The following is a 72,089-nucleotide window of genomic DNA, read 5'->3' as shown; positions in this document are numbered from 1 at the left end:
GCAGATGTAAAGATGGTGGCAGCTCCATATGCCTGGATCTCTGAGTGACCACATGGAGCATGTCAACTCATGGGGGAGATGTAATGTGAACAAAAAATAAATGTCTGTGGTGTTAAGCTACTGAGATTTTAGAGTTGGTTTTAACCCTTGAGCACATGCCCAGAATAATGCCAGCTCTCTCTCTGCAAGGTTGTGCTGCTCTCTTACACCATGCTTAATGAATACACTATCAGATTCTGCTTCAGATTATTTGTCTTTGGAACTTTTGTTAGGGTGTAGATCATCCACAAATATCTGTATTAAGTATTGTTTTTAATCCTTCTCATATTTTCCTCAATTTACAGGGATTAACTATAAAAATGTCAAGAAATGGCATTTTAGCATAAGCTTTATAGACAGAAGTGGTTGGAATCCCAGCAGTATAATTTTGTAATCTGTATTTCATAACCTTCATCAGCATCAGTTGCCTCATCTCTAAAATGGGAGTAGAAATAGCACTTATTGGACAAGTTTGATGTGATGATTGATTAAATCAGATAAATATATTTTGAGCAATATTCTGAAAATTAATAACATAATTTTCTTTTTTTGCCTTTGTGAGCTCATGACTTTTACATGAGTCTTAAGGAGGCTTCTTTCTGTGTAAGACGAATTTAAAATTTGTTATATGAGGAATGCAAGTATAATAAATTAAAATTCTGCTTCTGACATTTAAATTTGGATTGTCCAGCAAGGTGATAGCCTCTGTGCATTTTTCCCTCTCTGTGTTATAGCTCTGGTCTAGAGCTGGGCATTCTTTAATTAGGTGAGAGTACACCAAGAGCAGAGAGGGACTCTTTCCTCCTCCTACTCAAGATTTGAGTTCTGTAAGGAAACAAACATGCTGGCTGCCATATTCCAATTTGGAGCACAGTCACATTAAAATAAACTGTGGTCAGGTGGAGGAAAGCCTGGGGGTCTAGCTTTCCTGGGCTGCCTTTGATCCTATGTGGTATAGAATGACATGACCCCCAAGTAACTGAACATCAAGCTGGAGAGCTTGTCACGGGGAGTCACCATAGCAGAACAAGAGGCCTAGTGAATGGTATCGCGTTCAGAAGAGACTTGGACCAAAGAGGAGGCATAGCCAGACCTGTAGCAGTTAGCTGGACCAGTGGGAGTTTATACGGAGCTTAGACAGCCAGAGATCATTATCAGACCATGACTGAGGCTAGAAAAACTGAATCACAGTTATGGTAGCCTTCAACTTCACCCTTAAATACAATTAGGGTAAGTAGCATCCAGGCAGATGAAGAATAATGCACTAGAAACCTGAAGAGGCAGAAGACATTACACTCAGGACCTCTGACTCTTTCCTATTGGTCCTATTGCCATGTGGCTGAATAAGCTCCCCTCGGTCACCACCCCCTCCTTAGGACAGCATCCTTAGGAAGAGAGGTAGAAGAATGGAGGAGACATGAGAGACATTTTTATTCTAGAGAAAGGAACATTATAATTTTTTAAATGTTGGACTGGATTACATGTAAACAGAATTAGACATTTAATTTTTTCTCTTACTCAAATCTAGGGAGTTCAAGCTGAAGACCAGAGTAGTTGTAAACAAAATAATAAAATTATATTTTATGCATATATATGAATCTTAGTATGACTTACATTTTCAACCCTGCTACACATATAAAATAACGAGCGCAGTGCCTTATCAAATCAAGTGCTTAATAAATGTTAAGCTAATGTTAACTTAAAATTTCCAGAATTCATGGCATCTCTTAATGATATTTAAGAAGCATATCAAATGTAATATGTTAAATAATGAACTCTTGGTTATCCACAATCCCAATTTATTTCTATCCTGTCTTTTCCATTTCAATAAGTGGCCTCACTGTTCAGCCAATTTCCTCCGTCTTGGGGTCTTTTTTCTTTTATCTCTATGCATAATCCAGCAAGAACTCTGGTTGACTCTCTTATATATGTTGAATCTCATATATATGTTGAAAAGATTCTCTTCATCTCCATTATCTAAACTTAGTCAAAACCAACTGGATTTCTGTTTCAACATCTTGCCCTTCTTCCATTCTATTTTTCAACCAGAGGCCAGTGTGGTCCTTTAAAAACATGCAATAAATCTTGTTGATCCCCTGCTTTAAACTATTGATGACTTTCTATTGCTCCTAGAATAAAAGTCTAAATCCACTGCCTTCATCAACAAAGCCCCGTGTGGTCTGGTCTCTGATTGCTTCTCTAACTTCAGCTTTTACCACTATCTTCCTTCCTCCTACAGCTGAAGCCAGGCAGGTCTCCTTGATGTTTCCCAATCATGCCAGGACTTTTGCACATGTTCTGTGTGTCTAGAATTCTCTTTCTCTGGATTTTTGCAAGACTGGCTCCTTCACAGTCTACAGGTCTCGAGTCAAATATCACCGTAGAAAGCTTTTTATGTTATCCCAGTTATTCTTTATCTACTGATTATCTCCTTTACAACATTTATTACAATCTATAATTAGTTTGATTTTTAAAAATTCTGCTTACCTGTTTATTGTCAGGGTTCCCCAGTAGACTATAAGCTTTGTGGGGGTAAGAATATTGTCTATTTACTGTTGCATCCTCAACACCTTATATCCTTAGGGGTACATAGAAGGGGTAAATAAATATTTGCCAAAAAAAGGAACAGGGAAGAAAGTAAGGAAGGAAAGTAAGGAAGGAAAGAAGGAAAGATGCGGGGAATGAATTAAGGCTACCAAGTCAAAACCATTAATAAAGTGCATTATGATGAATGTAACATATCTTAACCAATTTTCTGCTATATGTCAAGAATAAAATTATTTATAATGAGATTAGTGCTAACTTTTTACAATCAAGTACATATTCTGAACCAATTTCACAAGGACTTTTATAAAACTTGGTTAATAAGTTGTTCTACCAGATTTGAACACAACTGCATCAGGTGGTAGTGTTAGTCATCAAATATTTCCAGCTTTACACCTTCAGGTAAATGCTAGGATTGTACTTTCTGGTCCCTTTTTTGGTTGAGTGGGGCCATGTGGCCAGACGTAGCTAATGAGTTGTGATCGAAGTGGTGTTTGTCCCTTCCACGATGCAGCATATAATTACTGGTACAAAACCTTTCTCCCATGGGGTCACCAGATAAAGTTGTAGTTGCATTACTTTTTACTATTATTTGTTATTAAGATGTTTATAGACACTTAAGCATTTTTTCCCAAGTGTTTGTTAAATATTGATGAATGTATGTATTACTTGCTTCATTTTGTAAAGCTATTACTTCAACATGCCTTGGAAATCTATTTTTATCAACTCGTCATCATTCATTTATTCGTTTATTTCACAAACATCTGCTACGTATCATACAATCTTCTATGTGCTTGGAATATATCAGTGAGCAAAACAGACAATATTCCACCCTTTTGAAGCTTGCACTCTAGAGTTGTAGAGATAGACAATCAATATAATATTTAAGTCAATTATATAGTACGTTGGGAGGTAATAAGTGTCATGAAAAAGAAAAAAATATAGAGCGGGATGAGGGAGAGTCAGAAGTCTGGGCTTTGGAGGAGGTAGTCAGGGTAGGTCTCACTGGGAGGGTGAAGTATAAGCAAAGTCTTCAAGGAGGTGGAACGAGCCGAGCAGATATCTGAGGGCAAAGCACTCCAAGCTGGTGTGAATCAGCTAGAGCAGTGATTCTCAATGTTTTGGTCTCAGGACCCTTTTACACTCTTAAAATTTGTTGAGGACCCCCAAAAGGTATTTTTGTTTGGTTTTTTACTTTATAGATCCCCTGAGAGGGTCCTGGGCCACCCTTGAGAACCACTGAGCTGGAAGAAATTCTCTGAGGGAGGCACATTCCTGGTCTGTTGTGGGAACTTCCAGGGCAGTAGTATGACTCAAGGGTGATCTGGGGAGAGAGAGAGGAAAGAAAGTCAGAGAGGTAATCGTTAAGAAATCATTTAGAACCTTGAAGAAAATAGGAGCCATTTAAGAACATAGAGCAGAGGAGTGCATGATCTGACTTTAGTTTTTAAGAGGACATGGTAGTTGCAACTAGACCAGAGGCAGGTAGGAAGTCTTGTAAGAATCTATTGCAGTGATTCAGCTGAGGGCATCCGCATTTATCAGAAGAACTCTAAATGTAATGGCTAGATTCCTTGTCCTTCCCTTTCTTTAAATCCTTGTTTTTACCTTTGATTTAATTGTGTTAGTTAATATTTGCCTGCATGTAAGTTTTATCTGGAGTGTGTTAAGGGTTAAACAGCTAAATGCATTTCTGCACTCTGTAGCTCTGTGGTCATAAGCTTGTTCTTGTGTTAGCAAAAACCCACAGACTGCTAGCTCTTTCCTGAGTAACTAAGAGACAGAGTTGCTCTCTAAAGCAGACCCCTCCTCGAGTAACCACACTTCCTGCCCTTGCACCCAGGTGTGATAAAGACCCTTACTCAAAACCATATACCCACTGTTTGGAAACATTCTTGCTCCTTGACCACACTTCCTGTTGTGCCCAGCTGTAAAATTGTTGGGCCAGCTGCGATCAGCCCTTTACCCAAAATAACCACTTGCTTAAGACCCCTGACATGGGGGACGCTGCCTAAAAACAGGCAGAAGAGCCAATAGAAATGCTTCCTGTTTACCTACCCAAGAAGAGTATTTAAGGCTAGTTCTCCTTACATTTTATGCTCAAGATTTGGAACACAAGTTCCCCTGAAGCCTGCGGCAATAAATTATCTGACTTCCTTCTCTCTGAGTGACTGCTTCTCATTAGTGACTCCTTTCTGTAACATAAATACATCAATAGACTCACTACAAACTCTTTTACTACTGTTAGAGTTGTACCATTTCTCTCTGATTGGTTCCCATTCAATGTATTTTCCTCTCTTTCTTCCCCTCCTATCTTACAAAAAGACATTATTATTTGATAATTACACATTTCCCTTTAATTTTCTTGTTAAAAAGCAATACAAAAAATTTTTTTCATAGCTCTTTTTTTAGCCAGTATTTTTCCTTCCCAACTTTTTAATCAGTAGGCTCATTTTTCTAGATCTTTTAAAAAATGTAATACTGTGAAAAGCAAGTATGTATTCTTTTGCTAACATTTTTGTTAATTTTTCATTTACCCATTTTGCTTACATTTGTTTTTTCATTTTGTTCTTTTTACCAGACATTTTTCTACAAAGGTATCTCCTATATTTTAAACTAGGTCTCTCTTTGACTTCAGTTCCAATAAAAATATTTTTCTGGATAGATTTTTTGGATCATGAATTCACTACAAAGCATAAATAGAAGTATAGGGCATATAGTGTGGACAGTGTGCAGATGCTGGACAAAGGGATGATTCACTTCCCACACTAGACTGAGCAGGATGGTGTGAGATTTCACCATGCTACTCAGAACTGTGTGTGATTTAAAACATATGTTTTTTTTTATTTCTGAAATTTTCCCTTTAATATTTTCAGGCTGTGATGGGTGAAAATAAAGACACATCACATCAAAATCTGTGGGATATTGGACGCACTGGGGCCTGAGGTGCGCAGATCCAGGAGGGATCTTTCCCAGAGTTTCATCCTGAGAATCTGGTGGGATTCCAGGCAGAAAATCCCATGAAAGTGTGAAGTCCCCTTAAGTCTGTAGCTCCCAAGACTTTCTCACACTCATGCTAGTTCACACCCAGCCTCCAGCAATTCATCAAAATTAATTTGTGTTCCTACAAGTTTATTGCTCAAGTGCTTTTGCTCCAGCATCCAGCATAATGCTTTGAACTGATAACAGCTGTTCAAAAAGTTCGGGGGCTATTAGAAAGAGTGCTGCTATAGACATTCAAACACACAGCTTTTGTTGTCCCAGCACCATTTCCTGAAAAAAACTATCTATGCTCTATTGCATTGCCTTTGTTCATGTCAAAGGAGGCCCAAAATGAAAACTTTCTCTGAGAAATTTTACTGTCTAACTACAGAAGAGAGTTGAGGAAAGCAGAAACGGAAGAACAAAAAAGACTCCCCACCAAGAAGAAGCACCCTTACCGGATGTATCCATCCCCTGGACCTTGGACTTCCCAGCCTCCAAAACTGCTGGCATAAAAGAAGATTCCTGGGAGCACCCGAGCCATGCCGCGGGACTGAGCGAGCAGCCCAAGGCGGTGGGAACTGAGAACGGGGAAGGCGACAAACCAGAGGCAGAGAGTGAGCGCCTGACCTGGCACAGCCCTGTGAGTGACCCCTGGCCTGGCCCTCCTTGGGGGGCTGACACCCACCCGGCTTCCGCCTGCATCACCGGGCCACTCACCGCCCCGGGGCTGCCTCAATTTTCTCAGGTGGTGGCAGCTCCAGCCCGGCTCGGCTCCTCACTGAGCCTTCCCATTTGTTTGCCCTGGCGTCGGGCTTCCTGGGGCCTGCGGGCTGGTCTCCCCTCCCACTCCCTCCACAGTTCTCTGGCGGGGCTGGTGGCGTGGGGCATCCCTGGCCAGTGTCGGGATGGTAAGGAAGTATGGGCGGGGCCGACTGTCATTCCACCACACCCTGGACTCCGGCCCCGGTAAACTTCCTGTTACTGGGAGGCAGATACCATCTCTGCGGCCACCAGTTCGGAAAAACGCCTAACCAATTTCTGGTTGGGAATAGTGTGGTAGGAGAGTTCCCAGGCCCGCTTGAACCTGCCGGAGAGCTGACTGCAGGCGGGCACTGGACTCGGTTCGTGCTGGAGGGATACAAAGGTGAACCATGTGCTGCGGGTTCCTCCCCTGAAGAGCTCACGCTCTGGTGTGGGAGATAAGACAAGTACACAAATAACTGCGATACCAGGAGGAAGGTGATAAGTCCTGAGAAAGATCTACACAGTGCTACAAAGGCACCCAGAGCGACCGGTCGTCTGTGCCTAGCGGAAACCTGGTAGACTTCCTGGGCAAGGCGGTGCCGAGCAGGGTCTTGAAGGCCCAGCTGATAGACGAGGGGTGCAGAAGACATGCCTCAGCCCAGCCCAGTGCACACAGAGCAGGGAGACATGCGGCCAGGGAGGCGGAGACTCGACAGAAACCACACACCCTGTGGGGTTACCACTGCACGATCCAACAGCCCCGGCCAAAGCACATGGAACAGGGAGAAGTCCTGCATGGGAAATGAAAGCTCAACAGAGATCACACACCCTGTGGTACGTGATCCAGCAGCCCAGCAGAGTCCAAGCTGACCAGAGAGGTGGCTCCCCGGAGAGGCACAAGGCCTGAGGCAACCACACACGCAAGGCACTAGAGGCCAACTGAGCAGTCACGGAGGTAGCCATACCAAACTGGCAACCACCACAACATCTTAGTCAGTCAATAGTGTCAAACTGGTGGACTGTGAAACCCCCCGCCACAATGAAAAACACCAAAAAAAAGATACCAGAAATACAAAAAATCAAGAAAGTACACCACCAAAAGTTAATAAATCTCAAACTTTAGATCCTATAGAACAAGAAGCCCTTGAAATGACTGACAAGGAATTTCGAGTGATAATTCTAAGGAAACTGAATGAGATACAAGAAAAGTCAGCTAGACATCATGATGAAATGAGGAAAAGTATACAGGATCTGAAAGAGGAAATGTACAAGGAAATCAATGTCCTGAAAAAAAATGTAGCAGAACTTGCTGAACTGAAGAAGTTATTCAGCGAAATAAAATACACAATGGAGAGTTTAACCAGCAGGCTTGTCAAAGTTGAAGAGAGAACCTCTGAACTTGAAGATGGGCTGTTTGAAATAACACAAGCAGACAAAAAGAAAGAAAAAAGAATCAAAGACATTGAAGAAAATCTGAGAGAGATATCAGACAACCTCAAGCGATCAAATATCCGAGTCATGGGTATTCCAGAAGGGGAGGAAAATGGAGATTCCACTGAAAACATATTCAACAAAATAGTGGCAGAAAACTTCCCAGGTATAGGAAAAATCACAGATCTTCAGATCCAGGAAGCTCAACGATCTCCAAACGTATTCAACCCAAAAAGGCCTTCTCCAAGACATGTTATAGTCAAATTGGCAAAACTCAGAGACAAAGAGAGAATCTTAAAAGCTGCAAGAGAGAAGCGTCAAATCACCTATAAGGGAGCCCCAATCAGGCTAACATCAGACTTCTCATCACTAACCCTAAAAGCCAGAAAGGAATGGGATGATATATTCAAAATACTAAAAGACAAAGATTGTCAGCCAAGAATAATCTACCCTGCAAGGCTATCCTTCCGAAATGAAGGGCAAATAGTATATTTCTCAGACAAACAAAAACTGCGGGAGTTCACCACCACACAACCAACCTTACAAGAAATTCTCAAGGGAGTACTGGGTTTGGTTCCTGAAAAATAACTACTACTGCCATAAAAACCCAAGAAAAATCTAATCCCACTAGTACAATAAAAATGGCATTCATGAAGAGAAAACAAACAAACAAAAACGCTATCTACAACCTAAGGAACCAACAAACACAGAAAACAAACAGTAAATCAGAAAGCAAGGAACAAAAGACACCTCAGACAACCAAACAGCCAATAAAATGCTAGGAATAAATCAACACCTTTCAATAACAGCTCTTAATGTAAAAGGCTTAAATTCCCCAATTAAAAGACACAGACTGGCTGACTGGATCAAAAAGGAGGACCCAACTATATGCTGCCTACAAGAGACCTACCTCACCCATAAAGATTCACATAGACTAAGAGTGAAAGGATGGAAAAAGATTTACCATGCAAACAGAAAAGAAAAACGAGCTGGAGTAGCTATTCTTATATCTGTCAAAATAGACTTTAAACTAAAAACCATAAAAAGAGACAATGAGGGACACTACTTAATGATAAAAGGACTGATCCATCAAGAAGACATAACAATCATAAATATGTATGCACCCAATGTTGGAGCATCCAGATTTGTAAAACAAACTCTATTAGACCTAAAGAAGGAAATAGACACTAATACCATAATAGCAGGGGACCTGAACACCCCACTGTCAATATTAGACAGATCATCTAGGCAAAGAATCAGTAGAGAAACCCAAGATCTAAACAATACTCTAGACCAATTGGACTTGGCAGATATCTACAGAACATTCCACCCAACAACCTCAGAATATTCATTCTTCTCATCAGCACATGGATCATTCTCCAGGATAGATCACATATTAGGTCACAAATCAAGTCTCAATAAATTCAAAAAAATTGGAATTATCCCATGTATTTCTCAGACCACAATGGATTAAAACTAGAAATTAATAACAAACGAAACTATGGAAACTATACAAATACATGGAAATTAAACAGCATTCTACTAAATGACATATGGGTCCAAGAAGAAATCAAGCAGGAAATCAAAAAATTTATTGAAACTAATGAAAACAATGATACATCATACCAAAACCTGTGGGATACTGCAAAAGCAGTATTGAGGGGGAAATTTATTGCATTAAACGCTCACTTCAGAAGAATGGAAAGATGGCAAGTGAACAACCTAACACTTCACCTTAAAGAACTAGAAAAACAAGAACAATCCAAACCTAAAGTTAGCAGACGGAAAGAAATCATTAAGATCAGAGCAGAACTGAATGAAATTGAAAACGAAAAAACAATTCAAAAGGTCCATGAATCATAAAGTTGGTTATTTTGAAAAGATAAATAAAATTGACAAACCATTAGCATGGCTAACAAAAAAAAGGAGAGAGAAGACTCAAATGACAAAAATTAGAAATGAAAAAGGCGATATTACAACTGATTCATCTGAAATACAAGGAATCATTTGAGACTACTATAAACAACTATATGCCAACAAATTTGAAAATCTGGAGGAAATGGATAAATTTCTGGACACACACAAGCTCCCAAAACTGAACCATGAAGATGTAGAAAATTTGAACAGACCAATAACAATAAAGGAGATTGAAGCTGTTATCAGAAGGATCCGAACAAAGAAAAGCCCAGGACCAGATGGATTCACAGCAGAATTTTACCAAACATTCAAAGAGGAATTGACACCGATTCTTTACAAACTATTCCAAAAGATTGAAACAGATGCAAATCTCCCAAACTCATTCTATGAAGCAAATATCATCCTGATACCAAAACCAGTTAAAGATATAACCAAAAAGAAAGCTACAGGCCAATATCCTTGATGAATATAGATGCAAAAATCCTCACTAAAATACTAGCAAACAGAATACAGCAACACATACGTAAAATTATTCACCACGATCAAGTGGGATTCATCCCAGAGATGCAAGGTTGGTTCGCATACTCAAATCAATAAATGTGATACACCATATTAATAAAGTCAAACAGAAGGACCACATGATCATCTCTATAGATGCTGAAAAAGCATTTGATAAAGTTCAGCACTCATTCATGACAAAGACCCTCTATAAGTTAGGTATAGAGGGAAAGTATCTCAACATAATTAAAGCCATATATGCCAAACCCACTGCCAATATCATCCTGAATGGGCAAAAGCTGAAAGCTTTTCCTTTAAGAACAGGAACTAGACAAGGATGCCCACTCTCACCACTCCTATTCAACATAGTGTTACAAGTACTAGCCAGAGCAATCAGAGAAGAGAAGGAAATAAAGGGCATCCAGGTTAGAAAAGATGAAGCCAAACTGTCCCTGTTTGCAGATGACATGATCCTAAATCGAACAGCCTAAAACCTCTACAAAAAAACTCTTGGAGTTGATAAATGATTTCAGTACAGTAGCAGGTTACAAAATCAACACACAAAAATCAGTAGCATTTCTTTTCTCCAATAGTGAACATGCAGAAAGAGAAATCAAGAAAGCCTGCCCATTTACAATAGCCACCAAAAAAATAAAATACTTAGGAATTGAGTTAACCAAGGAGGTGAAAAATCTCTATAATGAGAACTACAAACCACTGCTGAGAGAAATTAGAGAGGATACAAGAAGATGGAAAGATATCCCATGCTCTTGGATTGGAAGAATCAACATAGTGAAAATGTCCATACTACCCAAAGTGATATACAAATTCAATGCAATCCCCATCAAAATTCCAAAGACATTTTTCTCAGAAATGGAAAGAACTATCCAGACATTTATATGGAACAATAAAAGACCACGCATAGCCAAAGCAATGCTGAGCAAAAAAAATAAAGCTGGAGGCATAACACTACCTGACTTTAAACTATACTACAAAGCTATAATAACCAAAACAGTATGGTACTGGCATAAAAACAGACACACTGACCAATGGAATAGAATAGAGAATCCAGAAATCAACCCACACACTTACTGCCATCTGATCATTGACAAAGGCACCAAGCCTATTCACTGGGGAAGGGACTGCCTCTTCAGCAAATGGTTGTGGGATAACTGGATATCCATATGCAGGAGAATGAAACTAGATCCATACCTCTCACCGTATACTAAAATCAACTCAAAATGGATTAAGGATTTAAATATACACCCTGAAACAATAAAACTTCTTAAAGAAAACATAGGAGAAACACTTCAGGAAATAGAACTGGACACAGACTTCATGAATACGACCCCAAAAGCATGGGCAACCAAAGGAAAAATAAACAAATGGGATTATATCAAACTAAAAAGCTTCTGCACAGCAAAAGAAACAATTAACAGAGTTAAAAGACAACCAACAGAGTGGGAGAAAATATTTGCAAAATATACATCTGACAAAGGATTAATATCCAGAATATATAAGGAACTCAAACAACTTTACAAGAAGAAAACAAACAACCCAATTAAAAAATGGGCAAAAGAGCTAAGTAGGCATTTCTCTAAGGAAGATATACAAATGGCCAACAGACATATGAAAAAATGCTCAACATCACTCAGCATCCGGGAAATGCAAATCAAAACCACACTGAGATACCATCTCACCCCAGTTAGGATGGCTAAAATCCAAAAGACCCTGAACGATAAATGCTGGCAAGGTTGCGGAGAAAAAGGAACTCTCATACATTGTTGGTGGGACTGCAAAATGGTGTTGCCTCTATGGAAAATGGTATGGAGGTTCCTCAAACAATTGCAGATAGATCTACCATATGACCCAGCTATCCCAGTGTTGGGAATATACCCAGAGGAATAGAAATCGTCAAGTCGAAGGTATACCTGTTCCCCAATGTTTATCGCAGCACTCTTTACAATAGCCAAGAGTTCGAACCTGCCCAAATGTCCATCATCAGATGAGTGGATACGGAAAATGTGGTACATCTACACAATGGAATACTACACAGCTATAAAAACGAATGAAATACTGCCATTTGCAACAACATGGATGGACCTTGAGAGAATTATATTAAGTGAAACAAGTCAGGCACAGAAAGAGAAATACCACATTTTCTCACTTATTGGTGGGAGTTAAAAATTAATATATAATTCACACACACACACACACACACACACACACACACACACACACACAAAAAAAAAAAAAAAAAACGGGGGGGGAAGAAGATATAACAACCACAGTTACTCGAAGTTGATACGACAAGCAAACAGAAAGGACATTGTTGGGGGGGAGGGGGGAGGGAGGAGGGAGGGAGGTTTTGGTGATGGGCAACAATAATCAGCCACAATGTATATCGACAAAATAAAATTTAAAAATATAATAATAAATAAATAAATAAACATAAATAAATAAATAAAAACCTGTGGGATATTGCAAAAGCAGTACCAAGAGGGAAATGTATTGTAACAAATTCTTACATCAGAAGAATAGAAAGATTTCAAATAAACAACTTAATGCTACACCTCAAAGAACTAGAAAAACAAGAACAATCCAGTTCCACACAAAGGAGATAATCAATATGAGAGCAGAACTAAATGAAATAGAGACCTCAAAAAAGATACAGGAAAAAAAGAAAAGAAAGAGACAAAGGAAAAATTTGGTTTTTGAGAAGATAAGCCAAACAGATAAACCATTAGCAAGGCTAACCAAAAAAAGAAGAGAGAAAACCCAAATAACAAAAATCAGAAATGAAAAAGGAGTCATTACAAGTGATACTACAGAAATATGAAGAATCATTAGAGACTATTATAAACAACTATATGCCAACATATTAAAAAACTTGGAGGAAATGGATAAATTTCTGAACACATACAAACCACTGAGACTGAACCAGGAAGAAATAGAAAACCTGAATGGACCATAACAAACAACAAGATTGAAGCAGTAATCTGCAGTCTCCCAACAAAGAAAAGCACAGGACTGGATGACTTTACTGCTAAATTCTATCAAACCTTTAAAGAAGAATTAATACCAATTCTCTTTAAACTATTCCCCCAAAATTGAAACAGAGGCTGGTCTCCTAGATTTATTCTATAAGGCCAGCACCATCCTGATACCCAAACCAGACAAAGATACAAGAACAATAACAACAACAACAAAGAAAGAAAGAAAACCACAGGACAATAACTTTGATGAACATAGATGCAAAAGTCCTCAACAAAATATTAGCAAAAGGAATACAGCAACACATAAAAAAAAATTATAGACCATGGTCAAGTGGGATTCATCCCAGGGATGCAAGTATGGTACACAAGTCAATAAATGTGATACACCACATCAACAAAATCAAGGACAGAACCATGTGATTATTTCAATAGATGCAGAAAAAGCATTTGACAAAATTCAACCTCACTTTATGATAAAAACTCTTAGCAAATTAGGTATAGAAGGGAAGTACCTCAACAAAATAAAGGCCATAAATGACAAACTTACTGCCAGTATCATCCTGAACAGGAACAAGCCCAGGATGCCTACTCGTACCCCTCCTATTTAATATAGTATTGGAAGTACTAGCCAGAGCAATCAGGCAAGAGAAGGAAATAAAGGGTATCCAGATTGGAAAAGATGAAGTCAAACTGTCCCTGTTTGCAGATGACATGATCCTATATATAGATCCTAAAGCCTCTACAAAAAATAATTCTTAGAGCTCGTAAATGATTTCAGTAGAGTTTCAGGGTACAAAATAAACATGAAAAAATCAGTAGTATTTTTATACTCCAATAATGAACTAGCAGAAAAAGAAATCAAGATAGCAAGGCCAATTATAATAGTCACCAAATAAATTAAATGCCTAGGAACCAATTTCACCAAGGAGGTGAAAGATTCTTACAATGAGAACTGTAAATCAGTGATGAAACAAATTAAAGAGGACACAAAAAGGTGGAAAGATATTCCATGCTCTTGGAATAGAAAAATTAGCATTGTGAGAATATCCATACTACCCAAAGCCATCTATAGATTCAATACAATCCCTATCAAAATACCAATGACATTCTTCACAGAAATAGAAAAACAATCCTAACATTCATATGTAAAAACAAAAGACCTGAATAGCCAAAGCAATGCTGAACAAAAAAAAAAAAAAAAAGCTGGAGATTCATAGCACTACCTGACTTCAAATTATACTACAAAGCTATCATAACAAAAACAATATGGTACCAGCATAAAAACAGAAACACAGACAAATGGAACAGAATACAGAATACAGAAATCAACCCGTATACTTACAACCAACTGATCTTTGACAAAAGCACCAAGAACATAAATTGGGGAAAAGACTGTCTCTTCAATAAATGATGCTGGGAAACTGGACATCCATATGTAGAAGAATGAAACTAGAACCGTACCTCTCACTATATACCAAAATCAACACAAAATATACTAAAGACTTAAACTATAAAACTCCTAAAAGAAAAAATTGGACTGGGCAAAACACTTTATGAATAAGATCCCAAAAGCACAAAAAAGAAAAAATAAACAAATGGGATTATATCAAACTAAAAAACTTCTGCACAGCAAAAGAAACAATTAATAGAGCAAAAAGACAACCTAATGAATTGGAGAAAATATTTGCAATCTGAAAAGGGATTAATATCCAGAATATATAAGGAACTCAAACAACTTAACAGTAAAAAAACAAATTACCTGATTAAAAAAATGGGCAAAGGAGCTGAATAGGCATTTCTCAAAGGAAAATATAAAAATGGCCAACAGAAACAACAAAAAGTGCTCAACATTACTCAGCATCAGGAAAGTGAAATCAAAACTACACTGAGAAATCATCTCACTCCAGTTAGACTGGCTATTATTTAAACAAAATGAGAATAAGAGATACTGGCAAGGAGGCAGAGAAAGGGGAACCTTCCTACACTGTTGGACGATAAATTAGTGAAGCCATTTTGGAAAACAGTATGGAGGTTCCTCAGACAACTACAGATAGCACTGCTGTATGATCTGGCTGTTCCTCTGCTCAGTATATACCCAAAGGAATGGAAATCATCATATCAAAGGGATATCTATTCTCCCATGTTTACTGCGGCTCTATTTACAACAGGCAAGAGTTGGAACCAACCTAAATGTCCATCAACAGATGGCTGGATAAAGAAAAAGTGGTATACGTACACAGTGGAATACTACCCTGCCATAAAAAAGAATGAAATTCTGCCATTTGCAGCAACATGGATGAACTTAGAAAATTATGTTAAGTGAAACAAGCCAGGCACAGAAAGAGAAATACCACATGTCCTCACACATAAGTGGGAGCTAAAAAAGTAAACCAATAAGAGAGAGAGAGAGAGAGAGAGAGAGAGAGAGAGAGAGAGAGAGAGAGAGAGAGAGAGAGAGAGAGAGAGAGAGAGAGAGAGAGAATGAAAGAAAGAAAGAAAGAAAGAAAGAAAGAAAGAAAGAAAGAAAGAAAGAAAGAAAGAAAGAAAGAAAGAAAGAATGATCACGATAATTTGTTGAACTTTCAAAAGGAGAGAACAGAACTGTGGTTACTAGAGGCAGGAAAGGGGGAAGAGGAGGCTAGCAAGAAACTTGTAAAAGGCCACAAACAATGATTACGTCTTGTAATGGTGAATATACCAATTATCTTGACTTGATCATCACATATTGTACATAGGTATTGATATTCAACCCTGTAACCCACGATTACGTATAATCAATTATGTTTCAATAAAAAAAAATTAAAAACATTTTTTCAGACTTTGGTTCCCCATGAATAACTGAAACTGCAGGAAGTAAAACTGTGGATAAAGGGGACTACTGTATTACTTTATACATTTAAGTGGAATTCAGTGGGGGTGGGGGTGGCATTCAGAGTTATAATCCAGAAAAGAATTTTGCTCTATTTTCTACATATGTACCTTAATGTTATCTCAAAAATACGTAAAATATTTTGATGTACTCAGTAGCTTGAACCGAAGATTATCTGACGTCTTTTCTCTCTTGAAGAGAAAGAGTGAAAAAGTACAAAATGGTTTATTGAAGAGGACTAGCAATTCTACAGTTAAACTTAAACATATAAAAATGTATTCCTATTTCTAAACAGTTTAAACTAACTCTCATATATAAAGAATGAAGTTAATAAATCCATGTATCAAATGTAAGTCACCGATTTTATTTCAAATTTGATAAAAAAGAAATTTTCAATGTCTCATTCCTCTATTTTGTAGGCTAAGTAGAAAGTAGTATGAAATTTCTATTTTCAATATTGTACATCTAGTGAGTCAACACAGGGCAATTGCTACATAGGTAGGATGTCCGTATAATTTATTGTTCAAATTGGGGCAGTTTTGAGAATTAGAATGTGCACTACTAACACTCACACTAGGGCAATGGGTGTAAATTATGACTGTTCTCAGCAAACCAGAATACCTGGTCACCCCATAGACAGATGTAAGAGAAGTACATTTTTCCCCCATGGTTTTTGTGTCCTAGAGGGAAGGGAATTTCCAGAATAGTATGGAAGAACCACTTCCATCTTTCTCTTTCTTTCTTTCTTTCTTTCTTTTTTTTTTTTCTTCTGCATCTTATCTTATTGCTCCCAAGAGAAGGAGGAATGGCTTTGCTGATTGATGAGTTTAGGAGAAGAACCTGGGTTTGCAATCTCCAAGTAAAACTATTGCCAAAGCAATCAATACAGTGCTTGCTATTTCTGAAAAAGAAAGATTTCCCGAAATCTGTTGCAGATGTTTCTGATATTATATAAAAAGATAATTCTTTGCTTCTTAATTCTAATTTTAAATGCCCATATGGATTTCTGGAAAATTAGTTTTAAACATATCCCTCTCCTCAACACAGCTTGTTCTACTGCAAATCTTTTAATAATTTTCAGATAGAATGTTCTTTATAAAGGAGGTTTTTTTCCTCCATTTTACATATCATCAAAGGATGCCTTCTCTGTTCCTGAGAATCCTCTGTTTAATTTTTAATAAATAAAGATAATTAGATCTAAATTGAACTCATGTCTTTCAGTATTCATTAACAGTGCTTTAATTAGGTAATAAATCAAGTTCCATCTACTTTATTTTGTATATTTTGAGCTACATTTCTTATTAATTTATACTTAAAGACACTATAGAGGTCTTGCACAAGTTTTGAACCTTTTCTTTAATTATGTTTTCTCTTTAATTATGCTGGTAACCAGAAATACATCTGACTTTTATATATTAATCTTATATTCAGTTGGCTACCTGTTAAACTCTCCCATTATTTCAAATAGTTTATAGATTCTTTTGCATTTTCTATGTAAACAATAATGTTTGAAGATGACAATTTTACTTTTTCCTTTCCAATTCTTATTTCTTTAAAGGAAAGGGGTATAAATGGATTTATGTTATTGTAAAGTTAGTACATTTGCGAAGTGTGGAGTGTAAAATATGAAGTGGGAAGTGTGAACTGAAAAGTGAAAGCAAAAGTGTCAGTTATGAAATGTAAAGTGTGAATAGAAACAATATTGGCTGTGAAAAGGCATTGATTTAAGTGATTATATTGTTAGTTCCAGAACAATCAATAGCAACATCATAAAAAGAGGTATTACTAAGAAGCCAGTATATAAATTAAAATGGAATGACATTAAAAAAATTCAATTAGCCCAAAAGAAGACAGGAAAGCACAATAAATTAGCAAAAAGAAAAGATCCAAAAAGAAAATAAGTAGCACTATTATAAGTTAAAATCAACTATACTAATAATTATATTATGTGCAAATGGACTAAATACACAAGTTAAATGGCAGAAATTATCAGACTAAATTTAAAAAGCAATGCTCCACTATATGCTGTCTATAAGATCTAGTTGTATGCTTTGAATAATAAAAATGGCTTGAAAAAAGAATAAAATTTTAGCAAACACCGTGTGGAAAGAATTCACTACATTTAAAAATTCATATAACTCATAATGCATAATTTTGTCACGGTAGTAGAAGTTTGTTATAAAATGCATACTGGAACCGACTAGTGACAAAGACAGATGGTGCATCATTTGTAGACACAGAAAATATGATTAAAATCACCTAGAAAAGGAAACTTGTAACTGGATTTTACTGAAGCACAATATTTTGGATTTTTACCCCTCTGTCTCTAAAAAGTTTAATGTGATATGACATTTAACAAAGGTTTTCTCACAAGGATGTACCCAACATGTGCAGTCATGACAAGAGAAAGGCAAAGAATAATATTTGTGGAGAGTGGGCCTCTTACATTCCCGCTGAACAACAGACAAGATGAAGAAAAACGTTTACTCTTCCTTTTTTGGGGAGAAGGGGAAGAGCCATAGTAAGATCCCATGGTTAGGTAAGAGTGAAGGGATTGCAGCTATCTATCATGACTTAGAGATTCCTCTGGTGCCATAATATACATTTTACACAAAGCCAGTGGTCTCAATAATATTGAATTTATTCAAAAGAGTAAATTATCATTCACATTTGTTGATTAAAAAATTCAATGCACAGATAGCCTATGACTTACTCAAGTTTGTTTACAAACCTGCATGTTTCAAGAGTTGACATGATTTTGGTTGGAGTTTTTCCTGCATTTAATACATTAAAGACAGCAAGAACTATATAAGAAATACAGTAATGTATGACTCTTAAAAAGAGACTTAGTTTAATTACATTAGAGGAAAATCTGTGATTCCTTTATTTTAAAACATGTATATGATAAAATAATTTTAATACACAAGTTCATATTGCTTTCAGGGTGAGATCTCATTGGTTGGAATGCATAAACTATTAGACAGTCCTTATATTCAGGGAAGATTTTTTGGCACTTTTTGTCCTAATTAGAAGAGATTAAAGAGCCAAGTTTCATTTGGGATTTAACTGCTGAAAGTACAGTTTAATTTCTTTGTGGGAAACCATGGAGTTAAAGAATTAACTGGTTTTTAGACTTATTTATGTACCAGAGAGAAGATGATAGCACCACAGTTCATAATCAACAACAGGTAATTGGTATCTGTACCTGTTTTCTATTTCCATCTGTGCTAGCTCTCTGTTTTAAAAGCAAGCAAATATGTGAGCAAGCCTTTGAGGCCAGTGCATTTCAAATTGCATAGGTATTACCAACTGTGAATACATTTTTTTTCTTTTTGTTATATTTAAAATTTGTTAAAAATGCCAATATGTGTTCATTTTTAACTGGGCATGTTCTTGGAGTCACTCTTCCTGTAATAAATAAGGAAATATGGCAATCCATTCAGACTTTCTTTCCTACTTTCCCTTACAGCCAAAGGATTTTCAGTACAGGATGGTTTGGGTCAGTGTACTCAGAGTTATACAAACCAGAATGGCAAGCAGGTAGAGTTTGCATAGCTGAAGATTTGTGCAAAAGTTTTTACAGTTTTTACTCACTGGATTTTTCCTTGGCATTTTAAGTAAAAAAAACAAAAACAAAAATAAAAAATTCATCTTTCTTCCCTGGTTTAGAAGAAACTATAAATTAGGCCTAAGTATTAATAAACTTCATAAGTCCTTTTTCAAACTTAGACTTTAAAATGTAATCCCCTCACATCTGTCTATAGGGTGACCAGACTTCTGGTTTCCTGAGGACAGTCACAGTTTACTCCCATTGGCCTAGTGTGAGTGTTGGTGCACATTCCAATTCTCAAAACTGTCCCAATTTAGACAATAAGTTATATTTATTATGTACTGTAAAACTAAAGGGACATTTGACTTCATCATGTACAATTTTGTTCCTTCTCACTTTTAAGGAGACTGCTATAGCGCTGAAAACTACAGGCCATGCGGAACCCGTGGCTGGCCAGCTTAGGAGAGCTGCTGCTCTCTATCGCATGAACTCAGCCAGCCCTCAAACCTGCAATGCCTCCAGTGGTCAAGAACCAGCCTTTCAACATCTTCTGGGCCGCCCCAACAATGAATTGTCAAAATTTCTTCAACGTCAACATGAATCTTCAAGTATTTAACATTCTATCAAATCCTTTAGCGACTCAGAGTGGATCGGCAATTGCCATTTTTTATCCAGATGAATTAGGGTAATACCCTTATTCCTCTCCAGATGGAGCATCCTTTAATGGAGGGATACCCCAGAATATGAGCCTTTCTAAACACCTTAGGAAAACTGCCAATGACATTGCAAAAGCTGTCCCTGGGTGGCGATCAGAAGGACTTGTCATTATTGACTGGGAAAGTTGGAAACCCCAATGGGACAGATATTGGGGCAGCAGAATCATATATAAAAATCACTCCTTAGCCTTTCTTTACTAGAAACCACCATCCTGATTGGTCAGAAAGGAAAGTGAAAACAGTTGCCCAACAGGAATTCGAACATGCTGGCAGGGATTTTATGAACATTACCCTCACACTGGTTTTGGAAATGAGACCGAAATGTTTATGGGGCTTTTATCCCTATCACATTGCTACAATTATGATTATAAAGATAAATCCAGAGAGCTACACAGGTAATTGCCCAAATGATGAAATTTTCTACAATGACCTCTTGTGGCTGTGGGAAAAAAGCAAGGCACTTTATCCTTCAATATATTTGGATAAAATATTGAAGTCAAGTTTAAGTACATTAAAATTTGTTCATTCCTGAGATAGAGAAGCCATTAAAATTGCTGAAATGACTAGACAAGACTATGTTTTACCAGTTTTTATTTTTTCCAGACCATTTTATTTGCATGGTATAATAAAAAAATAAAAAATAATAGCTCTATCACAGGTGAGAAAAACTATAGTTACATAAAAAATAGAAATCTATAAGTAGATTGATAGATATATAAAGCTTTAAAATAAATGTTCTAGGATATTTATTCTCCCTTAATAATAGAATGCTATCCTGTTATTAAAGGCCTATATGTATTTCTTCAAATGTCAACCCATTCTGAAACAGTGTCATTGACAATTTGATGTGTAGATAGAGTTTTTCAGTGATGATTCTTACTAGTTTAGCATTCCCAGGGATTTCCTGCAGAACAGTTGTTAAGCTTGAGTTAAATAATGTAATAGACAGATTAATTTCAACCAGGGATAAATTGCAGAATCAGCTTCTAATATGAAAGTGTAGAAACGATTTTCCAAATTGAAAATATACACAATAGAGCCTGAGGAAACTTATTAACCCACCATATTTTTTGTTATATTGCATTTTTTTTGTTTGTTTTAGTAGATTAGGTTAACTGAAAAAAATAACATATATTCTGTTGACTTTAAGAATTTACAATTATATCTAGTGGTTAGTGTCAAGGCATTAAAAGTAGTTTATATAAACAGAAAATACTGTCTTCGGAATTAACACAAAGCAAGGAGCACAGAGGTGGGATGGGCTTGTATGCAAGATGAGTTTACAGACACTGACAACGTTCAAGCTTTAGCTGAATTGTCACTTAGGACATTGGACATTATTGTAAGGGTGCAATCATTGAATGGGTGGGTTAGATAAGAGAATCTTTACATCTCTATCCATACCTGACAGCCAACAAATCTATTATTCCAGTACCCAACAGACAAGCAGAGCTGTTATATGTACAATACACAGCTCACTTTCTCAGACCACTTATGTTTAAATGAATACATTTAAAAGAAGTAGCAATTCTTTTAAAAAATATTTCAGAATAAAATCTCTTGATCCAAATATTATTAATCAGACTTGACATTCTCATCATTGCAGGATTACTAAGTATTATTGAAAATGGGGTGTTCATTCAATAAGTTTAGGAGGAAAAGAATTATAGCATCATGGCAGAAAGTTGGAGGATTCTCAGAGGTGTCTAATCTACCTCCCACCCAAACATGAATCCTTTCTTACCTTGTCTTTGCTTTCGCACTTTTTGATGGGACATTTCCTGATTCAGAAGGAAAACTGCCATTTGGGGACAATATTAATTCCTAGAAAGTTCTTGAGTATGTCAAATTTAGGCATCTGGATAACTTCATACCATTAGTTCTAATTCTACCTTTTGGTACAATGTAGAATAAATCAAATCTTCTTTCAAAAGCCAGTTGTCTGTGTATTTTAAGTCATCAGCCATTCCTACCAAAGACTTCTTTCTCTCTGATATCCCTCAAGTGACAGATCTCTCAAATCATGTCACTTTCTCAAATCCTTTTGGGAAAAATACTAGGCTATATTTATTCAATCAAAATTATTTATTGAGTGCTTACCATGTGTCAGGAATAATATAATATTAGTAATAACAGTAGAAAATAATAGTAATCCATGCAGTCAGATAGTTTATCTTGGTAGAAGACAGGAGAGTGAGATGAGCCACATCTTCATGAAAGTCTTATTCATTGCGTTCCTATTTTTTGTACTATGAGAGTTTTGAAGTAAATTATGAGCTATGTATCACCTCTGAGCTCTACTTCAGTAATCAACAGAACACATACTCTACTCATCAAAAGGTATAGAATTACCTGATTTGAAGTGTTTTAATGCTTTCCTGTTGCCTTTGATGTTTCACATATGGACAAACAGTATAGGTTTTTCTAACCAATTGTCTAAGTAACTTAACTTTTTAAGGCAATTTTTTTTTCCAACTCTACTTGGTATTTTCTTTAAGAAGTGTTTGAATTTAAATAAGAGACTTGATTTATGTTTAAGGAATTTGATACTAGCTAGTGTAATTAAATTTCTTGCATTAATTAGACAAATTGTAGAGCACATGTACTAGTATTACTGGGACCTTCCTCTAAAGAAGGAAGCTTGCTGTGGCATGGCCATTTACCTACTGTAGTCTTGAGCACTCCACCTTTGCACTGGATCTCTGAGTCTCCACTTCTTGTAGAGCAGGAAGGAATGCAGATTGCTCCATCAGACATCCCCTCTATCTTTCATCTCTCCCTATTTCCGGCTTCTTGGCCCTTGGCCTGCAATCGTAAACATAATAACCTCCTCAGTTTCTTATCTTGGTGAATTATAATCTACTTAGTCACCCAACTTGAAAGTTACTTGAATGCCTCCCTGTTTCTCTTTTTATTATCCAACAGGTAACTAAGATGTATGCATCTTAATTTCCTAATAACTCTTCAATCTCTCCCTTCTTTCAAGGACTGACATTGCCTTTGTTGAGGGCTCATCATTTCTCACTGAATAATTTCCATCATCTTCTAAATAGTGCCCCTGCCTACAGCATCTTGACCTTCCCCTCCAATGCATTCTTTATGTGACAGTCAAAAATATGTTTCAGAGTTGCGTATTTGTGTCTGTCCAGTACTAAACATTTTTTGTAGTTAAGACCGAACACTTTAAAATATAATTTTTCTTTCTATTTGGATTCTGCTTGTATGTAAAAGGAATCATATGTTTTCACTTCTCCCCAAATCCTGCGTACTTTCTGACAAGGAGTTACTGGCAGTTTTCGGAAATGACCATGCTCTTGCCTGCATGTGAGCCTCTGCTCTTATTCTTCCTTCTGGACATAAAACTCTGCTCTTTCTAGTCTGTCTTCAGACAATTCACATTCTCAAAGACCTATTTGAAATTCCACCTATTCAAGGAAGAATAACCAGACTCGTCAATGAAGTACTAAGCACTTTGTCTGATCTATGTATGCCTTGTGGGTGCTACTAATACAGAAATTCATTTATTATATAGTGATTAGTTGTTTATATATGTCTGTCTCAGCCATCACAGTAAAGCGCTCCCTCGAGAAAAGTAATCGGAATCTATTTCATTGCCTGGAACATCAAAATATTTATCAAATAAACGTAAGAATCCAAAACAGAATCACCTTTCCCCATTCTGCTGTAGTCCTTTGTTTTAGAAACAAAAATAAAAATTATTAATGTGTTCTTTACTATAGTTGATAAGTTGAGTCTTATTATTGAATTGTCTAATGTCTAAGTTTGGTTTGGAAGAAACTTTTCTAGGAGGACTTAGTACATACAATGGGTGAAAGTGCTGCATTGGAGGCAGCAGGAATAATATTGTGGGGAGAACATAAATATTCTGCTTCAAAAGTAAGCAACGATTCCTGTGTCAACATCTTGAATATATTCTATATATATATTTTTTGAAATTTTCACATCAGAGCCAAATTGTTGCTGATATCTGCTCACCTGACTTTAATAAAGTTGAAAGAGTAGAGAGACCAACATTGTTTAAGCACCTACTCTATACCAGCCTCTGTGGTTAGTAGAAGAATGGAAAGAGCAGTCTTTCCAAGCAGAAAGCCCTAGTGAGAAACTGATTTTTACATTCTAGGGGTATAATTTTGGTCATGTTAAGGAACCTCTCTGGGTCTCAACTTCTTCATCTAAGTAACTCAAATAAAACCTACTTTGCAGGAATTTAGGTAGATTAAATGGCATAATATCTATGTGACAGAAAAAGAATACTACATTTAAAAAATAAATAATTAGTTCATCCACTCTTAAGAGGGTGAATTCTCCAAAACTGATTCTTTACCTAGCCAATCACCTATGAAAATGTGTGTAGGAAGAAAATATATTTGTACATAAAGGCTCATGAACAATCTACTCTTTTTTTTTTTTTTGTAGTAAGAACCCTTAACATGAGATCTACCCTCTAATAAATTGTGAAGTGCACAATACAGTATTAACTATAGACACTGTGTTGTACAGCAGATCTCTAGAACTTCTTTATATAGCATAACAGGAACTTTATTCCCTTTGAATAACAACTCCCCATTTCGTTGACCCCCAGTTCCCATCAACTACTATTATAGTCTCTGCTTCTGTGAGTTTGACTACTTTAGATACCTCACATAAGTGGAATCATGCAGTATCTGGCCCTCTGAGACTGCCTTATGTCACTTAGCATAATGTTTTCCAGGTTCATCTGTGTTGTCACAAATGGCAGGATTTTTTTCTTTTTTAGGCTGACTGATATTCCACTGTATGTATATATCACATTTGCTTTATGCATTCATCTGTCACTGGACACCTAGATTGTTTCCATATCTTGGCTTTTGTGAGTAGTGCTGCAATAAACATAGGAGTGCAGAGATCTCTTTGAGATTGAGATTTCAATTCTTTTGGATATATACCCAGAAATAGAAATGTATAGATGCTGGATCATATAGTACTTCTATTTTTAACTTGGGGGGAAACTTTTGAACAGTTTTCCATAGATGCTACACCATTTTACAATCCCACCAATAGGATATAAGAGTTCCAACTTCTCTACAACCTCACCAACATGTGTTATCTTTTGTTTTTTCAATAACAGCCATGCTAACAGATGTGAGGTTTTATCTTACTGTAGTATTGATTTACATTTTCCAGATAATTAATGATGTTGAGCATCTTTTAATATATCTGTTGGCTATTTGTATGTTTATTTTGGAGAAATGTTTGTTCAAATCCTTTGCCTATTTTTGATTGGGTTGTGATTTTATTGTTGTTGTTGTCGTTGCTATTGAGTTGTAGGAGTTCCTCATATATTCTGGATACTAACCTCTGATTAGATAGAGGGTTTGCAAATATTCTCTAAGATTTCATAGGTTGCTTTTTAATTTTATTTATTGTCACCTTTACTGTTCAGAAGATTTTTAGTTTTGTATGGTCTCACTTGTCCATTTTTGCTTTCATTGACAGTGCTTTTGGTGTCATATCCAAGAAATAACTGCCAAGACCAAAGTCAAAAAGCTTTCTCCCTTTGGTTTCTTCCAAAAGTTTTACAGTTTAGATCTTGAGTTAAGTCTTTTGTGTCTAGGTAAGAGTCCAATTTATTGTTTTGCATGGGGATATCCAGTTTTTCCAACTCTATTTGTTGAAGGCTATCCTTTCCCTATTATGTGTTCTTGGCACCCTTGTCAAAGATCAGTTGACCACTTATATATGTGGGTTTATTTCTGGACTCTAAATTATGTTCCTTTGGCCTATATATCTTTCTTTGTTCCAGTACCATAGTGTTTTAGTTACTATAGCTTTGTAATATATTTTGAAATCCAGCTTTGTTCTTTTTTCAAGATCACTCTGACTATTCTGGGTCTTCTGTGGTTCCACATGAAGTTTATTATTGGTTTTTCTACTTTCGTAAAAAATGCCATTGGGATTTTGATGATGATAGCATTAAATCTGTAGATCACTTTGGGTAATATGAACATTTTGACAATATTAAGTTATCTGATCCATGAACATGAGATATCTTTTCACCTATTTTTATGGTCTTTAATTTCTTTCATCAGTGTTTTGTAGTTTTCAGTGTATAAGTCTTCTACATTCTTTGTTAAATTTACTCTTCTTTTTATGCTATTATAAATGGTATTGTTTTTTAATTTACTTTTTTGGATGGTTTTTTGTTACAGTATAGAAGTTCAACTGATTTTTGTGTGTTGATTTCATATCTTGCAACTTTACTGAATTCAATTATTATTTCTAACTTTTTTTGTGTGGAGTCTTTAGGATTTTGTACATAAAGGATTATGTCATCTGCAAACAGAAATAATTTTACTTTTTTTTCTTTACAATTTAGATTGATTTTATTTCTTTTTCTTGCCTAATTGCTCTAGCTAGGACTTTCAGTATTATGTTGAACAGAAGTGATCAGAATGGGTATCCTGTATTGTTCCTGTTCTTAGAGAAAAAGCTTTCAACTTTTCATCATTGATTATGATCTTGGCTATGGACTTGTCATAAGTGTTCTTTATTGTGTTGAGGTACATTCTTTCTATATCTTATTTGTTGAGCATTTTTAATCGTAAAAAGGTGATGAATTTTTCAAATGCTCTTTCTGCATTTCTTAAGATAATCATGTGATTTTTATTCTTCCTTCTGTTTATTTGATGTATCATGTTTAGTGACTTGAGTGTGTTGAACCATCCTTGCATCCAAGGGATAAATCCCACTTAATTATGGTGTATGAGCCTTTTAATGTGCTGTTGAATTCAGTTTGCTAGTATTTTGTTGAGAATTTTTGCATCTGGGTTCATCAGGGATATTGGCTTGTAATTTTCTTTCTTGTAGTGTGTCTGTCTTTGGTATCAGGGTAACATTGGCCTCATAAAATAAATTTGAAAGTATTCTCTCATCTTTATTTTCTTTGGAAGAATTTGAGAAAGATTATCATTAATTCTTCAAATGTTTGGTAGAATTCACCCGTGAATCCATCAGGTCCAGGGCCTTTTTTTTTTCAGGGTTTTTTTGACTATTTATTCAATTTCCGTATTTGTTAGTGGTCTATTCAGACTTTGTATTTCTTTATGATTCAGTCTTTGTAGGTTGTATATATCTAGGAATTTATCATTTTTTTCTAAGTTATTCTAATATACTCTTGATAGTAGTGCACACATGAAATAACTCATTACTTTTCCACAACTTCCCCTGAATTTGCTCTGTTGGCCACACATCCCACTGCCAAAGTGAAGATTCTGAGACCACAGCTTTTCTTTACTTCTAGGTATCAACAAATAGTCTTCTAGGTATCATCAAACAGTCTCTTTCAGGAATTAATATGTCCAGTCTCATAAAATATAAAAATAGCAATCTGTTTTCATTTGGTGTGGAACAAATCAGATGACAGATTTGTTAAGAACAGCAGCCCTGGGATTGAACTATCTGGGTTCCAGTGCTCACTTTTTGTCACCTCCTAGCTGTGTGAACTTGAACAAGTCATTGACTCTTTATCTGTAGAGTGGGAAAAATAATAGTATCCATCTCATAGGGTTTTTATGAGAATTACACTATTAGTACATGTAAAGCACTTAAAACAGTACCCAGCAGATGGTAAGTGCTATATAAGTGTTGTTTACTGCTTCTTACCCCTCTTCCCCACACCCCAAGCTTGGGTATGAGGTGTGGGAAAGAGGAGTATGGTCAGTTATTTTGTTCAGCTGTTTCAGAAATGGGTGTAGGAGATGGAGGTGAGGGGGAGGCAGAGTGGAACTTAATTTTTATTGATTTAGTGATATTTATAATGGTCTTTTCTGTTGAAAGCCTTTTGATATTGCTGCCATGTATGGGCTGGTTCTTTCCTACTTGAGGGACTGCTGAGATATGGTTACCTGCAACCACCACCCACCACCTGCAACTCTCCCCCTCCCCCGTTTTCTGCATTGCACCATTCTCTGATTTGAATAATTTAATCTCTAGCTGATAGCTTGCAGCTTCTTTTTTACTCTTTCCCCAAAGGATTAGAAAGCAAAAGTATTTATGATTAGGCCTTCAAAGCTGAGAATTGTTTTGGATGTGTTAATAAATTTTAATATGATGCATTCTAATTGTTATTATTTTCCTAATTCATTTGAAATTGTATTTTTAAAATTTCCTTTTTGACCAAATTATCACTTAAAAGAGAATTTTTAATCTGTAAAAAACCTGAGGTTTGTTTACTTTTTTATTATTAACATGTATTTTATTCCATAATAGAGAGAAATTTCTATATGCTTACTGTATTTTGAATAGATTGTAGGAGACTAGTTGGAAAGTTATTGCGATAATCTAGGTGAAAGCTGACAATGACCTGAACCAGATACCAATTGTTGAATTCTAGATATATTTTAGAAGGTAGACTGAAAAGCACTTACTGATGAATTAAATGTGAGAGGAAAAAGACTTAAGAATGACTCCAGGGTTTTGCTCCTGAGGCACTGGAAAGACAGAAGTGGCATAATGCAGATGAGGAAGGCTGTCAGACTTGCAGGCTGGGACAAGAACCAGTAGATTAGATTGGAGTATAAATTTAAAATTCTTGTGAGACATCCAGGTGGAGATGTCAAGTAGATGGGTGGGAGTACAATCATTTCAGGGATAAGATCTGGGAGATAAACATTTGGGAGTTATATTTAAAGCAATGAGATGGGATGAGTTTATCCAGATAAAGTATATCTATAGGAGAGAAGAGGTCCAAGAATTAAGCCTAGGGCAGTCCAGCATTAAGATGTGGGGAACAGTAGTAGCCAATGACCTATTCATAAAACGAATCTGATCATCAAGCACCATCCCCTTGCCCCACACATGCTGAGCTTATAGTATTTGATGTCATGTCAATGTGACTAGGATGAAGGTCACTATCCTTAAAATTGCCTAAAAGATACTGCATGGTCTAGACTTGCACTGTCTGATACAGTTGCTACTCGCCATATGTGGTTATTGCAATGGGGCTAGTCCAAATTGAGATGTATTATGAGGATAAAATACACACTGAATTTCAGAAACTTTGTATGAGAAAAAAGGCATATAAGAGATATCATTAATATTTCCATATTGATTACATGTTAACATGATAATATTTTTATAAATATTGAATTAAAAAATCTATTATTAAAATTAAACAAAAAATATGTGTGGAATATGTGCAAGAGCCAGTGAAGGAGACTGAGAAGGAGCATCTAGTGAAGTTGGAAAAGAACCAGGAGACTGTGATGTTCTGGAAGCTGAATGAAAAAGGTATTTTTGATGGCTGGGACAGAATAGGGGATGCCCAAGTTGATCTTGACTGTATTTGCCAGTGTTCTATGCTCTGTTAATTACAATCTCCTCTCTCTCTTTCTCTCTCTCTTTCCCTTTCTCTTCCCTTCCTTCTTTCCTTTGGTTCAACTGTTTACTCGTTTTATTTTATTCCACCTTTCCAAGAAACTCCTTCAGAAGCCTCAGACAAGGAATCTTGCCCCAACTAAAAATAGCATTTGTTCCTAAATATAGTAAGAGGCTGGCCCAGATAGAATGTGCCTGGAATGAATAATATTGCTCACAGGATTTTCAGAACTTGCTATTTCCCAAAGTGCTACCTTGTTCAACTACGGGTCATTATGAGCTTTATTCTGCTTTGTGACTTTCCACCTGAACCTCCCAAGTCTTTCCTGGACAGATGCACAGTTCCGGGGCCTCCTCTCATTGAGAAATACACCACTGTTGTAAATTAATTCATTTTTAATTGTGCATCAGTGCTGATATTGATAAAATAATTGAACTGCTAATAGATGTATATTATTAATGACCCTACTAGGATTTTCCCATGGTCCTTCCTATATGGGTCAAGGCAGGCATTTATCAAGATTCCATCCAGACTCTTCCGGCTTAGCCGATATCATTTCACTTAGGCTTGCCTATCCTAGCAGCACAGTGTGATCATTAACAGTTAGGAATGTGTCCTAGTGTTTGTTAAAGCCCAATGTTGTGGACACATCAATGAAACACTAATGGCAGACTTGTGGGAGGACAGACCTGCCTATTATCATTGTATCCTATATCCTTGTACAAGTGACTTGGGCATTTGGTTGTAAATAATGATCTTTTATATTCTAACTTCTGTAAACTGACAGATAAATAAAGGATAGTATATTCATATTATAAAATACTGAATAGCAGCTAAAAGGAAAAGACCAGGTTTACATGTATCAACATGAAAAACAATGTCAAAAATGTGAAGTTCGAAAGCAAGTTGCAGAAAAAATAATACATCCCACATGATATACATTTATATGAGTGCTTAAAAAACACAAAATAATCTACATATTGTGTATAATTAATATACACACATACAGATGCACTTCAAAAATTTATTGGTTTATTAAAGTATACTGTATCTAAGTAATTCATCAGTTCTCAATGCACAGCAACTCATATGGTCACTTGACCCGACCTAGTTGTAATTCAGATCATCTTCTTTCATAAAAACTCAAGAGAAATTATAATACCCCAAATGCTATTTCCCCTCTTAGTTTAGGGAAGAGTTTTTTTGTCTGACCCCTTCCAAATACTGCACTTTCATATGTATTCTGTCTTGACATACACCTAGAAATTTGATAGGCAGATGACACTTAGATTCCTATTTTGATTGATTTGTTTGTACGTTCATTCATTATTCATGCATTCATTTGGGGAGAAGTAAAAGTTAAAAAGGTAATGAAACATGATAAGCTAAATTGCAGGCTATTTGATAAGTTCCCTTATTTTGTTTACATCCTGCTGTACCTAAGCTACAATTATAGTAATTAAGTTCTTGTGTCCAAGCACAAAATGTTTTTACAACTATTAAAGTTGATATTACGACATTATAAATGGAAAGGAATGGCTCCTTCTATCCTTACAGTGATGATGAGTTCTTCAACAATTACATCAGGGTTTTGGTATTCAATGAATTCCAGTAAAGCAGTCAATGTTAATAACATTATTAACATTTTAAGTATGAAGAAAATAAAATGAGAGACATAGGACATTTTGCCCAACAATCATTGAATACATCAAAGATAGGGTTCATGTCAGGCCATTGTTTAAACTTAGCGCCTCCAAAACAATCTGGACATAAGGATTGAGGTAGATGATGGTAAAAGGGAAAACATATAATAAATACGTAGAAGAAAATAGGAAACACTCCAATCCTATTACCCACAGACAGTCATTTAACTTTTATTAAACAAGAAAAGATTATTAAATTTATTTTAACTTAAATTTAAAAGGAGGTAAAAAAAAAGTTAAAGCCAAAGGAACTGCCATATTTCTAATATATTCTTCAAAATTTTGGTTTGTAAAAAAAGCCTGCTCAAGTTAAAAACACGTCATGAAACATATTCATTTTTTTTTTTTGTAATTTATTTTGACTTGCAGAATTTTGATTTTCCAGACTATATACTTAGTCAATTGTCTCATAAAAATGAGAAGTCATCAACTATGTCTAATCCAAAGACACACTCTTCTTTTTTCTTAAATAAAAGGTAAAAAATTAAACTATATTTCTATGCTTATGATAATTTTCCAAGGTAAATTAATAAAGGGCTCATCTGACAAGCACAATATTTTATAAATATTACAAATCACTTTAGTTAATGAAACATATCTTCTGGGATGATAGGTAGTGCCTGTTAGAAATGCAAAGAGAGCTTGTCTCTGTCCTGAGTTACCTGACAAATTACAATTTTGTCTACTGTCTAGGGCAGTATTGTTTCTTATCTCCCACTAATTGGTGAAAAATAAGAGCACCCTTTCTTTGGAAACAAACTTTTTGACCAGACACTTGGTCTTCCCAAAATCTAATTGCTCTATAGCACCTATTTTTTTAGTCAGAAGAAACTTATGTCTTTATCTCACAAGCAGTATGTTATAATCATGCTTTGTGGTCCTTTGTAAATTTGTGTCATGTTTATTTTTATATTGGAGACATTCTTTACAAAGCCTTCTGACTTTCTCTCCTAATTTAGACACTTATCTTTGGCTCAGAATAATTTTCTTTTCATATTTTTCAAATGGTTTTCTTGCTTCCGTTTTCTGTGTTCAATTATAAAGCTCCTAGTAGGTAGATCTTGGCTCTTCTACATCTGTACTCTGTGTTGTTTTTCTCTCATATATTTTAAATTATTGTCTTTTCTGCCTTGTATTACATATTTGTTCACCTTTTTTTCTAGAATACGAGTTCAGTCTTCACCATATTTTGACACTCATTTTAATTTCAAAGAACTATTTTTATATGTCTAAGTGTATCTTTCCTTTTTCACAGTAGCCTTGTTTTGGTTTGTAGGTTCAACAGGTTCTTAAATCTCTCTGAGGATGTTAATAAGTTTTTTTATTGTTATATATTTTATTCTGCTCCATTTCCCCTGGATCAGTTGTTCCTTCTGTCAGTTTCTTATCTTTCATATTTTGGTCTGTATCAAATGTTCGATAATCCTTGGCCATCCATTTATATTTATGAAGAACCAGAGGGATTGAAAAATCCGTCACAGGGATCTCCCCTGCATTTACTCAACAGGATTCTTGTGCTGAGTGGGAGGATGGACTGCAGACTTTGTGAAAGGGGCTGGGGCATGTTGACAAGTAAGGTTTTATCTGGAGCATGTGAACAGAAAACAGGCAGGTTAGTAAAACAAACAAACAAACCCATAATTATCAAAGTAAGGAGAAAATTACCATGGCAGAGGAGTGTAACTCCCTCATGGGTTGAGCAGATTTTCCTTTTATATCCCTTTCACGCCCACTGGGGAGACCTGGCTATTTCCACTTTAGCTCTGCTTTTGTGTTTGGTCCAATATACAAACTCTGGACCCTACAGAGGAAGAACTTTGTCTATATTTAAATGTCCTGGGGTCAAATTTTTCTTCTGGTTGCCAGACTACACACTCTGAGAAGTTGAATGGTCTAACTGATTCTGCTAACTGAATGCAATATTTTAATTGATTGTTCTAATAATTTGTCCTCCATCCACTTGCATTTTTTGGATCTTAGGGATTGTCTTTCCAATGGAAGAAACAGCTCATACCTTTAGAGTAACTTTCTGCTATGTTTTTCATTAGTTTTTTTGTTTGTTTTTGCTTCTTAAAAATTTCTGGCATTCAATTTCACCTGTTTTCAGTCTTTGAATCATTTCACCCACCTGTCAGAATAGAGCATTAACTTAAAGCTCTAGCTGATGGTGTTCACTTCAATTAAAAAAAAAAGTTTTTCTTATTTATTAAAAGCCTGCTTTTTTTTTTTGCCAGATTGCAGAAAAGTTTACAAATAACATTATAAAAATGATGTTTGTAATAAATTCCCACTCAGATGTGACCTTCTTTTGGGAACCATGCCTGATTCCTTATAGTCAGAGTCAATTTGCATCTGCCTTTGTATTTCCAAGGAATCTTATGAATTTTTAAAAATTAAATGAATGGTTTTAATTACCCACTATAGCACCATAGTACCAAATCCCAACAGAACTTGTTTCCCAAAGAATTCTCATTCAGCCAGCCCCTGCCCATTTCTCTCACTTAGCCACTCAGTTCTCACCCCTAGAAGAAAGCAATGTCACCATTTCTTGAGTATCTCTCCAGAGATATTCCTCAGTACACAAATGACATATATCTATATCCCTTTCTTAGAAAAATGACAACATCCTATATACATCTTACTTTTTAAAACTTTGAAGTATATGTACAGACACGTATGTAAAACAAATATATAATTTAAGAAATATTTTAATATCTGGCGAATGTCCATATCAATAGGTAGAGGCAACATTATTCTTTATTACAAGTGCATAGTATTCCATCATGGAGAAGGTCATACTTCATTTAATCTCTCCTTAATGATGGACATTTCTTTCTAATCTTGGTAATTACAAGCAATGTGGCAATAAATAATGTAGAAGCGGAATTTCCAGGTCAAAGGTTCTATGCATTTGTAATTCGATAGAAATGTATTCCTTCCTCATTGCAAACAGGTTGGAGTCAATCCCTGAATGTTTTCCCTTGCTCAAATTTCTAAAATGTATATATACCTGTTCAAAGAGATGGGTGCCATTTGCAAAGCCAGGCAAATGCTAGTTTCTAAGCCACTTCTGTAAAGACTGAGGCAGAATTTGAAATTAAACCGTGTTTACCTGAGACAGGACAATGTGATCTTGCCATAACATTTGGCCTCTCAAACACTTGCCCTTCCATTCCAGTCTTACAATCTGATATTCAGACCTAGGATCTAGAGAACCCAGATCAAAGTCTCCTGTTTAAATACTATTCTAGGCCTCAGGTCTGAGGTTGACTTTCAGCTCCCCATCCCTAGTTATCATCTGGTTACCCTGACTAGATCTTAGCTCTCCCAGTCATACTTGGGTCTTACTTTGGGGAGAGGTTATCTTGAGTTATCTTGACTGCTGACATTGAAAGGACTTGAGTAACATTTCACAGACCATAGATTTCATTTCAGTTAAAAAACTTTAATTAAAAAGCTGAAGATTGAAATCAACTTAATGTTATTTTAAGGAGCTTAGTTAAAAACAGGTTGACAGAGGGAACATTTTATTCAAAATGTGGTACTAAGACTTTGTGTGCTTTCCCAAGAAAGCTGCTGATCTTGGCTGCAAGAAATTTCAAGTCCTAAAAGAGAAAAAATACTTTCTGACAAAGACTAAGTATATACTTTTTTCTAAGTATGATCATATTGTCTTTTAGGTTGCATTTTTAAAAAAATGTACACAAATAATCCTGCTTAATAAACAATGCGGCCTTTCACATTGAATGATAGTGAATTTTCCATTAGCACAAGTAATACTGAAATAGTCATTTTTGTATTTTTATAAAATTTAAGCTTATTTTTAAGGAGACCGGAAAGAATTTTGTACCAAAAAATAGCATAGTGGTTCTAAAATTTGTTCCAAAGGAGAAATGCCAGTGTGCTTTTATGATAACACAAAATAGAGTTATAACAAAATTCAGTAACTAATGGGTGAATAATGTTCCTTAAAGACATACCATCAGAAAGTAAATTATATTGTAAACCAATAGAAACAGAGTTTTTAAGAAAAATTTATGGAAAAATCTTAACTGAGAAACCTCTACTATTAAAATATTTTGTTTCTTCTGCTGAAAAGCTTCGAGCCAGGTTGCAGAACATTGCAGACCACTCAAAAGAGAAGAAATTCATCCGTGGAAGAAAATAAATGCATATTATTGGCTGTTGCTCTAATAAGTTTTTATTAGAAAGCAGGTTAATAATTAATTCTACAAAATTGAGGATACAGCTTTGAACTTTATGGCTCTGCTCTGTCTTGCTTCCTGATAAGTATTTATAAGTCTATTTTTATTATTTGCAATAAAATATCACTTTGGTCAGTATATTCCTTGAGGGTTTGGAAACAAAACATTGCATTTATTGAATTCCTTAGGGACTATGACTGTCAGTATACCTCTTTAAACCCATATTAATTTAGGAGCAGACACTTTGCATCTTAAACATTTTAAAAACAAAATCACAATATCATGAAAAAAAAAAAAGAAATAGAAGAGTTATTGATTTGGAAAATCAATCTCTTCCACCAATACATTAAGAGGGTAGTATATGCTCTTAAAAGATTTTCCAAAGTATTCATCATAATCTTAAAAATCAGTACAAATAAAAATAAAATTAAATAAAATTAATAAAAAAATCACACTGTGTATGAGAATAAAAGTTTAGATCTACAATCAAAATCAAAACAAAACTAGTCCGATTAATTTATTGATTTATAATATCATTTTTCTGTGTGGCAATTATTAAAAATATTGTTTTTCTAAATAACTGCTTCAAGCCACTCTCATTTCTGTCTGGAATATTTCAAGAGCTTCCTTACAATGGTCCTACTTTTATTCTCTCTTGTGCCTTTTCCTTTCCAGGCTTGCCTCAACACAGCAGCCAGAGGAATCTAGCTAACCTCAGGTCCGATCTTCTTCCCCAAACCTTCAATTCTTTCCCATATCACTTAGCTTAAGAGCCAGAGTCTCTACAAGGCCCTACAAGACCCTTTCTCTTAGCTCTCTGATCCTTTTACTTGGCCACTGACCTCTCTGAAGTTCTTCAGACATGGCAGACATGCTCCTGCCTCAGGGCCTTTGAACCTGCTTTCTCTTCACACTTCCCCAGTCATCCTCCAGGATTATTCCACTAATCCTTCAGATCAGTGAGGATTTCCCATCTAAAAGTGAATCCCTGCTTTATTTCTTTTTCTGTGCTACTATCACCATCCAATGTACTATATATTTTATTAAGTCATCTTGTTTATTGTCTGTTTCCCCTTCAAGAATTTAAGCTCTGTGAGGGCAGCAGGGGCTTTTGTCTGTTTTGTTCACTATCATATTCCCAGTACTCAGAATGGAAGCCTGGTACATAGAAGGTGCTCAATAATTTACTTAATTCATATATAAATGAACATGAAGTGCCTCTGCCTTGACACAGGTGTCAATGCCCAGAGACCACCAGGAACACACCTGCAGTTAAATGAGTTGGATTTATTACTTGCTGTGAGGAGGGGGGAGTGCACACCTGGGGAATGATGGGGTGTCTCAGTAAGAGGGTGTTAGAAAAAACCTATTATAGGGTCAAGGTTTTGGTTGGGAGATTTGGGGGAGGATCTAAGACTGGGCATTTTCTCTAGATCAGATATTGTCAGAAAGCTGAGGCATGTTTACAATTGCATAGAGAATAGCAGTCATTCATTTAGAAAGAGGGGTGCTTGGTATTTTGTGGGTTATAAAGTGACCTTGTTTTTTTTCTGTGCTTCGACAAACTAAAAAGTGGCCTTTGTCTCCTTTTATTGTGTTCTGAGGGTAAACTTGTCTGAGGTTGGTATTTTGTGAGATGGTCTCTGTTTAATAGGAAAACTATATGGCCTAGCTATGAATACTACCAGCTTCTAACCACCTCCCCTCCCTCTTTTCTTCACAATGTCTTTCACCTTCAGCAAGAGGAAGCAGCAATTAGGTGAGGTCCAGGGGGCCATATGAACCCCGTCTTTCTGCAGCATTCACACATTCCCCTCTCACTGGAGCAATAAAACTGAAACTGCAAAGTCAAGGTCAGTGTAGTAGCATCTAACCTTCCTACTGTGGCTCTTCCTTCATTCAGGGGAAGGGTCTGCGGAAAAGGCCACCTCCTTTTATCCTGTGGCTTTCATGGATGTGTCATTTCCCTGCAAATCATTTGTCCAGGGGCCTTCAAAATGTCTTCACAGAAGTTTCCCTGTTGAAGGAAGGGAACTGGTCCTTCATGTGTCTTCCCAGAACAGACCTCCCTTTAAGTATGAATTGGATGATAAAATTTAAGGGACAAGTCCAGGCTGAACTCACTCATTCCCACCCCCAATGTCTTGCCAACTTTTCCTAAAATTCTACCAATTAGAAATCTGTTTAAAGTAGCAAATCTTCCTGGGAAGATCATGAGAGGGGGAAGGGAGAAAAGAAAGGAAGGTTGTTATGACTCAAGTGTGGATAGTTGCATGGGTTGCTACGTTACTACAACTAGTGGAGATTCAGGTGGAGCTCAGCAGTGGGGAGTTTGATGGCGCAGGTGTGGTCAGGGGAAGGGCTCTAGAGAAATTCTGAAGCAGAGGGCACTTTTGGAATGGTAGGCCTGGGGGAGGTTCCCTGGTGAAGGATAGAGGGCAGGAGAAGCAGACAGCTAGAGATTGCTGGGTGGGGCAGGGGACTGGTCGGGGAGGTGGCAAATGAAGGGATCTCCTCCCAGAATGCTGTGTTTAATTAGGTGAGTGACCGGGGGTGCACTAGCAACATGACTTGAGACAACAAACAGAAGACAGTGGAACAGAATTTTACTCATTTATTTTGATGATATTTGTCGTGCACCGCTCGTTTTACCAGAAGCTGTGCCTGCCATCTGAGAAGTGATTGCACCTCAGGTTAAGGGGAATACAGAGAATAATAGCAATCCAGGATAGGAGAAAAGAATCACTTGGTAACTTTGTAATGAATAAATGAAGACATTTGGTGGCAGTGATGAGGGGGCTGACTGAAGGGAAACAATAATCAGCGCGAAGCTGTGTTTTGAATAAAAGCAAAAGCAGGAAGTGTTTGGCAGAATAGATTTTTTTGGTACACATATTCATTCTTCTCTAACATGAACTTTATTTCAAGTTTAAAGAAAATCTTCCCTAACCTCCATTAATGAACCCGTATGCAAATCCATTTTTCTTACTCTGAGGCACAAATATAATAAAAAATCAAAGAGAAGAGGCAGTTTTGAGTACCACAATTGAGTACCACAATTATTTTCGTACTCATAAAATTAGATTCCCTTGAAAATACTGTTCTCTTCAAACTGTAATTTGGACACTCAGTATATATAATACATTTGCTGTTACTATGTGTGGTGATCTCACTCATGTTCATGTTGTGGAGAGTGCACGGTGGGAATATTTATTCCCAAAATGTTTACCTCTATAGCGCTTAAAAACTTATATTTTGTGTATATCTATTACTTAGGACTTAAATGTCTTTAAATGAAGTTTTATAAATTACTTAAAATGTTTGTTTACTTTGGTGTTCTAGGCCTGAGAAATGCTATGAGGTTTGGCTGGTGACACCTGGTGGTTAAAAACGATAATTACATGCCACCTGCCCTACACAGGCTTTGCTGGAGGAGATACTCATAAGCAATTTCCATTGAAAGAATCTTTATCAATCAGAGTTCCTGATTGTTCCCAACTGAAACAAAACCTTGATTACTTGAACAGAATTGTGTTGTCCCATGAAGACAATATTGTCACTTATCAGTAACACCATGGACATCAGGTTCTAAATGCCCCCACAGGCCTGCCTCTTGTGGACACTGGAATTTCTGTTACCACTGGCAACACCACCTCTTAGCTTCTTTGAAACTCAAGATCCCAATTCAAAGTCTAGAGTAGGATGCATCTATCTGGCATGGCCAAGGTCACATACCAGCACTCATTGCAGGGAAGGCTGGGAAAGCATCTAGACATTTCAGCTTATTTAATGATATATGGGTTCTGTCTTCTGCCAAGACACAGAAGAAGGGGTCCATTTGACTACCATAGAACTTAACCACACTGTGCATAATACCAACTTTGATAAAAGGTATAAAGAGGTACAATAATGTGAATGTACTGAACTGTACACTTGAAAAGTGACTAAGATAGTAAATTTTATGTTACCTGATTTTTACCACAATTACAAATTTTTAAAAAAAATTTAAAAAGTGTGAAGGACTTGCAAATCTACTACTTTGGGTGAGTCTATAGATTTAGCATGTGGTCATCCTTGTCTCTATGACCATAACTAATAGAAAGTTGCTAAGAGTGGTATGAGTTTCAAACTTCAATAGTTAATCACTAGTAGATGGTTTTGTTACCCTAGGTTAAAACTTACAGATAGAAGTTCTATTCTGTCTGTTTATTTTTACTCAAGTCATATATGCTGCCAAAGATCTTATACAAACCTTGAGGGTAACTTTTAAAATATGTTTTTTTAAAAAAAATCTCTCAGTCAGATTTTCTCTCCTTTTTTTTCCCTTCCCAAGTCTAGCCATTTAAATAGAAACTTCTAAAGAAAGAAGTGATACTCTAATCTTTGGATTTGGATAATTATGTGTAAACTCTCTACATTGAGAAGAGTTGAGACTTCTTCGGGCCTTCACATTTTTGATGCAGTGGTGTTTTAAGATATTACTGGATACTGGACGGTTAATATCTTTTGATAGAGGCATTTCTTCTTTCTCGACCATTACAAATTTAAATTCACCAGCACATGTTAAAATACAAAGATGTTCTGAGTGTTAGGCATCCTAAGGAGGAGGCTTAGGAAACACCCAGGTGAGGGCTCTCCCCTGACCAGTAGGCATGTGCGGAGCGTGTATACAGTGGAGCGTGTCCATCAGAGGGAGAAGTGGCCACATGTATGTAGTGGGGTGAGTGCTATGGCCCTGACACCATTCACAGATGAGGAAGAGACAAAAATCTTTACTGTGAACTGATATTCGTACTACCCAGAAAAATCAGCAATAAATAATTGAATAAAGAATGATAGAAGATCGATACTGTCTGGACGGATTAAAAAAGTTATGTAAATCTTTTAAAATAATCTTGACTCTGGAACTGAAAGTTAAATACCACCTTCTATAAAACATCTCATTTTCTATATTTGGCTCAACGAAGTTCCTTTCTTTGGTGATAATAAATTTACTTTTGAAAGAAACAATAAACTCTTTAAGGGACAAAATGTTCATTTCAAAAGATTAGTTTAGATGGCTGGTACATTCTGCACATTCTGTAAACCTGGGTTAAGCTTCCTTCTTCAGTAACTACAGCCTTAGAAATGCTTCTGTTCCCTCTCAGGAAAGAAGGAACAACAGTTTGGGTCTCACCTCATTCTGCATCCTTTTCCTTTCTGAATGGCAAGCTATTTCCACGTGTTTTACACCAGTAGGATATCCTCCATTGTACCCTATCCACCATAAAAATCTACACTCCAATTTTTAAAAACCCAATATTCATTTGTACCAAACTCTAAATGACTATTAATGACCTCCATTTCTGACTTTCCCTTAGATGTTTGCATTTTAGAAAAAACACACATATACAGTTAAAATTAGAAAAAAGATTTACCAGTAAGTAGCAAATCTACTTTAGTTCCTCAGTGTCTTAGTGTACAAAGTGAGACAGTATCACCTACTGTCCTAGCAGAAGTATTATGTCTCTACTTACCTAGCAGAAGTATTACGAAAATCCAGTGAGAGAACACACATGAAAACTAGAAGCACTATGGAAATGTTAGTGGTATGGCATCACATTTTAACAGGTATCAAAGCCTTGAACTTCAACATGGGATGTCTAAGAATGTAATCAAGGCAGCAACCAAAGCTCGGAGAAATAATACGGAGGCAGTAACTCCTCATTTCACACAGATTTCCTACACTACCTACATATAAACACAACCTAGATATAACCTGATTCTATGCTTAAAAAAAAATAATGAAAGGCGTTTCCTTGGCTGTAGATTTAAAGATGTTCATCCCTGTAATTAATTAATGTTCCCTCTGGTAACACACAAAGGGAGCTTCATTAGTAAAGCTCCAGCTCCCCACAGTGGGCACCTTACTTACATGCACTCCGGAAAGCATCAGGGACTGAAGCCCAAGCGTGGAGGATGAGTCCTCTGGGTGTCCCTACCTTCTACTTCTGAATCCTTGATTTGAGCCCAGGGATGATGTATAAGGGCCCCATGCCACACTGGGACCTGGAAGGTTCGTTTTCACTACATCTGCTTTGTTCCTTTTATTTCTCCTTTCAAGTGACACTATTCATACTGCTCATGATCTCAAATCGTTCCAGTCCATTCCCAGAGGCATCTTATCTGTGTCTTCCCTCACTGGTTGGTGCCGTTCCTTTTCTAATCCCCCAAACATAGTTGCTTTGTAATTCTTTTAGCACCATGCTGTCTGCTAGGTGACAGTGAACTAATTTGGTGAGAAATTTGCATTAATATAGGCTACTCCCTCCTTATTTTCGGTCAACATGTACTTGAAAATTTCATTTTTTAAACAGTCAATTTCATTTTTTAAACAGTCTCAGTAAACTCTCTCTGATAATGACACTGAAGAACGTATTCAGAAGAAACTAACATCCACCTGAGAAGGTGTGGCTTTCACCACAAACATCTGCAACTTCCACACTTACTGAATATGGACCAATAACCTATAAATAAAAAATGTAAATGCTATGTCCCTGTCCTTCCGTGATCACAATGCCTTAACTCAAAGGAAGTTTGCTGGGGATTTCTGTCCCTCTGATCATACCATGTGAATATCACATCACTGCATTCAGGGAAGTTTCAAAGCGAGTGAAGCAGGGAATTCTGCTCCCTTATGTCTTTGCCAAAGAGAGAATGGATATGGATCCGGCAGAGATTGCCGTCTGAGTACCGCATAGATGGCGCCTCCTTCATCCCTATTTATAATCCTACTGATAACTTTCAAAATCTTTTCATTTATACTGTTTCATTTGAGCCTCACAAAACTTCCTTCCCCTCCTGTCATGTCAGCTCTGACCTGTTCAGGAGATACTGTGGTCACGGGGAATGGAAATAAATGTGAACCTGAAAGGGAAATTAGTTTAAACAAAAATTTTGCCCGTTTTAAAAAATTAACAGAAAATTGCCCAGAAAACAAACAAACAAATAAAAACTGTGAAATTGTAAAACCTTTCATTTGAGTGGTGGATTGTAAAAGTGTCAGATAAAGAGATTTCTCTCTCATGTATTGACTATAATATAAAGTGCTGTAGGCAAAACACAGATTAAAGTTTTGCTTTTATTTTGTACCAAATCACCCAATTACATATTCCAGCATATAACTGGTGGAAATTCATCCTTGGAGTGAAAAGAGAATTTGCAGTATCCTACAGTGTGGGGAAATATAACTTAAGAAACTAGGAAACCAACTACATAATTCAACTCAATTTCCTTCTGAAGTGGTACAGATCCATGTTAATCTTTAAACACCAAAGCAACAATCCTTTAATATTACAAAACCAAAATTGCCTCTTCAGAAATCTTGTTTTCATCTATCTTAACCACACTGGGAAAAATCACAGTGGCTGGATAAGTTATAAACTAAGCCCATGAAGTCAGATACTTAGAAATTAAACACAGGTAATTTCAGGGACCAAATATAAAGGCTGAGCCAAATCAGAAGCTGCAAGCCCTTAACATTGTTCCTTCGCCTGGCCTTGGAATCAAAATGACACTAATCCATCTGAGTCATTGTGGAGGCAAAGTTGCTCAGGGGCATGTTGCAAAATGGAAAAGGAACCTGGCTAAAAGGATTGCCTTTGGAGAAGGATAGCTTACAGCTTCTGCTTCTAGTTTATATACATATGACCTGGTTTGTGAGTATATGTCCCGAGTTGACTTCAATTAATCAATTTTTGCTGACTATTTACAGCCTAATTGTCTTCAAAATGATACCCTACATGGTAAAATGTAAGTTTTTCTTTAAAAATATTTGTTTCTTTATAGAGTGTGAGTTTGAGACTTGGTTCATTCAACATTTGTGTTCTTCTAAGAAATTACAGAATGGTCTCTATGGAGTATATGAGCTCAGTCCCAGCCCTATTATACTGAATTTAGCTTCTAATCCTGATCCCTGATGTGTTGTTTTACATTCAAATTAATCATAAACTTTACTCTCTTCAATCTAGCAAGATCTAAATTAGTACCATTGGAGACACTGCTGCCTTGGGAGCCACAGGCATTGTTATTTGGGAGATATGAATTTAATTTCATCTAAGATACGTCAGAACCTTGATAGTATATTTAATGTTTTTTTAAAGTATTTGCTCTGTTTCCCTGTAGAGCTCACTCAAATGAAAGCTCTCATAGCCCCCACTGTAAACCAGCTTTAGAGTAAAAGTCCAGATAACTACCTGGTAAATAGAAAAGCCTCAATAAATATTGTCATCTTTTGTGAAGTTAATAATTATAACACTGACATTTGCTGAATATTTACAATGTGCTAAGATTGTGCTAAGAGAGTTTTTGTTTTGGATTTGCTCACTTACTGGTCATATGAGGTAGTGACTGTCATTCTCATTTATAGATGAGGAAACAAGAGAAGAAATCTAACTAGGGTAACAGGTAGTTAGGCTAGTTAGCGGTGGAGCAGGCATTAACCACACACAGTTTGATGCTGGAGCCCTTGCATTTAGCCACTACATAAAACATGTTATATCCCATTTTGAGAAGTAGAAGCAGATGGTAAATTTTTAATGTCCACATTAAAGCGATTTTTCCTCTACAGAGAAATTAGCTGAAAATTAACAGCACTTAAAATAAGATTTATATAGCTCTTCAAACTTCTCCCAGTTGAGATATTATGTACTCCAGGAATTCTTCCTAGTCTTCCCTAATCCTCATGAATCACATTTTCTTCTGTATTTCCAGATGTTGTTTGTTTATATTTCTACAGTGTAACACATTTTGCCTTGAATCATAATATTCTTATTTTCAGCATTTTTTGTTAAATTAAATTTTCTGCAAGTCTGTAATGATCAGATATTATTCTTAGAATTTCACAGGCTCCATTTGTTACCACTGAGATGATTGTTTATGAAACTATTTATTTCTATGTCCACCTATGAGAATTAGGTAGAAACTGGGAGAATCAATCTTGACATTCCAGGTGTGACATTTCCACTCCAGCCCCCACGTGGCTCATGAGAAAAGGTTCATTGGGAAGTTGGGTGAGAAACCCAGGTGTCTTCTCTTTAGAACACGTTATAGAAACCACTCACATGAGTTACCTAGTCAGCCTTACAGGCCATCCTGTGTTTGAATTGTATATAGAAGAGTAGGACCCAGGACAGTTGATATTTGAGCATAATTAACAGGAAAATCCAGAAGGCTACAGGTTGACGTTCACAATAAATTGGTGGAATATGATGATTCAGGTTCTGAACAATCATGAAAGGCACCAAATACCTGAAAGTGGCCTGAGGACAGCAGCTTCATCATGATTTCTAATTTGGGTTTATTCCTTTCCTTTTCACACTTGTTAACTTGGAGCTAGAAGGAGAAAAAAAAGGGTGGTGTAAATTGGAGGAAGACAAGGTTTCATGTGCTGACTCTGGGGTCCATTTGCAAGTTCAGTCAGTTAGCCTGACTCTAACATACTCGCCATCTTCTGTTCCTTAGATCTCTCCCCTTTCTGATCCGGGACCCCTGTGTTATTGTGCACAGGAACCTAAGTGTTCACCACCTGCCACCAAGCTATTAGATTTCAATCCAGTCCAAAGAGCTGCCTTGTGGGTCTAGAAGCTCTAACCCTGTAAGTACCAGGGAAAACACTAACACCCATTTGTTTCTACATTTCTAGGGCAACTGTACAAAGGTGAAGCAGTTCGTGAGTTCTGATTTAGGGAGCTACATAGTCAACGTGAGCAGAGCTGCTGAGGTGTGCAGCTTTCACCTCTGCAGGAATAAAGGGAGGTGCATAAGGAAGATGTGGACAGCTCCTGATTACCTTCATTTGAACCCTGCAAGTTACCACATAGAGGCCTCTGAGGATGGGGAATTTATTGTGAAAGGAAAAGCATCTGATACTGACCTGTCAGTGATGACGGAGAAATTTTCCTGTCATTGTTATCAAGGATACGAAGGGGCTGATTGCAGAGAAATGATGTCGGCTGATGAGGCTCTGCGGTTTCTCCTTCCTCTGGCCCACTAATGACACTATGTCTGCTGGTTTTAACAGGTTATAGAAGCATCAGTTGTAACACAATTGAAGTAATTGTGTGGCCTCTAAAGTAGTCACTTAAGAAGAGATGAAACTTATGACATTTTTTTTCTCTTATGAATGTCATTGAGACGTGTTTTAGATCAGAATTATGATTGTCACTTAAAATAAACAGGAACATATTACTTTATTAGCCTCCAATTTGGCTAAGACACCAGATCCAGCAGTAAAATCAATGTGCTTTTCTTCCTCACTGGTATGTTTACTGTATATTTAAGCTAAAGCTCATATATTTTAGTCTTTACATGGATGCACATACATGAAAGTGCACCTATAAATATTAAATTGTTGATTTCAAAGACTGTTTTTCCATCCTGAAATTTATTTAAGAACAAATTAGCAAATAATCATAATTCAACAAAAGCAGTCACCTCAGGGCATGACCTGGTTAACTGGTCCACCAAAGAGGACCAAATGCCAAGTTTTTGTTCCAGCCTCAGGTTCACTGTAGACTTTTGCTTCTCACTTGTACTCATTGAGAACCATTCCTGAGGTGGGTTTCATGAGGGGGCAGGGACTGAGGCAAAGGATCTGTTTCCAACTCATTGCAAAGTCGTCTATTCCAATGTGGCACCTCTCTCACCCACCATGAGTTTTTTACTCACACACCAGGGCAGTCTGAATACCGTGAAAAGCTTTGGAATAAAATTCATGGTTGCCTAGGCTGACACTCCTGTAGATTCAGAAGCTGAAGTCTTATTAATGTAGTTGGTAATTTTGAAAGCAAAAATCATTATTAAAAAAAAGATTTGATTTCTGACATTTAAGGGGCCCATAGTATGTTGAAAAGGGAGCTTACAAGAAATGTTAGATGTTTTTGCTTCCCCCATATGTGAGTTTTGAGTAGTGTGTTTAGAGTCACTTTGAATCTATTGTGAACTATCGTTTCACCACCTATCTAGTTGTGTGACCCTGGTAAAATTATTTTATTCTTCATCTTGTCATTTGACATTTGTTAATATAATTCTTACCTCAGTGAATTATGCTGAGGGGTGAGTGGAATAACACATCTCTTGCATACTTGGGCTCTGAGTATGTGTTGCTGAACCTCAACCATCTCTCGATCACCAAAATAATGCAAAAGCTCAGGATAAAGCAGGGTCTTGGGCAATTTCCTCTTCCTAATGCTATGTACCTACAATAATCACTTATGCATCGTGTTTTTCTCTTGACAGCCACGTTCAGTTGATAGGATTTCCTTCCTCTGCAGACAATCTCCTTGGGAGGTAAACTCCAGATAGGTATGATGCTGCTATAGAAGGAATGATAGTTGATTCGACCTCTTTCTCTGCCTCTTTTGTCATTCTGAGAAACATTTGTGATGCAGGTGTGCTCTTTTCAACTCTGGGTCCCTGCTTGTCAGAGGTTATTGCATTGTTAAGGTCTAATTTCTAAGTGTAAAATACAAACAAGGCAAAGAAACTTTTATAAATCCTATGAATGAGAGGTAGCATTATATAGATTAACTTTTTAAAAAATTAATTTTTATATCAATGTTGATATAATCACATTATAAAAAATTTGTAAAGTAGAAAAAATAACAAAGAGAAACACCAATAATCACTATAAAATATACTGGTATTTGTAGCTTACTTTTCTCTAACATTTCTTCTAAAGACTTTTTTCTGTGGTTGTAATAATAATGTGAGTATAAGCATATTTTTGCATCCTGTGTTTTTCACTTAATCATATATCATAAGTAGTTTTCAAGTGATTTTGTAATCTTACTACATATCATTTAAAAATCATTTTTAAAGGCCACATAATATTCTATCAATTTAATTAACAATTTTCCTAAGTTTCAATTTTTAAATATCAAGCTTTACTATTTAGTCACCTCCTCAGAAGACTTTCCAGATCATCCTCCTAATTCATGCATTCATTCATTGATCAATTTGCTTATTAAGCAATTTATTGAGCATTGCATCTTATTGGGCACTGTCTAGACTTTGGAATACATCTTTGAACAGAAGAAAGAGGCTTTCCTTCTTGGAACTTACATTCTAGGCAGGGGAGACAGACATTAAACAGACAGGTAAGCAATTTATATCATATGTTAGAAGGAGATATGATCTATGGGAAAGAAAATAGCAGAGTGGGAAAGGGTGGAATTTCCCTTGTGTTGGGTCTCATCCAGTAGATGCCCTTTGAATAAAAATTTGAAAGAGGAGAGAGAGTTAGCCTTGAGGATACTTAGGGGGAAGGGTGTTCCAGGCATATGTATCAGCAGGTGCAAATTTAGTGCTGGGCCTGGTGTATTCAAGAAAGAGCAAAGAAACTGGGACTGAGTATTTCCCTTCACCATTAATGTCCCTTGTTTATTATTTCGTCTGTAGCATTTATCACCATCTGACATAGTATATATCATTTATTTATTTTCTTTTTTCCCTCACTAGAATATAAACTAGCAACATGAGACTTCATTTTTTTCACTGCTGCAACACTATTGCTTGAGTGGCGGGCACATGGTAAGTATTCAACAAGCATTGTTAAATGAAGGAATCAATGAGTGATTCAGAAACCTGAATTAGTGGAACCTAAATATGTTATAAAGTTGCTTTTTTTTTTTTACTTTGCATGTTAACAGTGAGTTATTATAAAGTCATTCTCAAGCATTACTATTCTACTCTTATCCTCGCACATTAATCTATGAAATCACTAGTCTAGCTCCCCTGTGAAGAGCTGAGTCCTAGAGAGAATACATCTCTTGGCAAACTCAGACAGCCAGTTTGTAAAAGAGCTCAACCTGGAATCCTCATTGCCAAGTTTTCTTTCCATCATGACTTTGCATTCCTCTTCTTGTAATTGAATCCAAATGTATTTGCTCTGCTTTTGATCATGAATTTAATGTATTTTAAATTTTTCTTAATTTGGGCAGCTACTACTAGTTATGTCGAGTCAATTTCCAGATCTTCCACCTGTACATTCTCTGTGGATTTAATTTGCCTCATTGTTCCTGGATAGGAAATCCAGCTCCCAAACTATTTAATGATCTCAGTTTCTTAGGATCATTCTAACTTCCCTTCATAGAAACAGCAAGATACTCAGCCTCTCCAATCTTCAGTGTTCTCCTTTATAAAGGGGAGATAATAATGGTATCTTTTCCACTTTTACGCAGATTTAGTGGTATAAACTAGGTAATATACTCAGATTAAGAACTGGCACATAGAAACCCCCTAGAAAATGTTAGCTATTATTATCAAGTACTTTCAGTACTGGTCCTCATAAAAGCTGTGGTAGATAATATTATCTCTGTTTTGAAGTCGAAGAAATTATGTATGACTCAGAACAGTAAAATGACTTACTTAATACCAAAGAAGTACCTAAGCCTTGAAGCTTATCTTTTGAACCTTAAACTAGTAATTTTTTCATCAGATCTTAGTAGAAAATACAGAAGACTTATTTGCATGTCTTCCCTTCTTTTTTCTTTTCTTTCTTTTTTTTAACCAATTTACAGAGACATTAATTCACAAATCCACAAATATGCTGATTCTAATTTCAGGCATTTAGTGCTTTCTTTGGTCCCATGGAAGAAAAACTGTTAAACTGACCAATCTACTAGCAATGCACCCACCCATCTGCCATATTCTAAATATTGAAATAACATTTACCCATAAAAGAAACGCGGTCCCCTTATGGAAATGTCCAATTCCAGGTCTAAGACAAGATGAGTCTGAAATATCTTGTTAAACCATAAAGGAGAAGGCTATCAAAAGCACTCATGAGCCAACTTAAGGAGTGTCTGACTGCCAGAGATGCGAAAATTTGAAAATCACTAAAGAAACAATGGGCTGAAATACATCAAATATGTTTAAATTCATGAGTTTAAAATGATACTTAAAAAAAAAAAAACCTTCATTGACCACCTTTAAAGGATATTAAGGAACCAACTTATCATTCTGAAAACTGGAAAATAATGGTAAAGAACTATTTATTCTGCATTTCTGATATGAACTGTACCCAAGGGTAACTAAATAGTGGAGGAGAGTTAGTTTCTTTTCATTCAAGCCAATAAATGAAGAAGGTATGATAGAATTAGAATATAGCCATTTTGCAATTCCTCTTGAATTAATGGATAGAGATAATGCTCCTCAGTTGCTGCTAACATCACAACAAGGGATTCAACTAGATGTTATATACCAGCAAGTTGAAGTATAAAACATCAGCTAAGGATAACTCTCCCAGAAATCAAACTGAAATCTGATCAGTCCTCTAAATCAAGCTGCCAATTCACAGAAAACATAAGGAATAAAAGAAAATGCTGAACAACATGTCAGGAATGCAATCATCATAATTCAGAACCTAGAGAAATCTACAGGAATAATGTCAATTTTTCAATAAATAAATAGCCAAAAAAAAAGAAGAAGAAGAAAGAATTTACATGTATATCAACATGATCAACATGGGGCTTGCTAAGTAAATTATAGTACATCTGTTAAATGGGATAGCATGCAGTTTTAAAAAGGAATGAAGAATAACACCTGTATACTGATGTCAAAAGATGTCTAAAATAAAATTGTCTTGTTTAGAGATTATTTTGACTGCTGTCTAATCATATTGAGGGAAACTCATGATCTTACACATTAGAAATGTATTTCTAAGCACATTTTAGAAAGACTTCCCGGAGACAGATAAACTAATCTAAAGTTTCTTAAGTACTGGGTTTGGAACCCTAAGTGATACAAATAAAAAAGCCATAAGTAATTCATGAAAACGATAATCTCATCAAGGAGAGAAAACCAGGAAACCATTATGAAGCCATGTATACCAATTATAAAGTAATATCTAGTACTATCATTTTTTTTTGCGATTTTGCTTATTCTAAACCTTGAACAGCAGCTGTTACAGTATTATAATTTTAAACTTATAGAACAAAGATTTAATAATCAGAAAGAAAATTTTGTGCCAAAGAGAATGTTAGTATTGTGCTTTTGTTTTCTACCAGAGAATTAAATATATAAAGATACTGCTACCTTTGTCTTTAATGCTGATCTTAAGAACTTGGAAAAAAATTGAATGTTACTAAAAATTCTTACATGAACTGGACACTTTGTTCCCTTCTGAGTGCCCAGAAGCCATCAATTTTTATTTGTAGTATAACTATAATTGTGCAAACTTAAAATAGCACACTTTTTTCTCTATTTCTGGAAAGTAAAAGTTCTTAGGTTATCATAAGGACTGCTTATTGCATCTGTTGCACTAAGATACCTCGTATGATGGTTAATTTTATGTGTCTACTTGACTGGGCCATAGAGTGCGTGGGTGGTTGGTTAAACATTTATCTGAGTGTGTCTGTGAGGGTTTTTGAATAAGATTAATATTTGAATCAGTACACTGAGTAAAGCAGATTGTCCTCCTCAATGTGAAGGATCACATTCAATCTGTTGAAGGCCTGAATAGAGCAAAAAGGCAGCATAAGGAAGAATTAAGCTTTATCTTTGAGTTGGGACATTGGTCTTCTCCTACTTGGAACTACACCATTAGCTCTCCTGGTCCTGAGGCCTTTGGCTTCAGATTGGAACTGTACCATCGGCTCTCCTGGGTCTCCAGCTTACTCACTGCACATATTGGGACTTCTCAGCCTCTGTAACTGTGAGCCAATTCATTATAATAAATCTCTCTTTTTATATATGATGTATACATATACATATACATATACACACATATCTATCTATCTTTCTATCTATCCATCCATCCAGAGGATACTTCAAAAAGTTCATGGAAAAATAGAATAAAAAGGTCATATGAATCTATGAATTTTTTGAAGTACTCTCTTATATCTATTTCCTATTTTTTCTATTGCTCTGGAAAATGTATAGTAATATACTGAGAAAAATAATTTTCTGCTATCAAATTTTTTGCTATCAATAAAAGACAACAAGTGTTGGCAAGGTTGTAGAGAAACTGGAAAGCTTGCTTACTGTGGTGGGAATAACAAATAGTGCAGCTGCTATGGAAAACAGTATGAAAGTTCTTTGAAAATTCAAAATAGAACTGTTAGTTTTGGAAATAATTTCCACTTCTGGGCTTTTACCTGAAAGGATTGAAATCATGATTTCAAAGAGATATTAGCCCTCCCATGTTCATTGAAGCACTATTCACAATAGACAATATGTGGAAATAACCTAAATGTTGATTCCATAACTTGACATTTATGAATAGAGCTGCAATTAACATGGGAGTGCACACTCTCCTTGACAAACCAATTTTAAATCTTTCAGGTAAATACCCAGAAGTGGGATTGCTAGATCATATGGTAATTTCATTTTTAGATTTTTTCAGGAATCTCTATGCAGTTTTGCAGTTTTTCATAATAATTGTACTAATTTATAGTCCAACACATAGTGTACAATTATTCCCTTTTCTCAATATCTTTGCCAACACTTGTTACCTTTCTTTTTTTTGTAATACTCTTTCTGAGAGGTTTGAGGTGATAGCTCACTATGGTTTTAATTTACATTTCCCTAATGATTAGCAATATTGAGCATTTAAAAATATATATCTATTGGACCTTTGTATGTCTTCTTTTGAGAAAAGTCTATTGAGGTCCCTTGACCATTTTAAAATTGTGTTATTTGTTTTCTTGCTATGGTGTTGTTTGAGTTCCCTATACATTTTGAATATTAAACCCTTAATGGACATATGATTTGCAAATATTTTCTTCCAATTCGTATGTTGTCTCTTCACACTGTTGTTTCTTTTGCTGTGCAGAAGCTTTTTAGTTTGATGGAATTCCATTTGTCTATTTTTACTTATAGTTTGAGATAAGGGGCCAATTTCTTTCTTCTGCATGTGGAGATCCAGTTTTTTGGCCACCATTTATTGAAGAGATACTCATTTTGCCATTGTGTATTCTTGGCACATCAGTCATAAATCAATTGACTGTGCATGTTTGGGTTCATTTCTGGACCCTCTATTCTGTTTTATTGGTGAATATGTCTATTGTTATGCTAGTACCTCTTTTGCTCATGATTATTTTGGATGTTTGGATTTTGTTTGTTTTGTGGTTCCATATAATTATTAATATATACATTTTTTTCTATAAAAAATGAAATTGGAATTTTGATAGGGATTGCATTGAATCTGCAGATCACTTTGGATAGTATAGATGTTTTAACAATATTAATGCTTCCAATTCATAAACACACGATATCTGTTCACTTATTTGTATCTTCCATTTCGTTATCCAATCTTTTGTAGTTTTTGGTGTAAAGGTTTTTTAAGTCTTTGGTTAAATTTATTCCTAAGTATTTTATTTTTTTGTATCTATTGTAAATGGAGTTCTATAATTGACAAAACACAGTTTGTTGTTAATGTATAGAAACCTTACTAATTTTTGTGTGTTAATTTTGTATTCTTCAACTTTACTGTATTCATTTATCAGTTCTAACAGTTGTTTGGTGCAGTCTTTAAACTATATATGATCATGTAGCCAGCAAACAGTGATGATTCTATTTCCTTTTCTATTTGTATGACTTTTATTTATTTCTCTTGCCTAATTGCTCTGGCAATGACTTCTAATATATGTTGGATAGTGTATTAATCTGTTTCTGCTGCTTATAACAAAATACTTGGAACTGGGTAATTTATAAGGAAAACAAAATTTATTGCTTACAGTTTGGGAGACTGGGAAGTCCAAAGTACAGGCAACAGATCTAGTGAGGGTCTTGGTGGTGGTGACAGTGACCCAAGGGTGTCACATTGTGAGAATGGCAGAGCAGAGAGAGACTAACCTCTCATGTGTTCTTCTTTCAAAGTCCTCAGAACCATGCCCCTGACCACCATTATTAATTCATTTACTACAGCATGGTCATAGAATCTAATCATCTGTTCAAGGCCCCACCTTTCAATTACCATAATAGGATTTTCCACACTCAACATTTACAGAGGGGATTAAACCTCATTGAGGTTGAGGGAACGGGGGCATCCAATCTACAGCAAATAGTCATAGTAGGCATCCTTGCCTTGTTCCAGATCTTAGAGGAAAGGCTTTCAACTTTTCACCACTGAATATAATGTTAGCTGTGGGCTAATCATATATAGACTTTATTGTGTTGAGGTACATTCCTTCTATATCTAATTTGGTGAGAGTTTTTATCATGAAAGCAGGTTCCATTTTGTCAAATGCTTTTTCTGCATCTAATGAGACAATCATAATATGGTTTTTGTCTTTCATTCTGTTGATATGACACATCACACTTATTGAGCAGTTCATATTAAATCATCCTTGCATCCCAGGGATAAATCCCACTGGGTCATAGTGTATGATGCTTTTAATATGTTCTTGAATTCACTTTAGTAGTATTTTATTGAGGATTTTTGCATTAGTTCATAAGAGATATTGGCCTATAGTTTTCTTGTCTGGCTTTGGTATCAGATTAATGATTACCTTATAAAGAGTTTGGAAGTATTTTCTCCTCTTTGACTTTTTGGAAGAGATTGTGAAGAATTGATATTAGTTCTTTAAGTGTTTTGTACAATTCATCAGTGAAGCTGTCAGATCCTGGACTTTTCATTGATGAAAGATTTTTTAAATTTCCAATTCAAAGTCCTTACTTGTTATTTGTAGGATACCCAATTTGTTGGTGTATAATTGTTCATAATAATCTATTAGGATTCTTTGTATTTCTGTGGTATCAGAAATTTCTCTTTTTTAAAAATTAGTCTTGCTAAAGTTTTGTTGATTTTATTTTTTCAAAAAAACCCCTTAGTTTTGTTAATATTTTGTATTTTTTCCTAGTCTCTCATTTTTCTTCTGACCTTTATTACTTCTAATAAATTAATTGATAATACCAATAAATTTATTAGAAGTAATAAAATAAAAGTAATTTATTGGAAGTAATTAAATTATCCAAAGTAATTTATTGGAAGTAATTAATTTATCTAATAAATTAATACCAATTAATTTATTAGAAGTAATAAAATAAAAGTAATTTATTGGAAGTAATTAAATTATCCAGTGGGGGGCTGGATGGTTAGCCCAGTTGATAAGAGCATGGTGCTCATAACACTAAGGTCCAGGGTTCAATCCTTGTTCCGGGCACTCATCAAAACCAAAAGAAAGCGAAAACAAACAAACAAAAAACAAAACAGCAGAGACTGTGATAAAAGGCACGTGAGAGAAGATTAGTAGATTCATTGGACATACAGACTAAAGTATTGGCTGGCTAGTTTCCCAGAGAAAATCTGAAAAAGGCACAGCTTGGAGGAGTCAGGACAAATTTTGAACACTGGTCTTAGGAACTATTCCTTCAAAAAAGAGTGAATTTGATTGTATTACGCTATAAAGCAATTTATTTTTCAGGGCATTGTTGACAACAAAAGAGCAATTAGTCATGAATTAGTGGAGCTCAATAGCTGGGCATGGTCAGAGAAAGAGGTAAATTGAGACCTGAGAAAATCATGGTAAACTCGGATTGATTGTAGCATACTATAGGCTGTGATTCCCGAGGAGAAACATCAGAGGCCTTAAACTACTGAGAGAAATACACATCACTACTAAAACATCCAGGCAGTCATGAAACAAATAAGTAACAATGAGAAGCCGTTGGGTGGGTAGGGAACAAGTACCTAGAGTTACTGCAAAGTATTATCTAAAGTGTTCAGTTCCCAAGAAAACTTTCATGACATGCAAGAAATAGGAACAACTGACCCATACAGTGAAGAAGAAAAAAAGGAAGCAATAAAAGCTACTTGTGACATCTAGTCCTGTGAGAACAACCAGATGACAGACTTCAAAGTAGTCATTATAAATATATTTTAAAAACTGAAGTCAACCATGATTAAAGAAATAAAGGAAGACATTGTGGTAACATCTAAACAAATAGAGAATATTAATAAAGACATAGAAATTATAAAAAAGAACTAATTGGAAATTATAGAGTTGAAAATGCAATAACTGAAGTGAAAAATTCTCTAGAAAGGCCCAATAGTAGATGAAAACTAGCAGGAGAATTAGAAAATTTGACAATAGAGATTAAGCAATTTGAAGATCAGAGAGAAAAAAAGAATGAAAAAGGAAGAGACCTTCAGAGAAATGTTGGACTATTAAATAAGCCAAAATATATGTAATGGGAGTACCAGCAGGAGAATAGAGAAAGAGAAGGGCCAGAAAATATATTCAAATAAATAATGGCTGAAAACACCAAAATTAAAACAAAACAAAACAAACTCTGATCTACACTCCAAGAAAGTTCTACAAACTCCAAGTTGGATGAATGCAAAGATATCTAAAAAAGACACACATTGTAGTGTAATGCTGAAAGACGAAGACAAAAGAAAATCTTAAAATCAACAAGAGAAAAATGACTTGTCACTAACAAAGGAATCTCAATAAGATTAAGAGCTGACTTTTCATAAGAAATAATGGAGTCCAGTAGACAGCGAGATAACATATATAAAGTTCACAAAAAAATTGTCAACAAGAAATCCCATATTCAGCAAAGCTATATTTCATTTATTTATTTAGAAAAATTTTTATTGAATCATAATTGATTATACATATTTTGGGGGTCCAATGTTGACATATGTGGATCAAATCAATATTACTAGTATATATATTGTTATAAATTGTACTTATCCTTTATGTCCCTTGTCCAATCTCTCCCCATCCCCTTCTTTGTCCCCACTCCCACCACTGATAACCCTAGATTTCTTCTCTCCCTCTGAAAGAGTAATGGTTACTCTATTGATTTGTTGCCTAGATGATCTGTCCAATGCTTAGAGGTGTGTTCAGGTCCCCCAATATTATCGTAGAGCAGATGCTTCTTTTGTCACTCTGGAATGGGCTTTGTGGAGAGAGACATCCTCTTCTTTTCTTTGGTCTCTGCTCATGACTCTCCTTGTGTCAATGCACTCCAGTGGCTGGTGGACCATCTGCATGGTGGTTGTGACATCTAGCCACTTTTGTAGCAGCTGCGGTTACTGTGGTGGCTGTGATGGGCCACCCACATGGAGGTGATGTTTTTGGCATGCTTCATGGCACTGGCTGTGTGCCTGGTTATGGGCAGGGTGTCTGGTTCCCAGCTCCATACCTTGGACCCCTGGGTGGGCTCTGAGGCACTGGTGGTATACCTGGTTGTGGGAGGGGGAGTCCAATCCCAGATCCATGCCTTGGGCCCACAAAACTATATTTAAAAAATGAAAGTAAAATAAAGACAATACCAGGTAAACAAAAACTGAGAGTTTGTTCACAGCAGACGTGCCTTACAAAAAATACTAAAGGAAGTTCCTCAGACTAAAGGCAAGTGAACCCCACACAGTAATTTGAATCCACATGAAACAACAAAGAACACTAATAAAATCACTATGTAATTATAAAAGACAGTATAAATGCATATTTTTTTCTTTTTTCCCTTCTTAACTGATTTAAGAAACCACTGTATAAAATGATATGTGTGTACTATATTCTTGGACCTATAGAGTATAGAAACATAATATGTTTGCTAATAACAGCACAAGGAAGATGGACAGAAGCAGAGCTGCCCTGGACTACGGAAATGACACCAGATAGTAACTTGAATCCACAGGACAAATGAGAAAACTGGTATGAGAAAGTAAAATATTAATACAAGGGATATAAATAAATAAGCTTCTTTAAAAGAAATTATATAAAGTAATAAGCATAACAATATATCATTTGGTTTATAATATTTATAGATGCAATGTATAATAATAATACCAGAAAAAGGGGAAAAAGAGAATAAATCTATGTAAGAGTAATGTTTCTATATCTCACTGGAATTTAGTCTTAATCTGAAGCTAAAATTATTATGGTGAACCCTATAGCACCACCAAGGAAAAAAATTCCAAAAAATATAGTATAAAAATATAAAGAAAATTAAAATGCTACATTATAAAAATATTTACTTAATGTAAAAGGAAGGGGAAAGGAGAATAGAGTAACAGAATAGTCATGAGATACATAGATACATAAGAAACAAAAAGTAAAACAGCAGACGTAAATCCAACTATATCCGTGATAACATTAAGTGTGATTGAATTAAGTAATTCAATCAAAAGGCAGAACTTTTCAGAATAGATTAAAAATAAAACAAGATCCCACTCTGCACTGTCCTCAAGAGACATGCTTTAGTTTAAAAGTTATGAATAGGATGAAAGTGAAAGGATGAAAAACATGTACTATGCAAACAGCAACCACATGAAAGCTGGAATGGCTATACGAATATCAGACACAATAGGCTTAGAAACAAAACAATTACTAAAGACTAGGAGGAACATTTTATAATAACAAAAGGGTCAACTCATCAGAAAGATATAACAATTATAAGCATGTATATGCCTAAAAACAGAGCACCAAAATCCATGAAGCAAAATCTGACAGAAATGAAGAGAGAAATATACAATTCAACACTAACAGTTGGACACTTCAAAACTCCATGATCAAAATTGAATAGATAAACTAGGCAAAAGATTAACCAAGAAGTAGAAGACTTGAACAGCTTTATAAACCAAGTTTATCTAACAGACATCTATAGACCACTCCACCTAAATAAAGAAGAATATACATTCCTCTCAAGGTACACATAGATCATTCTCCAGAACAGATCATATGCTAGGCCTTAAAACAAACCTCAATAAATTTAAAAGTATACAAGTAATATAAAGTATGTTCTCCAATAATAATGGAATAAAATTAGAAATAAATAATAGAAATAAATTAAAGAAACAAACAAATATGCAAAAATCAATGAGGAAACTCCTAAACAACCAATGGGTCAAAGATATAACACAGGAGAAATTAGAAGATATTTTGTGATGAATGAAAATAAAGACACAACACACCCAAAATTCTGGGATGTAGGTAAAATAGAGCTGAGTAAGAAATGTACAACTATAAATGTCTATATTTTTAAAAATCTCAAATAACCTCACCTTCACCTTAAGACAATAGAAAAAGAAGAGTAAACTAAACTTAAAGCAAACAGAAGGAAACATATAATAAAGATTAGAGTGGAAATTAATAAAATAAAGAATAGAAAAAACAATAGAGAAACTCAATGAAACCAAAGCTGGTTCTTTGAAAAGATAAGAAAGTTAACAAACCTTTAGCTAGATTGACAAGAAAAAAAAAAAGACAACAAAAAAACCCCAAATTACTAAAATTAGAAATAAAAGAGAAGATATTACTAGTGACATTACAGAAACATAAAGGATTATAAAGGAAAACTATGAAGATTTGTATAATAACAAGTTAGATAACTTAGATGTAATGGACAAATTTCTAGAAGGACACAAACTATTGAAACTGATTTAAGAAGTAGACTAACTCAATAGACCTATAGCAAGTAAAGAGATTAAATGTGGACTACTACTACTACTAATGATGATGGTAAAACTAACCCCAAAGAGAAACTCAAGCCCAAATAGGCTTACTAGTGAATTCAGCCAAATATTTAAAGAAGAATTAACACTATTTTTAAAGAAATTCTTCCAAAATATATAAAAGAAAGGACCACTACTCAGCTTATTCTGTAAGACCAGTATTACACTAATACCAAAATCAGAAACAGGCATCACAAAAAAATCTATTGACCAATGCATTTTATGAATATGGACAAAAAATTCATCAACAAAATACTAGCAAACCACATCCAGCAACACATTAAAAGAATTATACAACATGATCAAGTGGGATTTGTCCCCAGAATCGAAGGTTGGTTTATCATCCAAAAAATCAATTAATGTAGTGCATGATATCAGTAGAATAAAGTACAAAACCCATATCATGATTTCAATAGATACAGAAATAGCACTTGACAAATTTCAACACCCTTTCCTGATAAAAACACTCAAGAAACTATAAATAGAATAGCGTTTTCTCAGTCTGATAAAAGGAATCAACAAACCCCCATAGCTAACATACTTAGTGATGTAAGACTGGATGCTTTACCCCTTAGATTAAAAAGAAAACAAGATGTCTGTTTTTTGCCACTTCTATTTAACAGTAATCTGGAGTTTCTAGCCAGGTCAATTAGGTAAGAAAAATAAGTAAAAGGCATTCAGATTAAAAAGGAATAAATAAATCCATCTTTATTTGCACATGACACGGTCTTATATATAGAAAATTCTAAAGAATTTAAAAGCTATCAGAACAAATAAATGAGTATAGTAAGGATTAATATATAAAGATCAATTGTATTTTTATATAGTTTCAATGCACCATCTGATAATGAAATTAAAAAATCAATTCCATTTATAATAGCATAGAAAAGAGTAAAATATTTAGTAATAAATTTTATTTTATTTTGGTGGCTGGCTGGAATGGGGATACAAGGCCATGACCTTGGTGATATAAGGCTGTGCTCTAACCAACTGAGCTAACTGACAAGTCCTGGTAATAAATTTAACAAAAGAAATGCAAAACTTATACTCTGAAAAAATACTAAATATCATTGAAAGATATCAAAGAAGATAAATAAGTGAAAAAATCTCATGTTCATGGATCAGAAGATTTAATATTGTTAAAATCCCAACACTTTCCAAATTGACCTAGAGATTCAACATGATCTTTATCAGAATCTCAGCTGAATTATTTGTAGAAACTGACAAACTGATTCTAAAATACATATGGAATTATAAGGAACCAATACGATCTTGACAAAGAAGAACAAAGTTGAAGAACTTGGACTTCTCAACTTCAAAACTTACTACAAAGCAACTTTAATCAAGAGAGTGAGGGTGGGACTAGCCTAAGGATTGATATGTAGATCAATGAAATAGAACTGATAGTTTATTGAAAGCTCAGAAATAAACCCATGTGTCTGATTTTTTGACAAGAATTCCAAGACTATTGTTTTTTCAACAAATGGTACTGGGAGAAATGGACAGCTACATATAAAAGAAGGACTTTGAGCACCTGCTTCACACTAAACACAAAAATTTATTCAAAATAGATCAAAGAACTAAATAAAAGAGCTAAACTCATAAAATTCTTGGAGTAAATCTCCAAGAACTTGTATGTGGCGATGGATTCATAGACATGACACAAAAATCATGAACAAAAGAAAAAATAGATAAATTGGACTTTATCAAAATTGAAAACCTTTGTGTTTTAAAGGACACTATCAACAAAGTGAAAAGACAATGCACAGATTGGGAGCAAAATTTTGTAAATCACATATCTGATAAAAGACTTGTGTCTAGGATATATAAAGAACACAACTCAATAATAAAAATACAAATAACTCAGTTAAAAAAATGGTCCAAGGATTTGAATAGACATTTCCCTGAACAAGTTATACAGATCACCAATAAGCACAGGGAATGATGCCTAACCTTACTAGCACTTAAGAAAATGTAAATCAAAACGATGATGAGATACCTTTTCACACCCACTAGGCTGGCTATAATCAAAAAGTCAGGTCATAACAAGTGTTGACAAAGATATGAAGAAACAAGAACCCTCATACAGTGCGGGTAGGAATGTAAAATGGTGCAGCTGCTTTGGTGAACTTTCTGGCTATTCCTCAAACAAACAGAGTTGCCATATAAACAAGCATTTCCACACTTAAGGTATATACCAAAGAGAAATTAAAATATATGTCCATACAGAAACTTTACACAAATGTTTATAGCAACATTATTCATAATAGTGAAAAGGTGAGAACAACCCAAATGTCCATCACCTGGTAAATAGACAAACAAAATGTGGTATATTCATACAATGGAATATTGTTTGGCCATAAAAAGGAATAGGTACTGATACATGCTACGACATGGAAAGAACTTGAAGAATTATGCTAAGTAAGGAAGCCAGTAACATAAGACACATAATTAATTGTATAATTCCATTTTTATGGGAAAATCTATAGAGACATAAAGTGATTGCTTAGGGCTGGGGGGTGATGTAGGGAAAGGAGGGTAATAACTAAACAGTACAGCATGTCCTCCTGAAGTGATCAAAACATTCTAAAGTTGGGCTGACCCCGTGGCACACTCAGGAGAGTGCGGCGCTGGGGGCGCAGCGATGCTCCCGCGGCGGGTTCGGATCCTATATAGGGATGGCCGGTGCGCTCACTGGCTGAGCGTGGTGCCGACGACACCAAGCTAAGGGTTGCGATCCCCTTACCGGTCACAAAAAAAGACAAAAAAAAAAAAAATGTTCTAAAGTTGACTGTGTTGATGATTGCACAAATGTGTGAATATACTAAAATGCACTGAGTTGTATACTTAATTGGGTGAATTGTATGATATGCAAATTATATCTTCATAAAGCTGTTTGGAAAAACCCATAAGCTTTACTTCCAGAAATACTGATTTAATGTATTTGGTATGGGACAAGGGCCCTGGTTTTGTTTGCTTAGGTTTCATAGGTGATTCCAGTGTTAAAAAATAGACTACACATTAAGTTTTCTGGGTTAATTACTGGCTACCCTACAGCACAAGCCATATAACTTTAAACAGATTACAGGAGAGTGTAGAAGAATAGCAAAAATGGCTTAATGCATCCTAAGGGTTTACTCTAGAATCTTGCTATTTAAGAGTGTGGTCCTGGGACAACAGCACCAGCACCACCTGGGAGCTTGTTAGAAATGTGGACTCAGGCTCCACTCCAGACTTTCTGAATCAGTATCTGCATTTTGCAAGAGCCCAGGTGACCTGTAAGCAGTTTAAAGTTTGAGAAGCTCTGGTCTAGAGAATCTTCCAGCACACAGAGTAGCTTTTTCTCCTCCAACTGGAGACATTTCTCCTCCAACTGGAGCAGTCCTGGTGCATCAGTGCACCAGGACTGTTCACAAGACACGACAACTTCCAGTGGGAAAGCTGAGACCTTCATATTTGTCATTGCCACCATCTGAGAGATAAAAGAGAGTGTTTTGTTTTTGTTTTTTAATCCCAACTTTGGGGTTGTTGCCCTGACACTCACATCTCCCTTGAAGCAACACTCCTCAGCCTCTCATTGAGAGGGCAGTGTCAGAATGGTCATAACAGGAATTTGCAGTGAGGAAAACTGCACCTTCACAGTACCTTTATGCAATTTCGATTTATGTAACACATGCATTGCATTTCTTTCAGACTGTATCTGGCTTCATTCCTAGGTCACCTGGGTTCTTTATTCTTAAGAAAAGTAAGGCTGTTTGGGAATCAAGTTCAGGTCCAATTCCATATACAAGAGAAACTACCTCTTTCTAAAGTCACCCAACACTGGAGTTGGGTGTGAGAAGTCTCTATCTCTTTTTCAGTGTAATTCTACATCTAGATTTCTTAACTATTTTTGCTAACACCTCTAAAATATGGTATACTTTTCTTAGAAAACTGCACATCTATCCACGTAATATAAGGATATTCAGGGACCTCTTCCCCTAGAGCCAATCCAAGTGGACAGGTAATACTAGACAAAAGTAGCCTTTTTTGAGGGGGCAGTTGTTAGAGTGAGAGTCCAGTTTTTCTAAGTAAGTTTTTAAATTCAGCCTGTAATCATGTTAACAACCAAACTGAAGTTCAGGTGTTTAGTTTAATAATCACCTCACAGCTTCTTCCTAGATATAATATCACCCATGGATAATGACATTACAAAGATTGTAATATTAAAAAAATGCGCTTAATGTAAAAATTATACTAAAACATTGTCTTGACATTTTAAGGAAAAAAAACACACTAGAATATAGTAGCTTCTTGGAGTCATCATGAATTTCAACCTTTACTGTTTTGTAGATATAGCTTCTACTACTTAGCTGAGTCTTTTTTTTTTTTTTAATCAATTAGGATCATTTGTTTTCTTGTCATTAGCATTTATTCATAAATTTGGAATCCACCTTCCAGGAAGTACAACAAGACTCCTTTTTTATAAAAAGATGAAGCAGGCTTTCTTCTCCTGTTTCAGAGCCCATTATTTGTTTACTTTTTAAATTTTTTGTCACTGACTTTATTGGTATTTGATTTTTATCATTCAAAACGGTGCCTATGCTTTGTCAATTAGTGAATGTCTCTACATATGAAACAAGAATGGGTTCCTACCCATGTATCTGGGGTTGTTTTTATTATCCTGCCACTTCCTCTTTGAGGGACAAGGACCCCATTCTCTGTTGAGGTTGATGGGCTCTTGACTAAACCAAACACTATAAATACTGATATCAAATTAGTTTTCTAAAGATTAATTTCAATCAGTGCCATTCCTCTGTTTATAATGCCACGTGCATGCCAGATAAAGTAGAAACTCTTTATCTTATTGTTAAAATCTTCACAATTTGATTCTATCCTACATGACTAGCCTTATCTTCCAGTACTCAAACATCACACTGTTTTCCTGGACTATAGTAAATTGTTTCCTCTCACTGTCCCTCACTGCTCTCAGTACTACTTCCATCTCTGTCTGTTGAAATCAAAATTGCTAATTATTTTTGCCTTGAAACCTTTTTTTTTTGCTGTTATATTTGTATGCCATCTCTCTAATCTGTGGATTTATTTAGCATATTGTTTACTTTTATACCTTTTTTAAAAATCAAATTTTACATTGTTCAACAGTTATTTTTATATGTCTCTGCCATGGGTTGAATTGTGTCCTCCAGACTTCTTGGTATTAGAAACTTAACCCCCACTGTGACAGTGGTAAGAGAGAGAGGGAAATCCTAATATGGTAACTGAAAGAGGGGACCTTGAAGAGATGATTAGATTGTGAGGATCATGTCCTAGTGAATGGAGTCATTCATTGATGGTTTAATGGTGGACATGGGTATGGTCTTGACGGTTTTAAAAGGAGAGCACATGAGAAGTTCTCTCTCTCTCTTGCTCCTGCCATTATTCCTCATGTGACACTCTGCATTGCTGTAGAGTCACCACCAAGGTCTTCACCAGATGTTTTCCCTGGACTTTGGACTTCCAAGCCTCTAAAACTGTAAGCAATAAATAATATTTCTTTTTACAAATTACCCAGTTTTAGGTATTTCTGTTATAAGCATCAGAAACAGACAAATACACTGTCCTGGTGACCTGGCAATACAAAGTGGGAAGAACGTCATTCATCTTGTTTGCCCCAGAACACTGCCCAAAGAGTGGTACTTAACCAATGCTGTAATAAATATTTGTTTAATGAATAAAAGATCATTCAGCTTAATGCAGCAAGCATCGTTAAGGATCTTTCTTGTGCATAAAATATACTCAGTATTGTGAAGATTACAAAGATTAATAAGACTTCATCTCTTCTCAAAAGGAATATAGTTAAGTGAAAAGATACAGAGGTAATTCAAAATAGATTATGAAAAGTTCTGTAAAAGAAGTACAAGCAAAATGCTATGTGAGCAAAGGTGAGAGGATGATTGAGTTTAAACACACTCATACACACACACACAAAACAAATGTAAGTTTAGGAACTTATTTATAGGAAATGGAAGGGAAAATCCATGGTAGGTCATGCTGTTGTTTGTACCTAAACTTTTACATGACAGTATTTTTTATTATTAAGGTTAAATCATCACATACTACATGACAGTTTATTTTGGTTCTTCTATATGTTTGATATCCTATGAAAGAAAGACTAGCAGGACAGCCCCTGCTATTCTTTGTGTAATTATTCTATGACAATTACACTTGGAAAGATATAGTCATAGAATACTATTTTATGGCATCTCAAATGTGAGAGCACTAGCCTAACAATATCCATGCTTTATAATCACATTTTTGCATAAAATTATATAATCATTTATGCCATACTTCTGCCAATATGTTCCTACCTAAATATGTGAATATATTTTACATTAATTTTATATTTATCAGTCTTGGTCCTTGATGGCAATGTCCATGTCTAATCTACAGTCTGTATTTGCATAATATTCAGTACAATGAAAGCTAGTGTTTTTTAGATACTTGTTGAATTCAAATGAAGTGATAAGCACTGGTGAGTTAGTGTCCACAAAGCATTTTTTTGCTCTGTGGTACCAGGTACAGGTATAATTTTTACTGGTTAATAAATTGTGACTTCTCAGAAAGTAGGGTGGGCTTGGTATGAACTTTTAAAAGTTTCCACCAAAAAAGATGTCAGGAGATATTTGGCGGTAATCTCAAAGTGATGTGAGCAAATAGTCCAGTCATATGTCTTGTGTTTGACTTACTTTCTCAAACCTAGGGAACACCATTTCAATGTGACTGCACTGTCTTAGAATCTTTGGCATTTAACAAGTCATTTCTGAACCTTCTTCATGAGAAGTCTTGCTGAAAATCACATGAACGTACATAAGATTCAGTTTAAAAAGGGAACAACCAAAAAGTCATTCATAGAAGCTACCTTTCACACTGAATTAACCTCAGGAATTGGACACTGCTCATCCGACCTGTTTATGCTGCTTGTAAAAGCCTGCACTGCCATGAAAGTTACAATTCCTAGCTGCCTTAGTACCAGGCCAGATAAACTCCATGTAACTTTCATAAAAGATTTTAGAAATCCACAGCCTGAGCAAACTGTCTCTTCAAATGTGAAGAAATATGTATTTTGAACTGATTTCTCAGCTTGATATTTACCTTACAAGATAAAAGTTTTACTTCATTAAGAGGACTAAGACATTTCTTTAGTGGAGCCTATGTATTCTTCAAGAAGAAAATATTCTGAGATGTTAATGAGAGTCAATATCAGGGACTATCTTCTAATTACACCAGAAATATGGCAAGGATGTCTTTTGTTAGTAATGGTGCAAGACTAAATGCTGTGTTCCTTAACCAATACAGAGTGTCTCCTTTTCAGTCCATCATAGTGCCCTTCCTTGGGGGGGCAGGTAGTAAGTTCTCGTTCTATTAGTTCCTGAGCGATCTGATTGTTAAAAGGAGCCTGGCATCTCCCCTTCCTCTCTCTCTCTTGTTTCCTCTCACCATGTGATCTTGCACCGAACTGCTGCCTGCCATTTTCTGACATGAGTAGCAGCAGCCTGAGGCATGCCAGATGCACCTGTCCCAGAATCTTGAACAAACCTCTGTTATTTATAATTACCTAGTTCCAGGTATTTTCATTATAAGCAACAGAAATGGACTAATACAAGCTGCAAGTCCCAGCTCTCTAATCTTGCCTTGGTCTTCCTGGTGACCAACCCTTATCCTGAAGCTACCTAGGGGCTGCCAGCCATCAGTCAACTCATTATCATACAAAAAGTCACCACTTTGGAGATTCTTAGGATTTTAGAAGTTGTATGGCAGGAAAGAGACAGGAACAAAAATGAAGACCAAATACATACTGTTTCAAAATACCACAAGTACCATGTCTGTTTTTAGTACAAAGGGAAAATTTTCCTTCCAATATCTTTACCTGAGCACGGAACAGTCTTTGACCTTATATAGAAGTTTTTCGAGGCCCAAATGAACTTACCAGAAGAGGTAAAATGATACTGTTTTTCTGGTGATGGATATTATACTCTTTCATTCTACCTTCCATAGTTGGATCACCAGGTGCTCATATTGGAAGGAATAAAAAACCAGTCCAGGTTTTTTTCACACTTTATAATGTTGACAAACCAGACTACTTAACAAGACCAGGCTTTGGAAAACTGGTGTAAGGGAGAATCTTGTTTTAAAAAGGACATTGTTCAGATTTTAGAACATACCAGTCTCAAGATTAATCATTTCAGTACTCAGCACTCGTACTCTGCCAAATTTGTCAAAGAGCTGTCATTATTCGCTTGTAACTTGACTATACATAACATTTAACACAAAGTATACTCAGTTGAACCTGTTTAGTTGTTTTGAGCCAGGCAATTGAGGAGCCACTCTTTTAGCGCTGTTTAAACTTGTCTGACGAATGTGATGCTTATTATATTTATTTACAATTTATTGAGTGTTAACTGAAGATGTGCTAGGCCTGTGTAAGCCCTTTTCTATGCATTGTATCATTTTATCTTCACAACAAGACTATGAAGTAGGCACCATAATAATCCTTATTTTACAGATGATGAAGATAAAGCAAAACCAGGTTAATAAATTTGCCCAGGGTCACCCAGATAGTAGTCTAAGACTTAAAAACCTTGAGAGATTCCCAAGTTCATGCAGCTAGTCATTGATGTAACTGGGACTCCACTCAGGGCAAATGATCCCCAGAACCCATTAACAGGTATACCTTTCTGTCCCTGATTAGTTAACGAATTGTTGAGTAAGATTGAGGCTAGGGTATGTTAAGTCTCAACTGGCCAGTTATTCAGTGGTATGAAACAGCGTGTGAAACTTATGTTACAAAAAACAGAATAATTTTGCTTGTTAAAGTAAAAAAAGATAAAATAATTCCTATCTCTTTTTGTTTTGTTCTTTTTTAAAAATTGCTTATTGCAATGAAATAATTCACATATGAATGAATTTGTCCCTTTATATTTTGACTGTCTTATAATTTTACAGAAAACTTGCATGGACCTAGAAAATTATATGGAGAATACACTGAATCCTTACATACTCAATGTCACTCTAGCAGCTAAACTGTGTAGCCAAGGGCTTTGTCAGGAACAAGGAATGTGTACAAGGAAACACTGGAATTCAAGTGACTATCTTTACCTGAACTCAATTAATTTTGCTATTCAAATTGAAAGAGGTGGACAGTACAAAGTACACGAAAAATCCACACTTGAAGACCTGCGGCAATTTTCTAAAAAATTTAATTGCAGTTGTTATAACAACTTGAGTTGTAAGAACACAGTTGATATAACAGACATGCATACCATTGATGTGTGTGTTGCTGACGGTGTTGCTAAGAGGTCTTGCTAAATTCAGAACCCAGTGGTCATCCTTCTTACATCTGGCAAGAGGAACCTTATCTCACTTCTGACAATGTCTCATCCTCCACACTATCTGCCACAGTGTTCTTTGTTAACATTTTTTTTCTGACCTTGAATTCTTCTGTAGTGAATTTGTTAGTCTCTATGTTAGCTAAAATGAACATGTCCATTTTAAAGTTTGCTTTTTAGACTAAATACATATCTCAAAAGACCATCTCTCACTGAAAGGTCATTTTTGGAATGCTCTTTCTGAATTACTATACCTAGTGAATGGTGGTTTCTTTTGAACTTGACCAACACTACAATCTTACAGGAATTCTCAATGCTGGGTCAGGATTTGTACTCCAGGACTTAATAGCTTGCCCATCAGTAATCCCTGTCTTAGAGCACACAAACTCGTATCATCTATTCCATGTGTAAAACTGCCAGGATTGTTTTAACGCAATCATTCTGCACAAGATACTGCCATTTTGATGAAATTCAAATTTGATATGTAGTGGTTAAGAATTTACAAATGAAATCCCATCAGTAAAATCTATCCATGAAATTCAGAGAAATTGGGCATTTCTCTTTTCTCCTCTGCTTATAATCAAGAGAAAGGGACAGAAGGGAATGAGCAGGAAAAAAGAAAACAAACAAACAAAAAGAGATAAGAACTAGAATTCTTTGCTTTCTTTGGTGCCACTGAGGACTCTAATTTGCACAGAATTGAAAGGACCATCACAATTGGCTTTCACCTTCCTGTTAAAGCCACACAGAGGTTGTACTTGAATGCCTCACCTGGTCTAACCAGCAGATGTTACTGAAACCTCCTTCCTTTCCCCTTGCCTCAGACTTCTATTCGGAAACAAATAAAGATGAAGCCACAAAGCAGTGGTACTGTTTGAGATATGCCAAATCCACAGTCTGTTATGTGCTCTTGGATTATAGTACAGTTAAGTTCACATAGATCTTCAACTTTTCAGGCATTAAATTTCCTGAGAGGATAAAGGAAAATGTTTTACTTGTTACAGAACTCATTTCTTTCTGTTTAAACTTTATATATTTTGTTTTTAAGCTCTAATAATTTTTTTAAAATTGAAATACTCGTGTAGTCTTTTATGTTAGTTTGAAATGTTTTTTATTCTTATAACATCATTGCTGCTCATGGTAAAATAATACACCACAGAAAACTAAAAGTCCCCTTCCCTTCCTCTTTTACCAGTGATAACTCCTGGTTATAGTTTCCTGTGTATAAATCTGTAAATTTCCTGGGAATATGGAAGCAAATGCATGTGTATATATTTAACACATTATTTGTCTATGTTGTCCATACTATTCTGTATCTTGCTCTTCCCACATGACAAGATATTTCGGGTGTCTGTCCATATCGGTACATCTTTGTAGTGACCACATCATACTCCACTGTACCACTATATAACAATATTTTTAGGAAGTTTTATTGATTGGCATTTTGTTTTCTGTATTTTTTTCTCTATCAAAAATTTTGTACTTAGTGTCATGCACATTAGTATGTTGGCACACTTTTGCCAGGATGGAATGGAATTGCAGGTGTGAGGGTATATATACGTCAACTTAGATATGTATTGCAAAATTATCTTCCAAAATTTTGTTCCAATTAATGATCTCACTAATAGTGAATGAGAGAGCTGATTTTTAACTTGTTTCTTAAACAGTAATGTTGATTTTTTTTCATAGTTTGTTAAGGGTATCCTTTTTTCTTGCCAAGGTTTTTTTTTTTTTCTCTTTTTTTAAGAGTAAACTTTGTTTAGTTTCTCATTTATATCTAAATTCTACTTTTGGATACTGTTGCCATTTCTGAAAATCAAGATGTGGCTTTTCAGATACCAGTAGAGTATAATATAAAAACAGAAAAGCAAAGACCAGCTTTAAAAAGAATATATTTTTTTTATCCCGGTATATTATATAGCACTTTACTAAAATAATAATTATTTTTAAAGTACATGAATCACAAGAAGTTACAAATTCATCTCTTCACCAAATCTCATTGCTCTTATAAATTCATAGAACCTCACAAAGTTTTGGCACAACTCTTTCATTAAAAAGTATCATTTAAATAAATTTCTAAATTTCACGTACTTTTAGTTTTTTACAAGGAGCCCTTGTAAAGAATCCTTGGCAGCAGGATGCAGGGCAAAGAGCAAGCTAATACCAGTTTAGCAACTGGTAAGCTGTTAACTTTGGGCAAGTTATTTACCCTCTCTAAGTTTGTTTCTTCAACTATAGGAGGTCAATTGTTGAGAAGACTAAATAATAGTCAGCTAGTACAGTGCTTGTCATATAACTGTATGCACTAAATAGCAATTTTTATTTATGTGAAGCCTTTATATACTTTCCAAAAATTTCCCTCTATTAGATGATTTAAGGCTGACATTGGCATATAAAATTGGCTTAATATTTTCATTTTGAGAGAAAGGATATTAAGTAAAACGTGTTTATAACACTTTTGATTGAAAGCTACAAATTACCTAATTCTAGCTATTTTTTTTCCTTTGGTACACTATATCAGATGTATATATCAATGATCATAAAAAAAAATAAGTACCCCGGGGGGTGGTCTTTGTCTTTTGACTGATGTGTTACATATGTAATTAGACACTGTAAAAGTTTAAAGCATTCTGCTAATGCAATTGTTCACTTATTTGGGTTCTAATCATTTTAATATAGCACATATTTAGTAACAAACCTCAAAGCAGTAGGTAGAACATATAATTTTTATTGAAATATATATTACTTCTCCCACTCCAATTTGCTAATCCTAAATAACAGATATAAAGATAGGATGAGCTTGGGTCAATATACAATTATGTAGTTTTTAGGGTAAATACTATTACAAATGATTTTATTTTTCTTTGCTAGGTTTTAATTAAAGATTGGAGGTAAAAGAGAATTTTGGGTTCAATATTTACACCATACTTATTGCCATTTTGTAAATGTGGGGAAAACCATTAACAGGGTAATATGGTATACCGATATTTTTAAAAGCACAACAGCCAAAAATAGATGTACATTTTGTATCCTGTAGAAAGCCTTAGTCCCTGAATGGTGAGAATCAACTTCAGTGAGGTCCTGTCCCCATGTAACACTGGAAATTAGCCTGGCTGATATTGTCAATCACTTCTTTATGATTCTTCATAAATAAGAAGAGGTTCCTTTGTTATTCAACACTCAATTATGTGCTTTAGATACAACTTAAATTATTTTTTTCCAGATGAATTAACTAAGCCTTAGATGAAGTGACCTCCCCTGGGTCATACAACTAATAACTCCCAGAGCCAGAAAGACCTCAGTGGCTGGCTTTGATTCCCAAGCCTGTGCAATCCACCATTACACAATATTGACCCCATAGGCTTATAAGGTGAAATAATATCATAGCACAAAGGAACTTAATCCTTTTCACTCCAGAAGAGCATCTGACCATGGGTATCTGTCCACTATGAAAGAAGTTTTCTGAGTGCTAGACCATAGGGAACAGGTGATCAAGGGGCACCTGTTAATTTTATATATACTCTCAGTATGGCTTTTATGAATTAAAGGAGAAACTGGCAATTGAAGAAAGAGGAAGCTTAGGTTATTAGAAGTTTGCATCATCTTAAAGTTTCCTGGGCCTCATTATAACACACAACATATATATACATTGAAAGCAGCAGGGGAAAGATAACGTTGTCAAGACCCTTATGCTTCTTCAAGAAG

General features: G+C 35.6%; 1 pseudogene; it reads left to right on the top strand.

Moving 5' to 3' along the window:
• Positions 1-20,007: 20,007 nt before the first annotated feature.
• On the top strand, positions 20,008-45,689 carry LOC134380894 (hyaluronidase-4-like; annotated as a pseudogene).
• The last annotated feature ends 26,400 nt before the right edge of the window (positions 45,690-72,089 follow it).

The sequence above is a fragment of the Cynocephalus volans genome, chromosome 6 (genome assembly GCF_027409185.1).
Source record: "Cynocephalus volans isolate mCynVol1 chromosome 6, mCynVol1.pri, whole genome shotgun sequence".
NCBI classification, from domain to species: Eukaryota; Metazoa; Chordata; class Mammalia; order Dermoptera; family Cynocephalidae; genus Cynocephalus; species Cynocephalus volans.
The sequence above is the reverse complement of the archived record's forward strand: the minus strand, read 5'-3'. Positions and strand labels throughout refer to the sequence as shown.